General features: G+C 37.9%; 3 protein-coding genes and 1 pseudogene across 3 annotated transcripts; 2 read left to right on the plus strand and 2 right to left on the minus strand.

Moving 5' to 3' along the window:
• The first annotated feature begins 4,726 nt into the window (after positions 1-4,726).
• On the plus strand, positions 4,727-5,689 carry LOC118970206 (olfactory receptor 10C1-like). Its single transcript, XM_037006188.2, has one exon. It carries the CDS (start codon positions 4,727-4,729, stop codon positions 5,687-5,689), a length of 963 nt encoding a protein of 320 aa, XP_036862083.1.
• Positions 5,690-22,697: 17,008 nt separating this feature from the next.
• LOC108405758 (olfactory receptor 6C76-like) lies at positions 22,698-26,360 on the plus strand. Its single transcript, XM_073214218.1, is given in 2 exon segments — positions 22,698-22,740; positions 25,417-26,360. Coding segments are annotated over 2 exon segments (987 nt in total).
• Positions 26,361-42,251: 15,891 nt separating this feature from the next.
• Positions 42,252-43,118, minus strand: LOC108405759 (large ribosomal subunit protein uL18 pseudogene; annotated as a pseudogene).
• Positions 43,119-44,722: 1,604 nt separating this feature from the next.
• On the minus strand, positions 44,723-45,664 carry LOC108405757 (olfactory receptor 6C4-like). The gene has a single exon (XM_017674061.3). It carries the CDS (start codon positions 45,662-45,664, stop codon positions 44,723-44,725), a length of 942 nt encoding a protein of 313 aa, XP_017529550.3.
• Positions 45,665-72,089: the final 26,425 nt, after the last annotated feature.

Consider the following 72,089-nt stretch of genomic DNA (forward strand, 5'->3'; position numbering starts at 1 on the left):
ACATGCACACAAAAAGAGTAATTATGTGAGGGTTGGAGGTGTTAACTAACCCTATTATAATAATCCTAGTGAAACATATGTACATGTATCAAGTCATGTTATTCAGCTTAACCTTACACAATGTCATATTAAATCATATCTCAATAAAGCTGGGGGAAAAAAATGTGTCAGCCAAGACAGCAGCTACCTGAAGACTAGGCTGGGGCTGGAGGGTCTGCTTCCAGATGGCCCCCTCACGTTGCTGTTGATGCTTCTGACTACTGGCAAGAAGCTTCAGTTCCACAGCGCTGCCTCAGCTCCTCATGGCATGTCAGCTGGCCTCTCCAAGAGCAGAGATTCAAGAGAACACGATGAAAGACCCATGGTCTTTTTTTAAATGTAATGTTTACCTTTTATAACAAGAGGTTTTTTTCAATTGAGGTATATTTGACAATTAAGAATTTTATATATTTAAGAAGTACAGTTTATATGCATTGGGAAATAATGGTCAAATTCAAGCTAATTAACATATCCATTTCTTCCAATAGTTACTAATATATTTTATTGCATAAACTTGTAGGTCACACATTGCCATTTCTGCAGTATCAGGGACTACACAAAAACATGAGCACAAGGAGATGGGGATTACTGGGGGCTATCTTGAAGGCTGATTACTACAAAATGCAGCTTTCTTAATCTAATAAAGTGTATTACCATAAAAAATCTAAAGCAATCATAAGATTTTGGTTACAACAATGAAACACTTTTTGTGCAATGCAGTAAAGTAAGAGTAAAAGCACTGAAAGATAAAAAGGTTAGAATGGAGAATAAAATGGATGCTACTTGCAGATGACAGAATATTTACAATTCTAAATATTTTTATTTTTCCCTATGTATCTATCAATGGATATAAATGTGTATATATATATATATATATCTCCATATCCATATATGATAGATAACAGATACTCTACAAATAATATACAGAATTCAGGTTCTCCAATGGTTTTTGACAGTTTTATAAAACCATGCCAAACAAAAAATAAGCATATTAAATTATTCCATAGAGTCTCCTAGTCAATTCCCATCCCCTTAAAGTAACCACTTTCTGATTTCTATCACTATAGTTTTGGGTACTTCAGGAATTCCAGTAGCTTGAATCATATAAGATTTGGTATTTTGTATCTGATTTCTTTCACTCAAATAAATGTTCATCCATAAGGTTAAGAGATCAGTTATTCATTCCATTTTTAGCAGTATTGTATGAATATACAAAAATCTGTTAACCTGTTCCCTTGTCAATGAATGTTGTGGTTGTTTCCAGCTTAGACTGTGATGCCTACAGCTTTTATAAACATTCTTGCACACGTTTCCTTGTACATTATAAATTTTATGTTTCTTTTCATTCCTCTTGAATTAACACTTAAGAGAGGACTTTCTGGGTGAAAGTGTCAAACTATGTTTAAACTTTTAAGAAATTATCAAAGTATTCTGCACACTGGTTACAAATTTATGAGAATTCAAATTTTTTCACATCCTCACCAACATTTGATTTTCAGTACTTTCTATTTTAGCCATTCAAATAGTTTCCGTTCCACCCATTGGCATGTGACAGAATATCTTATGTATTATAGGATTGGTATGCGTCCTTCTGATGGCAATAGCACAGTTGATTGGGTCCAACGTACTAAATGTCTGAAAAGAATTAGGTGAGGAAATCAAAGTAGTGGGTCAATTATTTATTTATGAAGATACTGGTTTATGTATTTGCTTGGTGATTAGTATTTTTTACTAATAAACATGTTTCTATAAATATGAATGTGTATGACTTTTAAGCATCTTAAAATCATTGAACTTTAAGGAAGGACTTCTGTATTACATCTATAATTTATTATGTTTTTACCCCTAAGGATTGCTCTGGACTCTCAGCACTGTAAAGCAGAAAGTAGAAAATAATTATCTTCACATTCCTCAAAATAATATTTTGAAGATGAGAATAACCAGAATGATTGGGGACCCTTTTCTCTCTTATGTCTTTCTTTTCCATTTTTTCTAAGACTCACAATGTTTATTTATATAATTTCTATTACCTATTTCACCAACATTTATACAGAGGAGAGAGCAAAAAACAATAAAGGGAAAGGAAAAATATTATACATGTTGGTATTAAGTGAGACAGACTGACTTCAAATCCCAACTCCACATCTTTGTAAGTATAATACTTAACTATAATACTTATAATTACTTAACAGCTCTGTTTTTAAGTTTCCTAGTGCCTATGATGGGTTACCAATAACTCTTTCAAAGATGTCATAAAAATTAAATGAGGTAGTATGTATAAATTGTCAAACCTATCTAGCAAATGGCAAACACTAAAAATATCAGCACTATTATTAGCCATGTGTTATTATTATTACAAAAAGATTATCTTAATTCTGTTGCAAGTGATGGGTGTATCAAAGCTCTCACGCACAAAAAAGGCTTTAGAATGACATTATAGTGAATTCTTATTCCAAATAAAATATTTTAAGTACTACAAGCACAGACCTTAATATGATAAATGTTTGTTTGCAATTGTTCTGCCCTGAGATGTTCACAGTTTTTAAAATTAACACCTTATTGAAAAATTTAAGAAAAGGTACTGTTATGCTATTTCCAAATTGGGAGAGGGGAAGCATTATCTTCGATGACTCTTTCATATCACTATCACACAAGCTCATGGTTCTCCATCCAAAAACAGAGTATCATATAACACATAATCTTGTCCTGTCCTTTCGTTTTCTCTAGGTATCACCATTTTCTCTTTAATTTAGTGGCCAAAGTACTCCAACCTATTTCTGACAGTTTCTTTCATTTCTTAACTTCTGTTTTCTCATAAATAATTTCACTTTGGTCTTTGCTCTTCCTGGTCTTTCCTTTGCTGTGTAGAAACCATATTGTTTAATGCAGTCACATTTCTTTTTGCTTTTGTTGTCACATCCAAAAAATCATTACCAAGACCAAAGTCAAAAAGAAATGTTATTCAACCATAAAAAAAGAAAGAAATATGGCCATTTGAGACAATATAAATGGACCTAGAGGACACTATGTTAAGTGAAATAAGCCAGAAACAAAAAGAGCAATACTATATGATCTCAGCTACATGAGAGATCTTTTTAAAAATGTTCAACTCATTAGAAACAGGTAGTAGAATGATCTGAGATGTGAGAGAAATGGGGAGATGCTGATCAAAGGAAGAGTAAAAACTTTCAGTTATAAGATCAGTGAGTTTTGAGGACCTAACGTACACTGTGGGTGACTATAGTAAACAACACTGCAATTTGTTAAGAGTAGACACTAAGCATCCTCATTACACAAAAAAGATAACTATGTGAGGTGATGTTCATTAACCTGATTGTAATTATTTCACAGTGTATAAGCTTATCTAATCATCACATCGTATGCACTAGAAACAAACAAGTTTATTCATCAATTATAACAAGAAGCTGAAAACTAAAATATAATAGAAAATAGCATGTGTTCTCTTTGAAGAAATGGGGATCTTTGAAAATTAACAAGTTTTTCCCTTCTTTAGGATAGTGCAAAAAATTTTTTTTCATATTTTTGACAAATTATTTTAATTACTTCCATTGCAAATTTGGAATTCTGATTAGGCATATTCATTTATGTTGTTAGTTGTAAGTAAAGAATAAAGTGCCATGTGTGGGGTTTATGGAGCCTATTTTGAGTTCTTCATTGTTCCTATTGGATATCCCAAGGACCTGAGCAGTCACTGTCCTTTGAGCAGCTTAAGGAAAACCATTCTGGCAAACATCCATAAAGTTCAGTAATTATTTCAATTGCATGATGCAAATCTATTGGAAACTTTAGTTTCATGCATTGGAACCTAAGTAGTGTAGCAAACAGCAAAAGATTATCTCCGGAAAATGTATTCAAACATTGAAAACTAAATTTCCATTAAAAGTTCTTTGTTTTGTCTGACGAAATTCCTCTTGAGACAAATGTAATTAAGCTCTGCAATGGATGTAATCCCTATGGAATCTAGTCAGAACAAAAATGTTATAGTTTGAAATTGAAGGAAGTCTAGAAGTCCAGCAAAGAAGAAAATTCGCCTGTGCTTCTAGGTATGTTCTCCTTTTCAAAATATCCTGCAAAATTACACTTGTGTTGTGAAAAGGAGATTCTGTTAGTTTTGGTTTTCATTGATTTTAGCTGTCTACTGTTCAGCATACGCTTTTGAAATCTAAAAGTGTAAAAATATGTATAAAAATTAATAACTGGCTGGAAATAGACTCCCTTCCAAAACCCCAAGTATGGCCTTAAAGAAGGTTGTAAATCCAAAAGGCCTGAATATAGCACTTTTATATCATACTTTATAAACTTAGGTTTTATGTGACTCCTTTACAATTAGAACATATTAATATATTGCATACATAACAGCCTATGTATGTGATTAGGATACTGATAACATAAAAAATTTTTTAAAAGATTATGTAATTTTAAGCTATTGTTTGCGCTAAATTTCTGTGAAAATTGTTTAAGATCTAGAAATAAAAATGAGGAAGTAATTTTGCACCCATTTTAAATGGGCAGTTATTTACAAAGATTTAGCAAAAGGAATATGAATGTCTAGGTGGTCAGTCAGACCACTGACGCTAGGAAAGCTTCTTCTCTGAGGTCTGATTGACACCTCTGCAGGTGAAGGGATTCCCTGAGGCCTTCCCTGCCCTCTCTGCTGTCTCCACAGATGTCTGGCTCTGAGCCTGTAATGAGTGGAAACCAGTCTCTCTGCACCAAATTCACATTTGTGGCTTTTTCCTCTCTAGCAGAGTTACAGCCTGTGCTCTTCACTGTGTTCCTAATCATTTACTTGTTTACTGTGGGAGGAAACCTCACCATCATCTCCCTGATCCGGGTCACCCCTTCCCTGCACACCCCTATGTATTTCTTCCTGGTTAACCTCTCCCTTCTGGAGATGTGCTATATCACCAGTGTGGTGCCTCAGATGCTGGTGCACCTGTTGGTGGAGACCAAGACCATAAGTGTGGGAGGGTGTGCAGCTCAGATGTATGTATTTACCATCTTGGGACTGACAGAATGCTGCCTGCTGGCAGCCATGGCTTATGACCGCTTTGTAGCTATCTGCTACCCACTGCATTATACTCTCCTGATGGGCCCTAGTGTGTGCTGGAAACTGGCTGCAGCATCCTGGACCACCGGAGTGGTGGTGGAGTCAGCCCAGACCACCTGGATCTTCACTCTGCCCTTCTGTGGAGCAGGAAAGATCCAGCACTTTTTTTGCGACATCATGCCTGTAGTGAAACTGGCTTGTGTTGATACCTCCCACAATGAGATTGTCATGTTTTCTGTCTCTGTGCTCTTTATTATGAGTCCCTGCTTGCTCATTCTGTGTTCCTACATTCGAATTCTCGTGACCATCTTGAGAATCCCTTCAGCAGCTGGCAGACGCAAAGCTCTCTCCACTTGTTCTTCTCACGTCCTGGTGGTTTCTCTGTTCTACGGCACTGCCTTGTTCACTTATCTCCAGCCTAAGAGTGCACACACCCCAGAAACAGACAAAGCAACTGCACTCATGTACACGGTGGTCACACCTGCTCTCAATCCCGTCATCTACACCTTGAGGAACAAGGAAGTAAAGGAAGCCTTTCTAAGGATAACACAAAGGAACCCCCTCAGACGAACGGTCTAAACCAGCCATAGTAGATGAAACTTACACCTCTGTACAGAGAGGTTACCTAAGGTTTTATGATCCCGTTACAAATATATATTGTCATGAAAATGTTTGTAAGATAACAACAAGGAAACAGTTGGATCTGTTCTACATTTTTCAATGTGCTTAAGCAAAAGGGAACTATTAAATCGTTTATAATTCATTCAATCAGCAATATTCAATCAAAAAAGTTAAAGAGCATCTCCTATGTCCTGTCCTGGACACTATTCAATTTTCCTTCTCCAAGGGTAACAGGATTTGGTAAGCATGTTTCACACCACTTTAATAGGGAACGGTTAGTGCATTTGTAGTATCAAATGTACACTGTTAGAATTTAAGTTCTTAAGTTGTGTATGCTCCCTTAATTACTCTGCTCTCTACATAGCTTAATAATCATGCTGCTTTTAAAAATCAACTGTCAATAAATACTTCTGAGTGGTGTACAGTATAACACACTCTAACTATTTAAACTATCAAAATATTTATCTAACTTGTAAATCCAGTGAGGTATCCTCATTCTTTATACAAAATAAGATTATTCTTTTGCTCTTATTCTCCTTTTTTTTTTTTGCTTTTTTCATCTGAATTAAGTTTTAGAGGAACTTCTCCCTGCGTAACATTTACTCTTCTTACTCTCACTGTATTGGTTTGAATATGATTTACCTTATAGACTCCAATATATATTAGCTAATGATATTATTTTTAATCCCTTGAATAATGAAGAACCACACTTCCATAAGGGAAAAACTTTTGATATTATCTTAATATTATTACCATAGACTCAAATCCTAATAGAAGTACAACTAAGTTATTTGGATGAGGCTTCAAGATGGAAAATTTATGCAGGCAGGTGAAGACAGACAATAATAGCCCATCATTGTGCCAGGAAAAATAAAATGCCACTAAAAGTTAATCTTGTGGGAGAAATAATATAAAACCAAATCATATGTTATAGAGAGATAAACTATGATTAAGACTGAAAATTGGCCCCTTGGATCACAATCATGTAAGTCACTAGTAGCTTTGGTAAAAGCAGTGTCAGGAGTGAAAGCTTTACTGCAGTGAATTAGAAAGTGAACAGAAGGTGAGAATGTGGAAACAATGAATAAACAGTGATTTCAAGAAGCTCAACTACTAAAGAGAAAAAGACCTGGGAGGACATAGAAGGACAAGAGGTCAGAGAATATTTCTTTAAGGCAGCAGAGGACAGAGTATGTTTGAGTGCTATTGGGATGAAACCAACAAGGAAAGAAGGAAACTGAGGATGCTAAAAGAGAGCACTCTCAGGAAGCAGAAGGGGATAAGATGCAGAACACGGAAGTGGAGATTATCCTCACAGGAGAGATGAGAACCACCATGCCTGGCAGGGCACAGGAGCAAAAGAATGGGTGTGACTGCAGGTTAGACTTCAGGAGTAGCATATATACACATATATATGTTGTAAATGTTATGTAAATATGTTTATATAAACATATCATTATAAATATGTTATATAAGACATATATATATACATATGTATATGTTATAAATGCAGATTTTTCCCTGACTTAAAAAAAATCATAATATTTATTGCCTTCTGGTCTTTGTATCACCTGTTCTCATGAATTGTTGATTGAGAGTTGGTCCTAGGGAGTACTAATCCTAAACCCCTACTGTGCTACTAACTGTAGCTCACTTTTGGAAATGCCCTTAGGCACAAGGACGCAATTATTTGGCATCTGGAAAGCATCTGGGTTGAATCTTGAAATGGTGAAGTTCAGAGGATATAAGAGGTGGCTGTAACTTATAGCAAAAGCTCTAAGTTTATTCTGTAGACACTTGTAAAAGATCGTGAGGTGTAGGTCTAAACAATAAAGAATTTGAGAAAAAAAGACAGCAGAACAGGAAAGCAAGGAGGAAACCTCCTCCCACACGCATACAGAGGAAGCAACTACAGCAAATACAACTAATCCTGAAAATGACCTGAAGACTGCAGAATAGACCACCTACACCTGGTAAAGAAGAGAAGACCACCCAGAAAATAAAGTGGCAGAGCTGAAATTGAGCAGGACCAAAGCCCTTCCCCACCCCAGCCCACTTGAGTGAGGAAGAGGAGCAGAGTAGGGAGGGGATAGGTGCCCAGGAACTCTACACAGCTGGAGATCTGCTCTGAGAGCACAAGGACACATTGCATTGGGTTCTGTCAATTAGCAAGGCTGAATACCAGGGACAGTTGGAACATTCTGGGGGCTTAGACTCCAGCCACTTGTAGAGGACAGGCATGCTCCACCAGTCCTTCTGAGTGCCACAGCAGAGGTAGCAGTTTGAGGGACTTGCCAGCAGTGGGAGGGGTGCCAGAAGGGTGAGGGTTGGACAGCGCTCCCTCCACAGGAGGAAGTGCAGGTTGACATACCACCCTAGCTCTCCCTCAGTCCAACAGGTTGGGCACTCTAGGGAGCCCCAGGTTCTCCATCCCCCTCACTGGCAGTGTAGGCCTGAGGCAGCTCCCTGCACATCATAGCAGCAGCCCACTCAGCCCAGTAGCAGTGTCAGATGTTTATGCCAGACAAAGGGAGGCTCTCCTAGCTTTCTCAGCCTTGTCTTGGCCCAATTAGGGAGGCTCCTGTGGGAGACAGCTCTGAGAACTTTTTCCTCCCTGGGGGCATCCAAGTGCACTGCTGTGCATTTCACACTACTGAGGGGTGCCCATGTGACTTACTGCTGCAGTGCACCCTGCCTCTCCACACCTCACTGTGCCCTACCCTGTGCTAGACTCACACAACTGCCCTGCCCATCCCATTAACCCTATAGCTCCGCTATCACTGCAGCACAGGCAGAGGGTGGCCCCACACACAATGGCCCTGCTCTGATCACAGAGGCAAACTGCTTGTCACAGCAGACTAAGACCACTGGCAGCAGACAGAAAGGCAGCTCCACCCATTGCCTACAAACAGCAACTGAGGCTCCATAGCAAAGGAGAACCAGGAATTGGAGAGGAAAGAGTCCTAAGCTTCTAGGTACCACAAGATGCCTTCTTCATACAGTCATTTCTTTCTACACCAGGAAGCATAGCAGATCCATCAGATACAAAGGAAGAAACACAGAAACCATGATAAAATGAAGAGGCAGAGGAACTTGTCCCAAACAAAATTATAGGATAAGACACCAGAAAGAGTGTTAAATGAAACAGAGATAACCAAACTTCTTGATAAAGATTTCAAAGTAAAAGTTATAAATATGCTCACTGTTCAGTAGAAAATTATTGAAGATCTCAGGGAGGACATCAATAAGAGATGCAAGAACTGCAATAGAGCCACTCAGAACTGGAGAATATAACTGAAATGAAATGAAAAATGGAAGAAATGAATAATAGACTACTGCAAGTAGAGGAGACAATTAATGAGATGAGATGGAAATTAGAGAACTGGAGAACAACAAAGGTGAGAAACAGAGAGAAAAAAGAATTTCTAGGAATGAAAGAATGCTAAGAGAGCTGTGTGACTAATCCAAATGAAACAATATTCACACAACAGGGGTATCAAAAGGAGAAGAGAGAAACAAAGAGATAGAAAGTCTTTTTGAGGAAATAACTGTTGAAAACTTCCCCAATCTAGGGAAGGAAATAGCCACTCAGGTCATCAAAGTACAAAGAGCACCTAACAAAAGGAACCCCAGGAAGGAAACACCAAGACATAGAATAATAAATATGAAAAACATTAAGGATAAGGAGGAAAGGATCAAAGATAGTGGCGTGAGAGGTGAGACGGAGGTTTTCTTCTAAAACCACATGTAATATTAAAATATAATTAAACAACTAATCCTGAAAGAGCACCAGGCAGGAGGACTGTGCCAGACTGCATACACCTGGAGAAAAGAGCAGACCTCACGGAACAGGGTAATGTACCAAAGTTGGCCTGGTAGGACCAAAACCCTTCTCCCACCCCAGCTCACCAGCTGGAGGAAGAGAAACGGGATGGGGAGGGAGTGTAGGCCTGGGACTGCTGAATACCTAATGCTGGAGATCTGCTCTGGGAACACAAACCTACATTTTGTGGTGCTTTCATAATACTCTTGTGATTGCGGGATTGAAAAGCTAACACAGCAGAATTCCTGGAGAAACTGAGATTCCTGCCACTTGTGGAAAGCAGGAAACCATATCTGGCTGCTCTGGGACAAAGGAAGGGTGGGTGGTCTGAGAGACTTCCTAACAAGGAAGCCCTTAGCAGGAGGGCTGCTGAAGGGGTAAGGATTGCACAGATCTTACTGCCCAGGAGAAAGGACACGTAGACAAAATTGTCTGGGTGCACTCTGCCCAGAAGGTTAGGAGCTTTCAAATTTCCAGGTGCTCCAGCTCCCTGGCTGGCTACACAGCTCCAGGGCCCCCCTCCATGATAGGTAGCCTACTGTGCCTTTCTCCTGGCCAGCCCGACCTCGCTTGCAAACCGAGAAACCCTACCCTGGCATTAGGCCAGCCAGAGGGAAGATCTGTCTACAGCAACTGCAAACACAAGGCATAGAGGCATATACCAGGGTGCTCAGCCCACTGCTTCAGGCAGTGGAGACATTTATAGCTGCTGAGAAGCAGGAAACAGCTCTTTCCTCCCCCAAGGCATCAATACCACTCCCCTGCGACCCCTGACATTGCTTCAGGAGCTGAGCAGCTCCAGAGTAGAGCTTCTGGGCACTAGAGGGTCCATATACAAATATGAAACACCAAAGGAACCTGGTTCAGAGTAAAATTAATACAACTCCTGAGAAAGATGACATGGACCTCATGACTCTTTCTGAAAGGGAGATAAAAATAAAAATCATTAACATGCTAGTTGAGGTATAGAAAGATATTCAAGATCTCAGGAATGAATTCTGGTTGGAGATCCAATCACTGAAGAGCACAGTAGAGGGAATTAAAAGCAGATTGGATATGGTGGAGGAGATGATAAATAAAATAGAAACTAGAGAAGAGGAATAGAAAGAAGCTGAGACACAGAGAGAAAAAAGGACCTCTAAGAATGAAAGAATATTGAGAGAACTGTGTGACCAATCTAATTGAACAATACTCACAGTATACAGTTACCAGAAGAAGAGAGAAAGGGATAGAAAGTGTCTTTGAGGAGGTAATTGATGAAAACTTCCCCAATCTGGGGAAGGAGATAGTCTCTCAGGCCATGGAGATCCACAGATCTCCCAACACAAGGGACCCAAGGAAGACAACACCAATACATATAGTAATTAAAATGGCAAAGATCAAGGATAAGGACAGACTATTAAAAGCAGTCAGAGAGAGAAGTAAAATCACATATCATATACAAAGGAAAGCCCACCAGGCTTTTATCAAACTTCTCAGCAGAAACCTTACAGGCCAGCAAGGAGGGGCATGATGTATTTAATGAAATGAAGCAGAAGGGCCTGAAACCAAGGTTATTTTATCTGGCAAGATTATCATTTAAATTTGAAGGAGAGATTAAACAATTTTCAGAAAAGCAAAAGCTGATAGAACTTACCTCCCAAAAACCATCTCTACAGTCTATTTTGGAGTGACTGCAATAGATGGAAGTTTTCCTAAGGTTTGATAGTTGTCACCAGAGGAAATAAAACCACAGTAAAGAAAGAAGAACAGCTAATCACTACGCAAATGCAAAATTCAATTAACTATCCCCAAAGTCAATAAAGGGGTAGAAAAAGAGTACAGAATATGATACCTAATATACAAAGAATGGAAGAGGAAGAAAAAGGAAGAGAAAAAGAAAAGAACCTTTAGATTGTGTTTGTAATAGAATATTAAGTGAGTTAAATTATACTCTTAGATAGTAAGGAAGTTAACCTTAAACCTTTGGTAACCATGAATCTAAAATCTGCAATGGCAATAAGTACATACCTATCTATAATCACCCTAATGTAAATGGACTGAATGCACCAATAAAAGGAAATAGAGTAACTAAATGGATGAAGAAACAAGACCCATCTATATGCTGCATACAAGAGACACACTTTAAATCCAAAGACATACACAGACTAAAAGTGAAGGGATGGAAAAAGATATTTCATGCAACTAATAGAGAGAAAAAAGCAGGAGTTGCAGTACTTGTACCATACATAATAGACTTCAAAACAAAGAAAGTCACAAGAGAAAAAGAAGGACATTACATAATGATAAAGGGGTCAATCTAACAAGAAGATATGACCATTATAAATATCTATGCTCCCAACACAGGAGCACCTACATATGTGAAGCAAATACTAACTGAATTAAAAGGGGGAATAGAATGCAATGCATTCATTCTAGGAAACTTTAACACTCCACTCACTCTGAAGGACAGATCAACCAGACAGAAAATAAGTAAGGACACAGAGGCACTGAACAACACACTAGAAAAGATGGACCTAACAGACTACTACAGAACTCTACACCCAAAAGCAGCAGAAAATGCATTCTTCTCAAGTGCACATGGAACATTTTCAAGAATAGATCATACACTAGGCCACAAAAAGAGACTCAGTAAATAAAAAAAGATTGAAATTGTACCAACCAGTTTCTCAGACCACAAAGGTATGAAACTAGAAATAAATTACACAAAGAAAATGAAAAATCCCACAAATGCATGGAGGCTTCAAAACATGCCCCTAAATAACCAATGGATCAATGACCGAATAAACACAGAGATCAAGCAATATATGGAAACAAATGACAACAATAATTCAACACCGCAAAATCTGTGGGAAACAGCTAAGGCTGTGCTAAGAGAAAAGTATACTGCAAAACAGGCATACCTCAAGAAGAACAATCCCATATAAGCAGTCTAAACTCACAATTAATGAAACTAAAAAAAGTAGAACAAATGAGGCCCAAAGTCAGTAGAAGGGGGGACATAATAAAGATTAAAGCAAAAATAAGTAAAATCAAGAAGAATAAAGCAATAGAAAGAATCAATGAAAACAGGAGCTGGTTCTTCAAGAAAATAAATGAAATAGATAAACCCCTAGCCAAACTTATGAAGAAAAAAACAGTCTACACACATTAACAGAATCAGAAATGAGAAAGAAAAAATCACTACAGACACCACAGAAATACAAAGAATTATTAGAGAATACAATGAAAAATTATATGCTAACAAACTGAATAACCTAGAAGAAATGAACAAATTTCTAGAAAAATACAACCTTCCAAGGAAGAAACAGAGAATCTGAATACACCAATTACCAGCAACAAAATTGAACTGGTAATCAAAAAACTGCCTAAGACCAAAATGCGTGTACCAGATGGCTTCACCACTGAATTTTATCAAACATTTAGTGAAGACCTAATACCTATTGTTCTTAAAGTTTTCTAAAAAATAGAAGAGGAGGGAATACGTCCAAATCCATTCTGTGAGGCCAGCATTACTCTAATATGAAAACCAGGCAAAGACAATTACATAAATTTAGAGACCAATTACAGACCAATATCCCTGATGAACATAGATGCAAAACTACTCAAAAAAATATTCGCAAGCCTAATTCAAAAATACACCAGAAAGGAGGCGGAGCCAACATGGCGGCGTGAGTAGGACAGTAGGAATCTCCTCCCAAAAACATATATATTTTTGAAAATACAACAAATACAACTAATCCTAAAAGAGAGACCAGAAGACACAGGACAACAGCCAGACTACATCCACACATGCGAGAGCCCAGTGCTTGGTGAAAGGGGTAAGATACCAGCCCTGGCCTGGCAGAACCTGAGCACACCTCCCCCCAGCTCCCAGCAGGAGGGAGAGGGAGCCCAGGACTGCTAAACACCCAGCCCCAGCCACCCGCACCAGAGAGCAGACACAGTGCATGCGTGGAGGGCTGGAAACGAGGGAAATAGGGCAGCAAGACGTCTGAGCAGGTTCCAAAGCTGATGCCCCTGTGACAAAGAAAAGCAAGTGCTTTTTGAAAGTCTTAAAGGGACAGGGACATAACAGCTGGACAGAAACAACAAAGGTCATAGCGCAGTGGCTGGAAATTACAGGGAAAACCGGGTGCACTAACCCCCTGGGCAACAGCTCTGAGACCCCTCAAGGAGGTAAACAGACAAACAAACCCTCCCATCCATTACCCCTCCAGGCGCTGCATAAGCAGAGAAGCAGCCTAAGGCAGGCCCTGCCCTCAGAAAGGGAGTTTACTCCATATAGGCTAGGCAAGACACAAAGACCCAGTCTATACACAATTACCCAACACAAGCCACAAGGGGTCGCAGTTGTCCCAGTAAAGAAAGGCCAGTAGCAAGTGAAAAGTTTGGCCCTCCCAGCTGACAGGCAAAAGCACCTATCAACATGAAAAGGCAAAAAAATATGATCCAGACAAGACTAACCCAGACAGCTTTGGCATCTGCTACATCTTCCCCTGAGAATGAGCCTGGGGAGATAGATTTAACCAGTCTTCCTGAAAAAGAATTCAAAACAAAAGTCATAACCATGCTGATGGACTTGCAGAGAAATATGCAAGAACTAAGGAAGGAGAATACAGAAATAAAACAAGCTCTGGAAGGACTTCAAAACAGAATGGATAAGATGCAAGAGACCATTAATGGACTAGAAAACAGAGAACAGGAACGCAGAGAAGCTGATGCAGAGAGAGATAAAAGGATCTCCAGGAATGAAAGAATTCTAAGAGAGCTGAGTGACCAATCGAAATGGAACAATATCTGCATTATAGGGGCACCAGAAGAAGAAGAGAGAGAAAAAGGGATAGAAAGTGTCTTTGAAGAAATAATTGCTGAAAACTTCCCCAAACTAGGGGAAGAAACGGCCTCTCAGACCACAGAGGTACACAGAACTCCCATGACAGGGGATGCAAGGACGGCAACACCAAGACACATAATAATTAAAATGGCAAAGATCAAAGACAAGGACAAAGTATTAAAGGCAGCCAGAGGGGAAAAAAAAGGTTACCTAAAAGGAAAACCCACCAGGCTATCATCAGACTTCTCAACAAAAACCCTACAGGCCAGAAGAGAATGGCATGATATACTTAATGCAATGAAACAGAAGGGCCTCGAACCAAGACTGCTGTATCCAGCACGAATATCATTTAAATATGAAGGAGGGATTAAACAATTCCCAGACAAGCAAAAGTTGAGGGAATTTGCCTCCCACAAACCACCTCTACAGGGCATCTTACAGGGACTGCTCTAGATGGGAGCACTCCTAAAAAGAGCACAGAACGAAACACCCAACATATGAAGAAGGAAGGAAGAGAAAAAGAAGGGAGTGAGATAAAGAATCATCAGACCACATTTATAATAGCTCAACTAGCGAGTTAGTTACACAGTAAAATAGTAAAGAAGCTAACCCTGAACTTTTGGTAACGACAAATTTAAAGCCTGCAATGGCAATAAGTTCATACCTCTCAACAATCACCCTAAATGTAAATGGACTGAATGCACCAATCAAAACACAGAGTAATAGAGTGGATAAAAAAGCAAGATCCATCCATATGCTGCTAACAAGAGACTCACCTCAAACCCAAAGACATGCACAGACTTAAAGTCAAGGGATGGAAAAAGATAATTCATGCAAACATCAGAGAGAAGAAAGCGGGTGTTGCAATTCTGGTATCAGACAAAACAGACTTCAAAATAAAGAAAGTAACAAAAGACAAAGAAGGACATTACATAATGATAAAGGGCTCAGTCCAACAAGAGGATATAACCATTATAAATATATATGAACCCAATACAGGAGCACCAACATACCTGAAACAAATACTAACAGAACTAAAGGAGGAAATAGAATGCAATGCATTCATTCTAGGAGACTTCAACACACCACTCACTCCAAAGGACAGATCCACCAGACAGAAAATAAGCAAGGACACAGAGGCACTGAACAACACACTAGAACAGATGAACCTAATAGACATCTACAGCACTCTACATACAAAAGCAACAGGATACACATTCTTCTCAAGTGCACATGGAACATTCTCCAGAATAGACCACATACTAGGCCACAAAAAGAGCCTCAGTAAATTCCAAAAGATTGAAATCCTACCAACTAACTTTTCAGACCACAAAGGCATAAAACTAGAAATAAACTGTACAAAGAAAGCAAAAAGGCTCACAAACACATGGAGGCTTAACAACATGCTCCTAAATAATCAATGGATCAATGACCAAATCAAAATGGAGATCCAGGAATATATGGAAACAAATGACAACAACAACACTAAGCCCCAACTACTGCGGGACACAGTAAAAGCAGTCTTAAGAGGAAAGTATATAGCAATCCAGGCATATTTAAAAAAGGAAGAACAACCCAAAATAAATGGTCACAATTATCGAAATTGGAAAAAGAAGAACAAATGAGGCCTAAAGTCAGCAGAAGGAGGGACATAATAAAGATCAGAGAAGAAATAAATAAAATTAAGAAGAATAAAACAATAGCAAAAATCAATGAAACCAAGAGCTGGTTCTTCGAGAAAATAAACAAAATAGATAAGCCTCTAGCCAAACTTATTAAGAGGAAAAGAGAGTCAATAAAAAATCAACAGTATCAGAAACGAGAAAGGAAAAATCACGACGGACCCCACAGAAATACAAGGAATTATTAGTGAGTACTATGAAAACCTATATGCTAATAAGCTTGGAAACCTAGGAGAAATGGACAACTTCCTAGAAAAATACAACCTTCCAAGACAGACCCAGAAAGAAACAGAAAATCTAAACAGACCAATTACCAGAAATGAAATTGAAGCAGTAATCAAAAAACTACCAAAGAACATAACCCCTGGGCCAGATGGATTCACCTCAGAATTTTATCAGACATACAGGGAAGACATAATACCCATTCTCCTTAAAGTTTTCCAAAAAATAGAAGAGGAGGGGATACTCCCAAACTCATTCTATGAAGCTAACATCACCCTAATACCAAAACCAGGCAAAGACCCCACCAAAAAAGAAAACTACAGACCAATATCCCTGATGAACGTAGATGAAAAAATACTCAACAAAATATTAGCAAACCGAATTCAAAAATACATCAAAAGGATCGTACACCATGACCAAGTGGGATTAATCCCAAGGATGCAAGGATGGTACAACATTCGAAAGTCCATCAACGTCATCCACCACATCAACAAAAAGAAAGACAAAAACCACAAGATCATCTCCATAGATGCTGAAAAAGCATTTGACAAAGTTCAACATCCATTCATGATAAAAACTCTCAGCAAAATGGGAAAAGAGGGCAAGTACCTCAACATAATAAAGGTCATCTACGATAAACCCACAGCCAACATTATATTGAACAACGAGAAGCTGAAAGCTTTTCCTCTGAGATCGGGAACCAGATAGGGATGCCCATTCTTCCCACTGTTATTTAACATAGTACTGGAGGTCCTAGCCATGGCAATCAGACAAAACAAAGAAATACAAGGAATCCAGATTGGTAAAGAAGAAGTTAAACTGTCAGTATTTGCAGATGATATGATACTGTACATAAAAACCCCTAAAGACTCCACTCCAAAACTACTAGAACTGATATAGGAATACAGCAAAGTTGCAGGATACAAAATCAACACACAGAAATCTGTGGCTTTCCTATACACTAACAATGAACCAACAGAAAGAGAAATCAGGAAAACAACTCCATTCACAATTGCATCAAAAAAATTAAAATACCTAGGAATAAACCTAATCAAAGAAGTGAAAGAGTTATACTCTGAAAACTACAAGTCACTCTTAAGAGAAATTAAAGGGGACACTAACAGATGGAAACTCATCCCATGCTTGTGGCTAGGAAGAATTGATATTGTCAAAATGGCCATTCTGCCCAAAGCAATATACAGATTTGATGCAATCCCTATGAAACTACCAGCAACATTCTTCAAAATGAACTGGAACAAATAATTCAAAATTCAAAAATTCATATGGAAACACCAAAGACCCCGAATAGCCAAAGCAATCCTGAGAAAGAAGAATAAAGTAGGGGGGATCTCACTCCCCAACTTCAAGCTCTACTACAAAGCCATAGGAATCAAGACAATTTGGTACTGGCACAAGAACAGAGCCACAGACCAGTGGAACAGATTAGAGACACCAGACATTAACCCAAACATATATGGTCAATTAATATTTGATAAAGGAGCCATGGACATACAATGGCAAAATGACAGTCTCTTCAACACATGGTGCTGGCAAAACTGGACAGCTACATGTAGAAGAATGAAACTGGACCATTGTCTAACCCCATATACAAAGGTAAACTCAAAATAGATCAAAGACCTGAATGTAAGTCATGAAACCATTAAAGTCTTGGGAAAAAACATAGGCAAAAACCTCTTAGACATAAACATGAGTGACCTCTTCTTGAACATGCCTCCCCAGGCAAGGAAAATAACAGCAAAAGTGAGCAAGTGGGACTACATTAAGCTGAAAACCTTCTGTACAGCAAAAGACACCATCATTTGAACAAAAAAGAACCCTACAGTATGGGAGAATATATTTGAAAATGACAGATCCAATAAAGGCTTAACGTCCAGAATATATAAAGAGCTCACATGCCTCAACAAACAAAAAACAAATAACCCAATTAAAAAATGGGCAGAGTAACTGAACAGACAGTTCTCTAAAAAAGAAATACAGATGGCCAACAGACACATGAAAAGATGCTCCACATCGCTAATAATCAGAGAAATGCAAAGTAAAACTACAATGAGGTATCACCTCACACCAGTAAGGATGGCTGCCATCCAAAAGACAAACAACAACAAATGTTGGCGAGGCTGTGGAGAAAGGGGAACCCTCCTACACTGCTCGTGGGAATGTAAATTAGTTCAACCATTGTGGAAAGCTGTATGGAGGTTCATCAAAATGCTCAAAACAGACCTACCATTTGACCCAGGAATTCCACTCCTAGGAATTTACCCTAAGAACGCAGCAATCAAGTTTGAGAAAGACAGATGCACCCCTATGTTTATCGCAGCACTATTTACGATAGCCAAGAATTGGAAGCAACCTAAATGTCCATCGGTAGATGAATGGATAAAGAAGAGGTGGTACATATACACAATGGAATACTACTCAGCCATAAGAAGTGCAAAAATCCAACCATTTGCAGCAACATGGATGGAGCTGGAGAGTATTATGCTCAGTGAAATAAGCCAAGCAGAGAAAGAGAAATACCAAATGATTTCACTCATCTGAGGAGTATAAGAACAAAGGAAAAACTGAAGGAACATAACAGCAGCGGAATTACAGAACCCAAAAATGGACTAACAGGTACCAAAGGGAAAGGAACTGGGGAGGATGGGTGGGCATGGAGAGATAAGGGGGGTGAAGAAGTAGGGGGGGATTAAGATTAGCATGCATGGGGGGAGGGATAAAAGGGAGGGTGGGCTGTACAATACAGAGAGGACAAGTAGTGATTCTACAACATTTTGCTATGCTGAGGGACAGTAACCGTAATGTGGTTTTTAGGGAGGACCTCATATAGGGGAGAGCATAGTAAACATAGTATTCTTCATGTAAGTGTAGATTAAAGATTAAACAAAAAAAAAAAAAAAGAAAGAAAAGGGGGATTACTCCTTGATAGGATAAAACTATTGGTAAATCAAAGATCAACACATGCTTTAAATATCCTTAATGTTGATCACTTAAAGGGTGTCAGATGATCAGCTATGGATTTACTCTTTTCTGATAATATTCCTTTCTCTTAATTAAAAAAAAAAAAAAGCAGTTCCTGTGTGCTGACCTCCAATGAGTTCTGCACAGTGGTATAGAGGGCATGTCAAAGTGTGGGCAAAGGGTCTGTTTGTTTCTATGCAGAAGATCAAGGCCTAGCTTGGCTACCCAGAAAATGAACTAAGATGCGATATGAGGAGGAGCTTCCAGCATCAGCACTCGCTGGAGGACTTGTGCCAGGGGGATGATCATCAAAAAGCCTCCACAGCGATCCAGACGATGTTGCGGTTGTGGCTGCATCCACCCCACCATTTCCTGGACTTGCCAGTGGAATGAGGAGGGAGATGTCTAGGCTGGCATGTGCATACAGTGAGAGAATGAATTTGACCAGATCTGTACTGTTGGAACTCAACCAGGAGTTGGGACGGGTGCAAGTTGTAGCACTCCAAAATCTTATGACTATAGACTATCTACGGTTAAAAGAACATATGGGATGTGAACAGATCCCAGAAATGGGTTGCTTTAATTTGTCTGATTTCTCTCAGACTGTTCAAGTACAGTTGGACAATATCCATCATATCATAGACTAATTTTCACAAATGCCTAGGGTGCCTAAATGGTTTTCTTGGCTTCACTGGAGATGGCTGGTAATTATAGATTTGCTTTGTTTATGTCACCGTATTCCTATTATGTTAATATCTGAGCACAAGTTAGTTAGTAGTTTAAAACCTATACATGCTTAAGGTACTCTACAAGAAGATATGTCAAAGAAATAATCAATCCTCCCATGTTTTCCTCCATATGCTACCTCTATAGCTTTTCTTCTTCCTTCCTAATTACAACCCTTAAATAGAATTCGTGCCTCATATCGAATTTACTGAGTATCATAATTCCTCCAGGTGGTAAAGATACTTCGAGACAAGTGCTGGGCATAGAAGCCACAGGGCATAAATCTGCAAAGAAGTAAAAAGCTAACCTTTTCAAACAATATGACTTCTCTCTCACTTACCAACTTTACATTTCCCTATATGGCCCCGGAAGATGACTGGTTAGCCAGAGACGGGTAAGATTCCTCAAGGGAGGAACAACCTAAGACAGGCACAGTCGCAGGGGGACCATCAGGTGAGAAATTGGGGATCAACAGAGGTGAGGCTCAGAACCTCACCCCCCCCCCCTGTTTTGAGAGAAATCTTCTGCATCCGTGGATGTTTTGCTGCCTTTGTCTAGCTTGGATTAATATTAGCCTATAGGCACACACCTGATCATCTACATTTGCCCTCTTACAGCACTAAACTATGTTTTCTACCTTTATCTTGCATCTACCTACCACTTCAACATTTTATTAAAAATAAAAATAATAATAATAATAAAGGGAGAAATATGGGATCCACATATAAATCAAGTATGAAAATCAAACGGATATTCAAATTTGACCTGATTGTTTATAGCTCATAATGCGTGATCAAAACCGAAAGTTTCTGTGATGACTGCCCTTGTACTGTTCACCATGTAAGAATTTATTCACTATGTAAGAATTCGTTCACCATGTAAGTACTTGTTCGCTATGCTTCAGAAGATTGGAGACTGACGAGAATTAGGCTTGGGGTGGATTAATGATTGTGCATTGAGCATTAAGTCTCCTATACAGAATTTCATTGTTGTTAACAACCATTTGATCAATAAATATGAGAGACGCCCTCTCAAAAAAAAATTGATTTTTCTGTAAGAGATTTTATTGTTCTTGTGAATCTACTTCCATGCCCTGACTTCTCACACTCAAATAAATCTCTTAGTAAAACATTTTTGTGAAGTAAGTTACATCCCATGGACATAAATATACAGTTTGGGCTCTCAAGTCCTACAAAATGGTGTTTTATTGTTGTCGTTTTTTGTACATTTATTATTTTGTTTTCATTAAAGGTGTACATACACAAAATTCAAAATCAAAAATCTTAGAATTCTCTTAATGTAAATTAGTAGCTTCCTGCTCCAGCCTTCATTCACCATAACTCATAGTCCCAAGACTTCCAGTGTATATTAAGTTATAGGGTTTATTTCCCTTGTAACACACATTACTATTTTTTTAAATAATATTTTCAATTGTAGATTACTTATTGGTAATGTAATATAGAAGTTAAGCATTTGATTTTTTTATATCTCCTGGATCTTCTACACATATTTCTTTTCCTTTTTTATATTTTTTCATAATAATTTTTATTATCATTTTTATTTTGATTTACATTACATTGATAGTTTAATTTTTTTTCCATCTGACCCACATTTTGGCCTATATTCTGTTCATTTAACAATGTTTATCTCCACTGGGCTTAGTTTCTTCATTAAATTAATTGCATAGCTCTGTATCTTTTCAGTATTTATCTCCAGGCAGCCTACAGAAATGCTCTTAAATTCTCAACAAGTTCAAATACGTTAGGAAAATTCTCTCTTTCATTTCCTTTTTCCTCAACAGTGCAAGTTCTTGTCTTCCCACCGTATCAAAACTAGTTTCTTTCTAGGCCTGATTATACAACTTTTGCACTGAAATGCTTGTTTCTTATATAGAAACATGGAGATTAATTTTAACTTTCTCCTGCTTCCAAGTGTGAATACAGGTTGAGGATATTTAAGTTTCCTCATATTATAGTGCCCTCTTTTAAAGGAAACAGTTACAAAATTATGAATGCAAGTTTTTGAATACAGAATTAGGGAAAACATGAATTTTATTTAGAATGAGGAAAATCATAAATCATATTTAATAAGCTATTAAAATCATAGAATCTAGAAAAAAAACAAAATTTGCATTAACTGTATAATTTTCTAATACTTTTTCCTTACATTTTTACTACATTTTTTTATGATATACATATTTTTTTGACTAACCATTTTAAATTGTGCAATTCAGTGCCATTTAGTATATTTCACCGTGTTTGCAACCATTGTGTATATTAAGTTCCAAAACATTTGATCAAGCCCAAAAAAAGGCTCTGTATCCATTTAGCAGTCATTCCCATTTCCTTTCCAAACTGTTTTCTATCTGTGGATTTACTTATTTGAATATTTCATATAACAAAATCACTTAATATGTGACCTCTTTTGCCTAGCTTCTTTCATTTAACATAATGATACTGAGATTCATCCACATTGAATCATTAATTCTTCACTTTCTCTGGTGGGACAATATATTCCATTACACATTCATATCACATCTTGTTTATCAATTCATTTGTTGATGGGCATTTGAGATGTTTCCACCTTTTGGCTATTGTGAATAGTCAATAGTGCTGCTATGAATAATAGTGTACAAATATTTGTGTATCTGTTTTCAGTTATTTGGGTAAATATGTAGGAATGGAGTTACTGGATCATATGGTAATTTTATTTTTAATTTTTTTAGTGGAACTGCCAAACTGTTTCCATAGTGGCTGCACCATGTTAAATTTCAACCAACAATATATGAGGTTTCCAATTTCTCCACATCCACATTTTTTTTATTAGCCATTCCAAGAGGAGCTGTAGTGTAATTCACTGTGGTTTTAATTTGTGTTTTCATTCTGACTAATGATGTTTCATCTTCCCCATTGAATGGTCTTGGTACCCTATTTGAAAATTAATTAACCAGAGATGTATGGAGTTATTTCAGAACTTTAAATGCTATTCCATTTTTCTATATTGAATTGAAAGTCCTTTCCAATTCAAATGTTATTTATTCATTTATTTATTTGTTTGTTTATTATGCCTGATTTTCTGGACAGAACTTACAGTACAATGATGAATAACAGTTAAAAAAATGGACATCTTTGTTTTTCTCCTGACATTTGGAGGATGGCTTTCAGATTTCACTACTAAGGATAATGTTAGCTGTGGGTTTTTCAGGAATGCTGAGTAACTGGGTTTAAATATCTTCAAGGGTAACAATTTATAGATCTTAGTGTATTTTGAAGAGTGATTTATAAATCCATATATTGTTAAAAATCTCTTTAAAACTCTAAGGGTATTTCATTCATGTTAACAGACTTAAATTATTCTGATTTGATTTTAATTATGGGAAAATCTGAAATTGATTTATAAAACTCACCATTTTTAAATAAACATTTACTCATGATTTTGAAAGGAGGGAAAACTTCCTGTTTTTAATGTAAATACCCATAAAAGTAATAGGCTTGTTATACATATTGTAACACACTGTCCCAGTTATGCAAGCAGGGAGCTGGGAACAGAAGGAAAAGTAGATCTGATTTGGTAAAAGTCTGACTTGTCAGGATGACAGGTCTGTTGTTGACCCAAGTGACTGTGGCCATTATAACATAATTAGTTTCTTCAGAAATCATTCCTTAGGTTTGTAAGAATGTGTCTAAATACCAGGAAGATGTTATTATACTTTGGCACTAATAGCCAGCATCTCCAGAGCTTTAAATATTCCCTAGAGAAAACTTTTATTTTTGTATTCTCTCTGATAAATTTTTATTAATTCATTAGTTTTCACTGTCATGTATCCTTGTTCACACTGTTTATACTACCTAAAATGCCTTATTCTACTTCCCAGTCTGCCTCCAATGCCTAGCTGAGGTTCCATCCTCCTTTTTACCAGCCTTTCGGATAAATCTCTTCCAACTGCCTCAAGCCCCAAAGAAATCTTGTCTCCTACTCTCCAATGACATACAGTAAAAATGAGCTTCATTGACTCCTAAGTTTATGGCACACTATACACAGCTATATTCAGTCATGTATCCTGTCTCCTCTATACATTGGTAAACTGCAATAGTCAGAAGCATTTTCTTATACTTCTTTGATTCCTCAGTGAACAACAATGCATTCTCCATGGACCTATATAAATTGCTTAGTAAGTGCTTGCTACAAGGAAGTCATCAAAGAAGCATAACCGATAATGAAATCATCAAAGAAACATGCCCTCAAGGGATGAAATGTTTATACCTACGAGCTTTCATGACATTTAGCTTAAAGGGAGCTTATAAAATTCTCAACCACAATGTCAAGTTCATTTAAAGTAGCTTGGCTTTTGATTCACTGTATTGTTTTAGGTCAGTCAAATATTACTTGCATTTGTCTGAACACTTGCCCAGTGACTGATCATCAGAGTAAAATTTACTGAAGTTTCTCTGTATTCTCCTGTGTAAATCACAATCTGTACAGCAGCTAAGAAGCCAAGAGTGAAATAGAATCATTGTCTCACCTGAAGAAAAATACAATCTTAATGGTAGGATTTTCTCTTTATCACCTTCCCTTACTTATCTCTTTTCTACTGTTTTGTCTTCCTCCTCTTCTTCTTCCCCATTTCAGTTCCCCCTCTCTCTGAACCCTTATTCACTTTAGTTTTTATTTCACTCTATTATTCTCTTCCTGTTTTCAGAATCATAACCAGAGGAAGCAGATTTTAATGTGTTTAATTCTAAGTCAGATTTTACTACGCAATCAGATAAATCTAGTATCAGAACTGGAAATGGTAAAAGTGAAGGGTGACAGAAGAATTGAAGAGGTAGAAATAGGAACAAGACATATTATACTGATCAATAGAAATAAAAAATCAGGAAGGACTGAGACAGTGTTGATTGAGTAGATGTAGCAAAAAGCCAAACAACTGAAGAGTAACGGCCATTTTTATATTGAATTACTTCCAGTATTTACCTTAAGCCTAAACTGGATTTCTAAGTTCAACCATCATGTGCATTTATATATCATCTTGCTTCTCTTATATGCACAATCATTTCCTAATGGTCATCAGACTGAGTGTAATATGATATTTTAGCTCTTACATAATGACAAAAGAGGAAATCAGTTTTTCACATGCATGTTCATCTTTTCACCTCATTACCATAAATATAACTAGAGTGTAAAGATGATTCATAAGATACCTTTTATTTCACTTGATTTGTAGAAAATATTTGCCTTTTCTCAAAAGCAAAATAACAGCTTTTGCTAGAGTTTATCTTACACTAATCATTTTTTTAATTTGTATGTATAATCAACAGTAATTACTAATATTTTGACATTGTTATCTTCCTATGTCATCATTGTTGCCTTGACATAACTTTTTTCTCAATATTTTTTACCAGAACAGAAGATCAAGAGGCAACAATGAAAAATCATACAACAGTGACAGTGTTTATCTTAGTAGGATTGACAGAGGACCCAGAATTGAAGATTGTGCTATTTATCTTCCTGCTTTTCACTTACTTGCTAAGCATCTCAGGCAACTTGACTATTATTACCCTCACTTTACTGGACTCTCATCTGAAAACACCTATGTATTTTTTTCTTCGAAATTTTTCACTCTTAGAAATTTCTTATACAACAGTCTGCATCCCCAAATTGCTTGTAACCATGGCAACCGGGAACAAAACCATTTCCTATAACTGCTGTGCAGCTCAGCTATTTTTCGCCTTCCTTCTTGGTGCATCTGAATTTTACCTCCTGGCTGTCATGTCCTATGACCGTTATGTCGCCATCTGTAAACCCCTGCACTATACCAACATCATGAGCACCAAAATCTGTATCCAGCTGGTCCTTAGCTCTTGGATCGCTGGTTTCCTCATTATTTTTCCAGGACTCATATTAGGCTTAAACCTGGATTTCTGTGACTCCAACATCATCGATCATTTCTACTGTGATACGGCTCCTCTCCTGAAAATATCCTGCACAGACACACAATTGCTGGAAATGATGAGTTTCGTCTTAGCCTTGGTGACTCTCCTGGTCACTTTGGTATTGGTAATCCTATCATACACATATATTGCTCTGACAATTATAAAAATTCCTTCTGCCAACCAGAGAAAAAAGGCTTTTTCCACTTGTTCCTCTCACATGATTGTCATCTCCCTCTCATACGGCAGCTGCATCTTTATGTACATGAAACCCTCGGTCAAACAGGGGATATCCTTAATGAAGGGAGTTGCAGTTCTCAATACCTCTGTTGCCCCACTTCTGAACCCTTTTATTTATACTCTGAGGAACCAGCAGGTGAAGCAAGCATTTAAGAACTTGTTACAAAGAGTTCTGTCTTTACGCAAGTAGAATCATAATGAAGCATATGAGGGAAATTAATTATTGAGGAAAATTGCAAAAGAAGTGCTTGGATTTTGTTCTAATTTTCCAGTTGCACTACCTGATATATAATATTTGTCCTTTCACTTCTTTCTGAAGTGTAATATTTACATCAGTTGTTGTTTCTCAGTAATACCTTCCCTTTCAGAATAACGAAGCATTTTTTTTTTGCTTTATTATAAGCATTCCAAGTTTGACCCCTTCCTTTCCTATTTTTTCATTTAAATGTGGCAAATATTTGAAAGGTTAATCAATTTTATATATCTGTTCATGGGGACTGTTAACTATTTCTACATATTTGCAGTACATTTTGTTCTTAGATTTGACTTTCTGTAAAATCTTAATAAGTTCATAATAAATATATAATGTGGCTTCTTTGGCATTTTGTTTTCCATGGCTTTTCATGTCTTGATACACATGCTCTTATTGTTTTAAATGAAGATATTCGAAAGCAGGACATTGAGATTAAAAAGTCATTTTTGTTGAGAATTGAAAAACAACCTCTATGCTTATATAACTAAAAAATATATGGTATGTTACATTTGTGTTAGAGTTCATTCTATATAACTAAATAAATATTGAATCGTGTGTATGCTAAATCTAGGTAACTTTAAGAATAAAACAGACCATAAAGAGATCACATTTGACACTTAACCAGCTCTTCCTTATTCATCTTGGAACTAGGTTCTCTATCTATAACATAGTAATAACCACTTGCTTTATTCTGAGAAGTGTTTAAGGGTACTTTAAAAGAATAAAATAATTATTGGATGAAAGGGAAATGTTAATTACAAATCCATTTATATTATTACATACATTCAACATATCTTATTAGGAAAACAACAACAAATGAGACCACATAAGTCCTTTACAAGCACACATACTCTAACTGTGAATAAAAAATAGTCGTAACAGAAACCAGAAAATCAAATCAGTTTATTTAATCATACCAAGTGCTAGTAACAAAAGTGTGATCATAGGTAAGAAAAGTTTCGTTTAAAAGGGCTTGTGGAAAAATTGAAGTTCTATGTTTATTTAAAAATCAGAGTCTATATGTAACTGTCATCATATAGGAAATACAGGGTGTAGGTGAGCATGTAGAACACTATAAGGATCCAAGCTATCCAGTTGAGAATGTGTATATTCTTTATTAAAAAACCCAACTACTTCAACAAGCCAAAAACAAAGGAAAAAAAGATAATAGGGGACATTATTCTAGATTTAAAAGAAATTACAATTATAAGACTTCAAATTGATACTAGCTTATCTAAATAAACTGCAAAGTGGCATTTTTTAAGGAGTTGAGTAATTTAAAAATATGTAGTGTAATGATGTCATTGGACTCATGTTTTTAAATTACTCATTTGTTAGAATTAAATAATGGAGTGTTTAGGGATCAAAATAATATGACTTTTTTATTGAGGCATTATTGATGCACAATCTTATATTGGTTTCAAATGTACAACACAGTAGTTCAACACTTACCCATATTATTAAATCCTCACCCCCTTTAGTGTGGTTGCTATCCATAAACATAGAAAGATGTTACAGAATCATTGACTATATTCTCCATGCTTTACTACCATCTCTGTGAACAATTTATATTGTGATTGTGAATTATTATTGTGCCCCTTTATCCTCCTCACCCTTCCCTCCCACTCGGCCCAGCCTCTCCACTCTGTTAACCACGAGTCACTTCCCAGTGTCTATGAGTCCAATGTTGTTATGTGCCTTCTGTTTTGCTTTGTTTTTATAGTGCACAAATAAGTGAAATCATATGGTATTTGTCTTTCTCCACCTGGCTTATTTCACTGAGCAAAATACCCTCTAGCTTAATCCATGTTGTTGCAAATGGCAGGATTTCTTTTTTTAGGACTGAATAATAGTCCATTGTGTATATGTACCACATCTTCTTTATCCATCACCTACTGATGGACACTTAGGTTGTTTTCATATCCTGGATATTACAAATAGTGTGATGATAAACATAGGGGTGCAGTTATCTTTTCAAATCAGGGATTTTGTTTTCTTTGAATAAATTCAAACAAGTAGAATTACTGGATCAAACAGTATTTCTACTTTTAGTTTTTTGAGGAACCTTGATACTTCTTTCCACAGCAGTTGCAACAATTTACATTCCCACCAACAGTGTAGGAGGGTCCCATTTCTCTGCATTCTCATCAGTATTTATTATTTCTTGCCATTTGGATAGTGACCACTCTAATTGGTGTTAGGTGATATATCATTGTGGTTTTGATTTGCATTTCCCTGATGAATAGCAATGAAAAAAATATGGTATTTGTTGCTCATTTTTAAAATGTGCTCCAAAAATATTAGGCAGAGAGATAAAAAATAAAAATAACATAATTTACAATAGTTGAAGCAGAAAGGTGAGTTCATAGGTATTCATTATGCTATTTTCTCTATAGTGTGCATTTATGAATTTATATAATAAATATTATAATAAAAATTAGCTTAGGAAAAGCAAGACAGAAGGTGTATAACATGGTTAATGTTCCAATTTACATAATTTTCTTCAACTATGTCCTTCTTTACATTTGACATATTTGATCAAGTTATCCATGCTCCTTTCTTACATTTTCAAATATTATAGTAGTAATGAAGACAGTAATTTCTGACTATAAGAGAAAAGGGACAAGCAAAATTGTATTAATTTTATGCAAAGTCTTCCTCCTTGACATCACATTTATTGGAATCAGTACCACAAAATTCTAAACCCTGGACACCCCAATTTCTAAAACTATTGCATGTGATACTAGGGACAATTACACAGGGGTAGTATTTACAAACACTTGTATTTACGAAGAAGACTTCCCTTCCAAATTTGTAAAGACAGCCTGCTCTAATGAGTTAGGCTGGAAAATATTATTTAATATTATTTGAATCCTTAATAAGAACTACTATTTTGGGGTGATAATCGTCTCAGGTGTCTATGTATACTAATCATATTAAGAAAAAAACACACATATAAATTATTCTGATTTTATCTTATAAAAAAATAAACTTCTAAGAGTTGCAGTAAATTACCGAGGGTCATAGGCTAGTTAGCAAGAGAGAATTCAGATTCATTTCTGCTAGATTCCAAAAGCCAAGTTCTATCCAGTATCAGCTCTCCCCAACAAGTTTACAGTAAAGAGTGATTTACAAATATGCCAGGATAGTAATGGTTTCAGTTTGGGGGCTGCATGGAAAGGTGCAACAAGGAACTCTCAAGCTGGCTACATCTGGCTGGAATTGTAATTTACTGTAGTGTCTTGTCATTGTACATAGGTAACATGCCATTTAAAAATCTGGAAAGCTCTGTAATAGAGCATTATGTGCTTGGAGGATGCTTCCTATGGTTTTACCATATGGCCTGGTAACAAGTCAAATTACCTTAAAGTAGATAACTGTTGTGGTATGCCTAGGATATTCAATCTCTCTCTCTCTCTCATCTCTATCTCTATCTCTATCGTTTTATTTATGTATTTATTTTTGATAGAGTGACTTCCATGAACCATATCTGGGTCCATAAACCACAGCCAGTTAATGCCTTGTAATCCCTGATTAGTCCAAGGTGCCACTTCTATCACAGGCTTCCCAAATGACCACATTCTCCCTACAGACAAACACTCAATCAGTGTTGGGCATGAGGCCAAAGTCAATTCAGTAAAGCTCAATTCAATAGATTTTTGTAAATATTAAAGAAAATTCATTTATGTCTTAGTTAGAGTTATGAAAAAATAAACTTAGGTCTTTCAAATAACCCATTAAATAGAACATGTTTATCTCACCTAAAGCGAGTATAAAAAAGAAAAAAATAGAGCCAACAAAAGAACTGAAAGAGTATGAATACCTATCACTTATTTTGATTTCCTGTAACCAACCATAGCAAAAGCTAATATTCCTTGGAATTTCAAATTAGATTTTCTTTACTCATAACCCAATGAGCCTATCTAATGGTCCTATCTAATAAATGTTCTCTGCCCCACATTGCACCTCTCCACCCTTGGTGGCTTTCCAGACTTTTCTTATCCTCAGGTAGAAAATAAGCCCTAAAAGGTAGAGAAAATGAAAAACAAGAAAAACTGTACCCTTCATATTCTTTGTCTATTAAGCTTTTCCTTAATAGTTATGAGAACACCATCAGGCCAAATATTCCTGGATATTCACCCAGAAAGGGACAAACTTTTTAAGACTTTATTTTTGTAGAGCAGTTTTAGGTTTACAATGAAATTGAAATGAAGATACAGAGATTTCCCATATTCCCCCAAACCTCAGACATGCATAGCCTCCCCATTTACAATATTTCCCAGCAAAGTGGAGTATTGGTTACAAATGATGAACCTACACTGACACATCATAATGACTCAAAGTCCGTAGTTTACATTATGGTTAACTTGGTGATGTACACCTGTAAGTTTGGACAAATGTATAACAACTATCTACCTATCTAACTGTATCTATCCTATCTACCTAACTAACTATACCTATTTATCTTTCAATCTATCATCTATCTATAAATATCACTATGGTACCACATAGAGTTATTTTCAAAGCTCTAAAAATAATCTGTTTCCTGCCTGTTTATCACTCTTTGCTCCCAACTCCTGGCACCACTGATCTTTTTCAATGTCTCTATACTTTTTCCTTCTTCAGAATGTCTTATTGGTGGAATCATACAATATGTAGACTTTTCAGATTGGCTTCTTTCACTTGGTGACATGAACGTAAGTTTCCACCATGTCTTTTCATTGTTTGAAAGCTCATTTCTTTATAGCACTGAGTAATATTCCACTGTCTGGATATACCACTGTTTATTCATCCTTTCACCTACTAAAAGATGTGTTAGTTGCTTCCAAGTTTGGACAATTATGAATAAGCTGCTATAAACATCCATAAGCAGATTTATATGTGGACATAAGTTTTCAATTCCTTTGGGTAAATACGAAGATGGGTAATTGCTGGATCATATGGTAAGAGAATGTTTACTTCTATAAGAAACTACCAAACTACCTTCTGAAGTGACTGCACCATTTTGCATTCCCACCAGCAATGAAAGAGGGTTCTTCCTGCACCACATTCCCACCAGTATTTGCTGGTGTCAAAGTTCCAGATTTTAGCCATTCTAATGTTGTGTAGTGGTTTCTCACTGCTGTTCTAATTTGCATTTCTCTGATGATAAGATGTAGATCATCTTTTCGTGTATTTATTGGTTATCTGTATGCCATAGTGGTAAGATGTTTGCTAAGATATTTGGTCCATTTTTAAAACTGGGTTATTTCCTTTCGTATTGTTGAGTTCTATGTATTTTTGTACAATTGGGAAAATAGTCCTTTATCAGTTGTGTCTTTTGTAAATATTTTCTCCCAGTCTGTGGCTTGTCTTCTCTTGTCTTCTCTTGACATTATCTTTTGCAGAGCAGAAAATTTCAATTAGTCAAGTCCAGCTTCTCCATTATTTCTTTCATGGGTCACACCTTTGGTGTTGTATCTAAAAGATGATCACCATACCCAAAGCCATCCAAGTTTTCTCCTGTATTATCTTTTAGAAATTTTAGAGTTTTGCAGTGTACATTTATGTCCATGATCCACTTTGAGTTCATTTTTGTGAAGCATGTCAAGTCTGTGTCTATCTTGGACAGAATCACATGAAGAATAACTGAAATGTGTGTTAGTTCTTATTGCTTCTGAAGTAGGTTTCATTGGTATCCTACAGAAGCCAGGGCACTTTCTGATGGGATTAAACATACATATCTGGGTCTGGAGTTGGAGATGCTGAAAAAAAGATACAGGTGAAAATGGAATAATCATAAGCCTTGAAGCTGCCTCTACAGACAAAATTAGCAAATAAGCAACAATGTGTGCGAGCTACACAATGGCTCTGCTTCACTTCCACTCCAAATATCACAGATAATCTTTTTTGTGGTCTGCCCTAGTAGGAAACGTACAGGAAAGGGAAATCCTAGCAAACAGTTGAGCCTAGCCAAATTGAAACATTACAAAGTATTCAGAGGTGGATTGCCAGAGTGCCTAGGGGAAATTTGAAGTCCATTATCTCAGTATTGGTAGTGGTTTCATATCTGTACACATATGTCAAATCCCCTCTTATAAACTTTAGTGGTTGCACTTTATTGTGGAAAACCTGTAACTCAATAAAGTTGAGAATAAACAAAGAAAAAGAAAGCAAAACAAAACAGCAGCAACAAAGCCTGCAACCCAGGCTGAATTCAACTCAGATTCTATGTGAATGACGGGACTCAGTTGCTACTCCCTTGGCTGTCCTGGGACTCCCCCATACTGTCCCCTACTTGACCATTTTGTCCTACCTGATACAGATTGTCAGCTCTTATAGTGTGATGTTCCTAGATGTTTTTGGTTGGTTTGTTGGTTGGCTGGTTTATTTACTTTCTAAATTTTAATTAAGTCAGGGATTAACAGATTTCTTAAATCTTTGGCTTGAAACTTTCTGTACTTTTTTCACAATTCTTAGCTATCAAGTATGCATATATTGCTCCATTTTCTGTATCATTTTCCTTTAGAATGTTCAGTCTTTCAGAAGATACCGAATTCCTCCTATACTCTTTCTTCTTTTTTTTTTTTCATCAATACTGTTTAGTTTTTTTTTTTTTTTTGAGAGGGCATCTCTCACATTTATTGATCAAATGGTTGTTAACAACAATAAAATTCTGTATGGGAGGGTCAATGTTCAATGCACAGTCATTAATCCATCTCAAGCCTAGTTCTCTTCAGTCTCCAATCTTCTGAAGTATAACGAACAAGTTCTTACATAGTGAACGAATTCTTACATAGTGAGTAAGTTCTTACATGGTGAACAGTACAAGGGCATTCATCAAGGAAACTTTCGGTTTTGATCACGCATTATGAACTATAAACAATCAGGTCAAATATGAATATTTGTTTGATTTTTATACTTGATTTATATGTGGATCCCACATTTCTCCCTTTATTATTATTATTATTTTTATTTTTAATAAACTACTGAAGTGGTAGGTAGATGCAAGATAAAGGTAGAAAACATAGTTTAGTGTTGTAAGAAAGCAATTGTAGATGATCAGGTGTGTGCCTGTAGACTATGTGCTAATACGAGCTAGACAAGGCCAATAGAACATCCATGGATGCAGAAGCTTTCTCTCAACACGGGGTGGGGGGTGAGGTTCTAAGCTTCACCACTGTTGTTCCCCAATTTCTCACCTGCTGGCCTCCCTGTGACTGTGCCTGTCTTAGGTTGTTCCTCCCTTGAGGAATCTTACCCGTCTCTGGCTAACCAGTCATCTTCCAGGGCCATACAGGGAAATGTGTAGTTGTAAGTGAGAGAGAAGCCATATTGTTTGAAAAGGTTAGCTTTTTACTTCTTTGCAGATTTATGCCCTGTGGCTTCTATGCCCAGCACTTGTCTCGAGGTATCTTTACCACCTAGAGGAATTACGATACTCGGTAAATTTGATATGAGGCACAAATTCTATTTAAGGGTTGTAATTAGGAAGGAAGAAGAAAAGCTATAGAGGTAGCATATGGAAGAAAACATGGGAGGATTGATTATTTCTTTGACATATCTTCTTGTAGAGTACCTTAAGTATATATAGGTTTTAAACTAACTAACTAACTTGCACACACATATTAACATAATAGGAATATGGTGACATAAACAAAGCAAATCTATAATTACCAGCCATCTCCAGTGAAGCCAAGAAAACCATTTAGGCACCCTAGGCATTTGTGAAAATTAGTCTATGATATGATGGATATTGTCCAACTGTACTTGAACAGTCTGAGAGAAATCAGACAAATTAAAGCAACCCATTTCTGGGATCTGTTCACATCCCATATGTTCTTTTAACCATAGATAGTCTATAGTTGTAAGATTTTGGAGCACTACAACTTGCACCCCTCCCAACTCCTGACTGAGTACCAACAGTACAGATCCAGTCAAATTCGTTGTTTCACTGTATGCACATGCCAGCCTAGATATCTCCCTCCTCATTCCAATGGCAAGTCCAGGAAATGGTGAGGTGGACGCAGCCACAACCGCAGCATCACCCAGATCCCTGTGGAGGGTTTTTGATGATCATCCCCAGGCACGAGTCCTCCAGAGAGTGCTGATGCCGGAAGCTCCTCCTCATATCGTATCTTAGTTCATTTTCTGGGTAGCCAAGCTAGGCCTTGATCTTCTGCATAGAAACAAACAGACCCTTTGCCCACACTTTGACATGCCCTCTATACCACTGTGTAGAACTCATTGGAGGTCAGCACATAGGAACTGATTTTTTTTTTAATCATTAATCTACACTTACATGAAGAATACTATGTTTACTATGCTCTCCCATATATCAGGTCCCCCCTAAAAACCACATTACGGTCACCGTCCATCAGCTTAGCAAAATGTTGTAGAATCACTACTTGTCCTCTCTGTGTTGTACAGCCCTCCCTCCCCTTTCTCCCTCCCCCAACTATGCATGCTAATCTTAATACCCCCCTTCTTCTTCATCCCCCTTATACCGCCCTGCCCACCCATCCTCCCCAGTTCCTTTCCCTTTGGTACCTGTTAGTCCATTTTTGGGTTCTGTAATTCCGCTGCTGTTTTGTTCCTTCAGTTTTTCCTTTGTTCTTATACTCCTCAGATGAGTGAAATCATTTGGTATTTCCCTTTCTCTGCTTGGCTTATTTCACTGAGCATAATACTCTCCAGCTGCATCCATGTTGCTGCAAATGGTAGGATATTCTCTCTTCTTATGGCTGAGTAGTATTCCATTGTGTATATGTACCACATCTTCTTTATCCATTCATCTACCGATGGACATTTAGGTTGCTTCCAATTCTTGGCTATTGTAAATAGCACTGCAATAAACATAGGGGTGCATCTGTCTTTCTCAAACTTGATTGCTGCGTTCTTAGGGTAAATTCCTAGGAGTGGAATTCCTGGGTCAAATGGTAGGTCTGTTTTGAGCATTTTGATGAACCTCCATACTGCTTTCCACAATGGTTGAACTAATTTACATTCCCACCAGCAGTGTAGGAGGGTTCCCCTTTCTCCACAGCCTCGCCAACATTTGTTGTTGTTTGTCTTTTGGATGGCAGCCATCCTTACTGGTGTGAGGTTATACCTCATGGTAGTTTTAATTTGCGTTTCTCTGATTATTAGCGATGTGGAGCATCTTTTCATTTGTCTGTTGGTCATCTGTATTTCTTTTTTAGAGAACTGTCTGTTCAGTTCCTCTGCCCATTTTTAATTGTATTTGTTTTTTGTTTGTTGAGGCGTGTGACCTCTTTATATATTCTGGACGTCAAGCCTTTATCAGATCTGTCATTTTCAAATATATTCTACCATACTGTAGGGTTCCTTTTTGTACTATTGATGGTGTCTTTCGCTGTACAGAAACTTTTCAGCTTAATGTAGTCCCACTTGCTCATTTTTGCTGTTGTTTTGCTTGCCTGGGTAGATATGTTCAAGAAGAGGTCACTCATGTTTATGTCTAAGAGGTTTTTGCCTATGTTTTTTTCCAAGAGTTTAATGGTTTCATGACTTACATTCAGGTCTTTGATCCATATTCAGTTTACCTTTGTATATGGGGTTAAACAATGGTCCAGTTTCATTCTCCTACATGTAGCTGTCCAGTTTTGCCAGCACCATCTGTTGAAGAGACTGTCATTTTGCCATTGTATGTCCATGGCTCCTTTATCAAATATTAATTGACCATATATGTTTGGGTTAATGTCTGGTGTCTCTAATCTGTTCCACTGGTCTGTGGCTCTGTTCTTGTGCCAGTACCAAATTGTCTTGATTACTATGGCTTTGTAGTAGAGCTTGAAGTTGGGGAGTGAGATCCCCCCTACTTTATTCTTTTTTCTCAGGATTGCTTTGGCTATTCGGGGTCTTTGGTGTTTCCATATGAATTTTTGAATTATTTGTTCCAGTTCATTGAAGAATGTTGCTGGTAGTTTCATAGGGATTGCATCAAATCTGTATATTGCTTTGGGCAGAATGGCCATTTTGACAATATCAATTCTTCCTAGCCACAAGCATGGGATGAGTTTCCATCTGTTAGTGTCCCCTTTAATTTCTCTTAAGAGTGACTTGTAGTTTTCAGAGTATAACTCTTTCACTTCTTTGATTAGGTTTATTCCTAGGTATTTTAATTTTTTTGATGCAATTGTGAATGGAGTTGTTTTCCTGATTTCTCTTTCTGTTGGTTCATTGTTAGTGTATAGGAAAGCCACAGATTTCTGTGTGTTGATTTTGTATCCTGCAACTTTGCTGTATTCCGATATCAGTTCTAGTAGTTTTGGAGTGGAGTCTTTAGGGGTTTTTATGTACAGTATCATATCATCTGCAAATACTGACAGTTTAACTTCTTCTTTACCAATCTGGATTCCTTGTATTTCTTTGTTTTGTCTGATTGCCATGGCTAGGACCTCCAGTACTATGTTAAATAACAGTGGGAAGAATGGGCATCCCTATCTGGTTCCCGATCTCAGAGGAAAAGCTTTCAGCTTCTCGCTGTTCAGTATAATGTTGGCTGTGGGTTTATCATAGATGACCTTTATTATGTTGAGGTACTTGCCCTCTTTTCCCATTTTGCTGAGAGTTTTTATCATGAATGGATGTTGAACTTTGTCAAATGCTTTTTCAGCATCTATGGAGATGATCTTGTGGTTTTTGTCTTTCTTTTTGTTGACGTGGTGGATGACGTTGATGGACTTTCGAATGTTGTACCATCCTTGCATCCTTGGGATTAATCCCACTTGGTCATGGTGTACGATCCTTTTGATGTATTTTTGAATTCGGTTTGCTAATATTTTGTTGAGTATTTTTTCATCTACATTCATCAGGGATATTGGTCTGTAGTTTTCTTTTTTGGTGGGGTCTTTGCCTGGTTTTGGTATTAGGGTGATGTTAGCTTCATAGAATGAGTTTGGGAGTATCCCCTCCTCTTCTATTTTTTGGAAAACTTTAAGGAGAATGGGTATTATGTCTTCCCTGTATGTCTGATAAAATTCTGAGGTGAATCCATCTGGCCCAGGGGTTATGTTCTTTGGTTATGAATTTTTGAATTATTTGTTCCAATTCGTTGATGAATGTTGCTGGTAATTTGATAGGGATTGCATCAAATATGTATATTGCTATAGGCAGGATGGCCATTTTGATGATATTAATTCTTCCTAGCCATGAGCAGGGGATGAGTTTCCATTTGTTAGTGTCTCCTTTAATTTCTCTTAAGAGTGACTTGTAGTTTTCAGAGTATAAGTCTTTCACTTCTTTGGTTAGGTTTATTCCTAGGTATTTTATTCTTTTTGATGCAATGGTGAATGGAATTGTTTTCCTGATTTCTCTTTCTATTGGTTCATTGTTAATGTATAGGAAAGCTACAGATTTCTGTGTGTTAATTTTGTATCCTGCAACTTTGCTGTATTCCGATATCAGTTCTAGTAGTTTTGAAGTGGAGTCTTTAGGGTTTTTTATGTACAGTATCATATCATATCATCTGCAAATAGTGACACTTTAACTTCTTCTTTACCAGTCTGGATTCCTTGTATTTCTTTGTTTTGTCTGATTGCCGTGGCTAGGACCTCCAGTACTATGTTAAATAACAGTGGGGAGAGTGGGCATCCCTGTCTGGTTCCCGATCTCAGAGGAAATGCTTTCAGCTTCTCACTGTTCAGTATAATGCTGGCTGTGGGTTTATCATATATGGCCTTTATTATGTTGAGGTACTTGCCCTCTATTCCCATTTTGCTGAGAGTTTTTATCATGAATGGATGTTGAAGTTTGTCAAATGCTTTTTCAGCATCTATGGAGATGATCATGTGGTTTTTGTCTTTCTTTTTGTTGACGTGGTGGATGATGTTGATGGATTTTCGAATGTTGTACCATCCTTGTTTGCATCCCTGGGATGAATTCCACTTGGTCATGGTGTATGATCCTTTTGATATACTGTTGAATTCTGTTTGCTAATATTTTATTGAGTATTTTTGCATCTACATTCATCAGGGATATTGGTCTGTAATTTTCTTTTTTGGTGGGGTCTTTGCCTGGTTTTGGTATTAGGGTGATGTTGGCTTCATAGAATGAGTTTGGGAGTATTCCCTCCTCTTCTATTTTTTGGAACACTTTAAGGAGAATGGGTATTATGTCTTCTCTGTGTGTCTGATAAAATTCCGAGGTAAATCCATCCAGCCCCGGGGTTTTGTTCTTGGGTAGTTTTGTGATTACTGTTTCAATTTCTTTGCTCGTAATTGGTTTGTTTAACTTTTGTGTTTCTTCCTTGATCAGTCTTGGGAGGTTGTATTTCTCTAGGAAGTTGTCCATTTCTTCTAGGTTTTCCAGCTTGTTGACATATAAGTTTTCATAGTAGTCTTTAAAAATTCTTTGTATTTCTGTGGGGTCTGTCGTGATTTTTCCATTCTCATTTCTGATTATGTTGATTTGTGTTGATTCTCTTTTTCTCTTAATAAGTTTGGCTAGAGGCTTATCTGTTTTGTTTATTTTCTCAAAGAACCAGCTCTTGGTTTCGTTGATTTTTGCTATTGTTTTATTCTTCTCAATTTTGTTTATTTCTTCTCTGATCTTTATTATGTCCCTCCTTCTGCTGACCTTAGGCCTAATTTGTTCTTCTTTTTCCAATTTTGATAATTGTGACTTTAGACTATTCATTTGTGTTTGTTCTTCTTTCTTTAAATATGCCTGGTTTGCTATATACCTTCCTCTTAAGAATGCTTTCGCTGCGTCCCACAGAAGTTGGGGCTTTGTGTTGTTGTTGTCATTTGTTTCTGTTATTCCTTTATCTCTATTTTGATTTGTTCGTTGATCCATTGATTATTTAGAAGCATGTTGTTAAGCCTCCATGTGTTTGTGAGCCTTTTTGTTTTCTTTGTAGAATTTATTTCTAGTTTTATACCTTTGTGGTCTGAAAAATTGGTTGGTAGAATTTCAATATTTTGGAATTTACTGAGGCTCTTTTTGTAGGCTAGTATGATGTCTAATCTGGAGAATGTTCCATGTGCACTTGAGAAGAATGTATATCGGGTTGCTTTTGGATGTAGAGTTCTATAGATGTCTATTAGGTCCATCTGTTCTAGTGTGTTGTTCAGTGCCTGTGTATCCTTACTTATTTTCTGCCAGGTGCATCTGTCCTTTGGGGTGAGTGGTGTGTTGAAGTCTCCTAAAATGAATGCATTGCAGTCTATTTCCCCCTTTAGTTCTGTTAGTATTTGTTTCACATATGCTTGTGCTCCTGTGTTGGGTGCATATATATTTAGAATGGTTATATCCTCTTGTTGGACTGAGCCCTTTATCATTATGTAGTGTCCTTCTTTATCTCTTGTTACTTTCTTTGTTTTGAAGTCTATTTTGTCTGATATTAGTACTGCAACCCCTGCTTTCTTCTCGCTGTTGTTTGCCTGAAATATGTTTTTCCATCCTTTGACTTTTAGTCTGTGCTTGTCTTTGGGTTTAAGGTGAGTTTCTTGTAAGCAGCATATAGATGGGTCTTGCTTTTTTATCCATTCTATTACTCTGTGTCTTTTGATTGGTGCATTAAGTCCATTTACATTTAGGGTGACTATTGAGATATATGTACTTATTGCTATTGCAGGCTTTAGATTCCTGGTTACCAAAGGTTCAAGGTTAGCTTCTTTAGTATCTTACTGCCTAACTTAGCTTGCTTATTGAGCTCTTATATACACTGTCTGGAGATTCTTTTCTTCTCTCCCTTCTTATTCCTCCTCCTCCATTCTTCATATGTTGTATGTTTTGTTCTGTGCTCTTTTTAGGAGTGCTCCCATCTAGAGCAGTCCCTGTAAGATGCCCTGTAGAGGTGGTTTGTGGGAAGCAAATTCCCTCAGCTTTTGCATGTCTGGGAATTGTTTAATCCTGCCATCATATTTAAGTGATAGTCGTGCTGGATACAGTATCCTTGGTTTAAGGCCCTTCTGTTTCATTGCATTAAATATATCATGCCATTCTCTTCTGGCCTGTAGGGTTTCTCTCAAGAAGTCTGATGTTATTAGCCTGATGGGTTTTCCTTTATAGGTGACCTTTTTCTCTCTAGCTGCCTTTAAAACTCTTTCCTTGTCCTTGATCCTTGCCATTTTAATTATTGTGTGTCTTGGTGTTGTCCTCCTTGGATCCTTTCTGTTGGAGGTTCTGTGTATTTCCATGGTCTGTTCGATTATTTCCTCCCCCAATTTGGGGAAGTTTTCAGCAATTATTTCTTCAAAGAGACTGTCTATCCCTTTTCCTCTTTCTTCTTCTTCTGGTACCACTTTAATACGAATATTATTCCTTTTGGGTTGGTCACATAGTTCTCTTAGTGTTGTTTCATTCCTGGAGATCCTTTTATCTCTCTTTATGTCAGCTTCTATATGTTCCTGTTGTCTGGTTTCTATTCCTTCAATGGCCTCTTGCATCTTATCCATTCTGCTTATAAATCCTTCCAGGGATTGTTTCACTTCTGTGATCTCCTTCCTGACATCTGTGATCTCCCTCCAGACTTCATCCCATTGCTCTTGCATTTTTCTCTGCATCTCATCCCATTGCTCTTGCATTTTTCTCTGCATCTCTGTCAGCATGTTCATGATTTTTATTTTGAATTCTTTTTCAGGAGGACTGATTAGATCTGTCTCCTTCTCAGGTGTTGTCTCTGTGATCTTTGTCTGCTTGTAGTTTTGCCTTTTCATGGTTATAGAGATAGTTTGCAGAATTGGTACAAGTGACAGCTGGAAGAGCTTTTCTTCTTGTTGATTTGTGGCCCTCCTCTCCTGGGAGAATAGTGACCTCTAGTGGCTTATGCTTGTCAGCTGTGTGCAGACAGGGCTTCTGCTACCTGCCCAGTTGCTATGGGGTTTATCTCCGCTGTTGCTGTGGGTGTGGCCTGGCTGGGGCTGCTCCTCCAAAATGATGGAGCCCCGTTGGAGGGGGTGCCTCCGGGAGGCTATTTATCTCTGTAATGGGCCTCTCTGCTCCCTGTTGCCCAGGGGGTTAGAGTGCCCAGAGATCCCCAGATTTCGTGCCTCTGGGCTAAGTGTCCTTTCCTGCCCCTTTAAGACTTCCAAAAAGCACTCTCCAAACCAAAACAACAACAGCAACAACGAAAGAGGGGAAAAAAAGGAAAAAATGCGCGATTGTCTTTGTCCTCAGGCGCCAGTCTCAGGCACCCGCTCACCGGTCTTGCTGCCCTGTTTCCCTAGTATTGGGGTCCCTGTCCCCTTCAGGCTTCCAAAAAGCACTCACCAAAAAAAAAAGGGAAAAACACGCGATTTTCTATGTCCTCAGGCACCAATCTCAGGCACCTGCTCACCAGTCTTGCTGCCCTGTTTCCCTAGTATTGGGGTCCCTGTTCCTTTAAGGCTTCCAAAAAGCATTCACCAAAAAAAAAAGGGAAAAATGCATGATTTTCTTTGTCCTCAGGCGCCGGTCTCAGGCACCTGCTCACAGGCCTTACTGCCCTGTTTCCCTGGTATTGGGATCCCTGTCCCTTTAAGGCTTCCAAAAAGCACTCGCCAAAAAAAAGGAAAAAAACTGCTCCGGTTTCTTTCCACCCGCCGGGAGTCAGGGGGAGGGGCGCTCGGGTCCCACTGGGCCAGGGCTTGTATCTTACCCCCTTCACGAGGCTCTGGGTTCTTGCAGGTGTGAATGTGGTCTGGAAGTTGTCCTGTGTTCTCTGGTCTCTATTTTAGGAAGTTGTCTTTGTTATATTTTCATAATTCTATGTGGTTTTGGGAGGAGAGTTCCTCTGCTCTACTCACACCGCCATCCTCTCTTTCTTTCTTCTTGATGTTTGATCAGTAAGTTTATTACTGTTCTTATCTGTAAAAACCTCCTAGAAAATTGTGATCTGGTTTATTAGCTCTCAGCAGCCCATTCCTAAGCTCTAAGAGAGCTTACCTTCTTCTAAGCTACCTGATCTTTATTCTGGGCAAGAGACGTTTGGGAATGGTTCCACCTCTTCTTTTTAACTTCCTTCTTAGGCTTCTTCTCACAGACTGAGTTTTCGCATATGGCAGTGTGAGCTCTCTTACCCATCTGTCCATGTCTGGAGTTACATTGTTCTTTATATATTGAGAGAACTGTTTCTTGTAAGCATCTTCATCTTCTTGCATTAGGTGACGCATGTAATATGCAACGTTCTGCCCCATGGTGTGCTTCTGATGTACTCCAGCAGTGAATTCCTTTCTGAATCATAACCGGGGAATTGTTTGGTATTGAGAGGGACACATAATCCACTATCCACAGCTCCTTTGAGGGCCCCCAGAACTTCATTTCTGGTAGTACTTCTGGCAAGCCCTTCATCCAAAAAGCAGGTGAAGGCACGAGGCTGACCATCAATGCTTTCCACATTGTATTCTTCTCTGGTCACCTCCACTTGGCCATATGAATAATGCTCATGGCAAACCAATTAAGAGCCCGGGGACCAGCAGCAGGCCCAGTACAATATGCTGCAGCATGATTTGTCACACCAACCTTCACCCCATACTTGGGGAGTTCACGAGCACAGGCTGCACAAACTAGCCTCCCCCCTTCTATGAGGACATAAGCAATCTGACAAGTATATCTGTTGGTCACACAAACTATCATACTTTATTTGGGTGTGTTGTACTTATTTTTATACTGAATTACCAAGCATTTCTGAGCAAAGTAACCAGTTTTTCCCTCTTGTCTTCTTCTAAATTATACTTCATATATCTTGAAGTAAACTTTATTCTTAACAACTCTTAACAAACCCCATTGTGCTGGTTAAAATGTATGATTCCATGAGTTTTCATAATACATACCCATGAAACCACCACCACAATCCTAATGCAGAAGTCTGCCACCATCCTCATAGTTTCCCTATTGCCACTTTACACACTATCTTCTCCTTTGCCCCTGACTCTAGGAAACCATTCATCTGCTTTCTGTCTTCAGAGAATACTTTGTATTTTCTGGAAATTACATATTATATGGAAGTACATAGTATGTGGGTCCTTTGTGTCTGGTGTTTTCTTACAGGATAGTGATTTTGAGATCTGTCATTCTATTTAGTTCATTATCTTCCTGCCCTGCCTTAGCTTACTATTGCTGCTGTAACAAACTGCTACAAACTTATACATAAAAGTTAAATATATGTTTATATATACATATATATATATAACTTATAAATATAACAACGTAAATTAATTTTCTTATTAAAATAAAACTTCTGGAGGCCACAAGACTGAAATAAGTTCCATTTGGCTAAGGTCAAGGTGTAGAAAAGCCTGGATCCTTTTAAGGCTCTAGGAGAGAATCTGTTCCATAGCCTTTCGGGCTTTTTAGGAAATACCTGCATTCCTTGGCTTGTGATTATTCCTCTGATCACACCAACCTCTTGCTGGTACTCAAATATCCTTGTACGTCCCCTGTATGAGGATGCTTGTCATTCTATTTAAGGCCAAACCAGAGTATCCAGGATAATATTCAAATAAATACTAAAGTATTTATCTCAAGTCCCTTAATTTAATCACATTTGCTATATAAGATAGCATTCAAGGTTCCATATATTTGGACACAAATTTCTTTGCAGGACATTATTAGGACATTGTTTACACACCCTAAGGTTATTAGGATTTTCTGAAGTTCATTGGCTCAGTTTCCTTCATCAGTATATTGAACAGATTAGAGTAGAAATATCTACAGCCTTTAAATTCTAAAATTACACATGGCATGAATCTGGCCCATGCCTTCAGAAAAATTGATATGCACAAAAATTGTTCAGGAAATGTCTGTTTTTTCCTGTGATGGAGAGTTTCCCTAAGGGTATAAAATTATGAACATTTAAAACTTAGTATGAAATTAAGAAAGAGTATTATTTAAGCCTATAAAATCATTAACACCATGGATAAAGCTTATATACTTTTATTTCATATTCTCACAAATGCTAATCTGAATATTATAATTTGAAAATAACCAACTTTATATCAATTCACTAATATATTATTTAAGCTAGTATGAACAAGCTAATGTAATTTTCTTCCAGATATGTATTTAATTATTCAGTTACCAGGTATAGAGATTGAAGATCATAGGGCAATAGATAAGAAAAATTCAGTTATAATACCCCTAAATCTTTTCCTTATAAGTGAGGTAAATAAAAATAATACTAAAGTGTTAGAGGACACACACACACTCACAGGACTGTAAAGTTATGATAAAATCATCTTAAATAAATAGTTCTACTACTTCAGTTTCAGATAGGAATATTGATATAATGTAGAAATAGTTCTTAATTATAATCACACACATTTATGCTCTTGCATTTATTTATTATTTATTTTAATAATGAACCTCAGATAGTGTCACTTTCTTGAAAAAACTGTTATCTTACTGACCATATCTTTGAAGGCTATTTTCACTTGCTTGTTCCTTAGGGTATAGATGAAAGGGTTCAATAGAGGAGCAACTGAGGTGTTTAAAACAGCCACTCCTTTATTAAAAGTTGCTGCATCCTTAACAGAGGGATTTATATACATAAAGATACAGCTTCCATAAGAAAGTAAGACCACAGTCATGTGGGAGGAACACGTAGAAAAAGCCTTTTTTCTTTGCTGAACAAAGGGGATTCTTAGAATTGTCCTGATAATGTATGTGTATGAAAGAATCACTAGCACCAGTGTGAAGATAAGGGTAATCACAGCAAGGACAAACTCCATCACTTCTATGAAATGTGTGTCTGAACAGGACAAATGCAACAGTACAGTATAGTCACAGCAATAATGATTGATGATGTTGGATGCGCAGAAAGGCAGCTGGAGAGTCAGTATATGTGGCACAATGACAACTAAAAAACCAGAGAACCAGGAACACAGGACAAGTTGAATGCAGAGTCTCCTGCTCATGATAGTTGTATAATGTAGGGGTTTGCAAAGGGCAACATACCGATCATAAGACATGGCAGCTAAGAGGTAAAATTCAGTTGCTCCCAGAAGGATGGCAAAGAAGTACTGAGTGAAACAACCAGCAAAGGAGATAGTCTTGTCTCCAGTTCCAATATTGACTAGCATTTTGGGAACAAAGACAGAAGTAAAAGATATTTCCAAAATGGAAAAATTCCGGAGGAAGAAATACATGGGAGTCTGGAGGCGATAATCCAGCAGGGTCAGCAAGATGATGGTCAAATTTCCCATGATGCTCAAGACGTAAGTTAGCAGCAGAAAAAGGAAAAGCACAGCCTGAAGCTTGGCATCATTTGTCAACCCAAGAAGAATGAATTCTATCACTGATGTTTGGTTTCCCATCATTAACTTCAGATAAATTAAGGGAGAAAACATAAGTAATGATAAAGATTGGAATAAAACAAAAGGTTCCAAATTTTTTTTGAAATATAAAATCAAGGTAAAAAAAAATTAGAAGTAAAAATTTAAAATGAATCTTTCTCTACCTTTATTTTTTAAATAATACATCTTTTTTACTTTCCTCTTTTACATCAAAGTAACAAAGGTCCTGTTTGTTAGGAACATTTTCAATGATTTCTTCTAAATTTATCAATATTTTTCCCTCACCATTTTCTCCCTTCTTTAAATTTTCCTTTTCATTCTTCCTATTCTAATTTCCTATGCTGCTAGATGATGTCCATGGGTGTAGATAAATTAAAAGCAAACTTAGAAAGTAAATTTTATTTGCAATTTCTTATAATAGCCTTTTAGCTCTCAGTTTATTCACCAACAAAGTAAAAGTAATAAAAATTATGAACTACAGCAATAAAATTGAACGTGGCTGTTTTCTTCTTGTTGCTATTTTGTTTTGTTTTTTTTACTTATTTTAATTTTATTATTTTGAATAATAATTCTGTGCACCCACTGAAGCTCAAAACCTGGACAGAGTTTTATTTTAACTCCTAATAAAGTGTTTAAGGTTCATAATACAAATCCTGGGTCATGGCAAGGGCTTCATAAATGCCATCACCATTCATACAGGCATATGGATCAGTCAGTACTTGGTGAAATATTAAATCAAAATGATCCCACAGATTGTGATTTCTTGCTGTGCACAGGATCTTCCCACCAGTCTATTACAGTTCCTTAAAACTCAGTTCAAGCTCAGCTTTCTATATGGTTTTATGTAACAATCCTCAACAATATTTTCTCATTTTCTTTATAAAAATTTACCATAACAATACAGAGTCATAAAGTCAATTTATATCAAGTATGTACATTTTGTCTATCCAAGTTTAACATAAATAAGTTGCCCACAAGAATAGGCCCCTATATCCTTATAGTTTTTATAGAGGCCAGAAATTGTACAGATTTGATAAAAATGTAATGCAAAATATATTTTTGCTTCTTTAGAATCATAGCTCTACTTTACTGAATGCTATTTTTATGCCAATAGAGGTTCCAATTAAATTTATGCATTCATTTTATCAGAATTTTCTTTTAATATTTTCTATCATCAGATACAAAGAAATATTTCAAAGAGAATACTTTTTCCTACTCAAAAAATTACAAAGTCCTTTTCATTCTAATAATTATATCACTACATGAGTTGGCATATTTTCACTGTACAATTCATAAGTTAGTAATAGTTACACATCTTATATTCTTATCAGGGTAGAAGTTCCAGATAAATTTAATACAGACAAAAGGGCAGTTCTGCCCAGTTATGAAGATTCATCATCTTGTAGAATTATATTTGGAAAATTTTAGGGTTCCTAATATTGTAACTTTAATCAATTTACACTTTTGTAGATAATTGTCTTTCTGTAAATACTGCTGAATTAACATATTTAAAAGCTATAATGTACAATGCAATTATGCAAGATTATTATATAAAAATTATCTTAATGAGTAATGTACCAGTAATGTAAATTTAAGTATTAACTGAGGTTATGGCTACCTATGCCTGGATGTATAATCTTCAATATTTTATATTGAGTACTGATAAGTGAATGCGGGGAATTAAAAATTACACAAATTTTACAAAAATATTTTACATTCAGAGAAATATTAGGACACTACTTCTACTATGTCAAAATAGTTCATTAAATTGTAATATTGCCACAACTAATTAAAATAAATCTTGGGGACTTGAACACTTGGTAATGATTTTCTGCTTCCACATGCAAATAACTAGCTAGTGAGTCAGATAATTTGAAGATATTGATGTTAATCTTCCAGTTTGAGATCCTACTTACTACTTAAGACTTAAAATTCTAACTTAGAATGTAAGTCATCAAGCAATTGCCTTTACTAAAGAACATTAATATTATTAAATTTCCATTGTCTAAATGGTAACTTTTTGGCAAATTTACAAAGCTTTATAAATGATTACCACATACTAGAAAAATTTGATTGAATGCAAAAATAAATGAGGACTGAAAATTGAGAGAAAAAAATGACGTTTTTACATTAGCAAGTGATACCATCATCTACTAAATAAAAGAAGAATAAAATGACAATTTTATATAAGAAAAATTTATATCAAACATATTTCTTTCACCATAATAAAAGATAATTCTTTACACTTAAGATCAGTACTATTCTGAGAAAAAGAATATATATGCACACATGTATATAAATATATATATAGTCCTACATATATATGATCAAATAACAAAGTCTTGACCCAAATGAGGTTTATTTGGCCAAAAATTTATTGTCGTCAAAATATTTACAGTTAGGACACTGATTTAAAAAATAATAATAATGTCTACTTGTAGTTTAAAGGACCTGGAAGAACTTTCCCAGTCTCTCCTGGATAACTTTAGTTATGAATCCCTTCTCCCAAAGTGAGATCATCTCCACAATTAATCATATATAACCCTAATATTTATGCTGAAATCATCTCCACAATAAATCATATATAACTCTAATATTTAGCCTCTGTCTCCTCCTGTGGAGGATAGCTTTAAGAATATTTGTTTAAGGAGGGTTGTTCTAGATTACACTTTTAGGAGGAAACTGAAGAAAATCAAATCCATGGGAAGTAAGAATAGAAAAAATGAAAAAACAAAAAAATGTGATTTGACTAATTTTACCACGTTAAGCTCTAATTCTGTATGATGTAACATTTTCTGCCTGGAATTATGTATATATGCTAAAGTGTTACATTTCCAATTTTCACCTGTACTTGCAAAGTAAATAAAAATTATATTAAAAAGAATGTGTGTGCTGTTATGCCAAGAAGCAAACATGAATTTAGATGAACAAAACAATAAGGAGACTATCCACCTCTAGTTAATGCAGCTGTCTTCAACCTCTTCCTACCTCAAGCAAGTGAACCAGTTCCGCCTTAGTTCCAATCAGCTCCTTTTGTGGCTGAATTGGAAACTATAAAGGTATGGGATCCATTGGGAAATGGTCCGTGGATCGTCATAATTTGTTTCAAAATGCCCAAGAATCCCCAGCTTTCTGTTCTAACAGAGATGGGTCAAATTAGCAGGTTAGAAGAGGAAAACAGAAGCAGTTCGGCTGCAGAGCATATAAGCAGGTTGCAACGCTCTCCGAAGCCTTCCTTACCATTCCATTGCTCTCAGAATGTGTCACTATGTCTCCTACCCATTTTTCTCTCTGTGAGTGGATGTCTTGCTATTCCTTGGTCACCCAAGCCCATTGTCAGCCCAAAACCTCTGCACCTGTTGTGCCATATTTAAGTGATGTCCTTTCTCCAGACATCACATGATCTTCTCACTCATGTCATTCAGATCTCTGACTGGGCCTGCTTCCGAGGAAGCTTCTCTGACCATACTCTCTAAGACAGCCACTGCTCAATCACTGTCTAATACCTTAACTGGCTTGATATTTCATACATAGATTTTTGTATTGTCCACTCACAACACTCCTAAATTCTTACTTCTTTATTTGTTCATGTATTTTTGTCTATCATCCTCACTAAATTATAAGCTCCACTCAGTGAAGGATTTTATTTAATGCTGAAACTCTAGAACTTATGTAAATGACTAGCACATATTTGAAATCCAACAAAGATATATTAACTGAACCTTGTTTTTACCTGAATCTTGTATGTTTTCTCTAGGCTTGAACTATCCAAGCATGTCATGTAGCTTTAATCTTTTGTAAAGAATCAAAGTCTTTGAATGAACTATTCCTTTTCTCCAAAGCAACCTGAACATACTTACATACAGAAAAAGACAAGATAGACAATCAAAAATAGTTTGAGCAACTCTGAATAAATATTGATTTATATCAAGTATGCAAATACGCTGTTCTGAAGGACCCTCCTAACTGTTCAGTTAGGGAAATAGAATTCACTTAACATTTCCCATTCAAGGGATAACATTAAAGAAAACATGTAGTCTCTTTCTGAAAATATTATTCTGATCAATATTTCTGATTAAATCATAAGGATTCAGTTGAAAACATCACAAACAAAACACTTGTTAGAAGCAAAGTAAATACAAGAAAAATGAAGTCAAATGTCAGTTATACAGTTAAATAAAATGTCATCTTTATAATTACATTCCTAACACAATCTAGTTTTAAAAAAGATTATATAGATGAATTCTAATTATAGAATTATATGGATGATCCTCCTAATCTCCATATATGTGTAAATCTCTAGTATAAATTCAATTTATTAAGGAGATATATGTTCAACCAAACATGTTAAAAAATTTAAAAAATAATCACATTATAAAATAAACATTGTATAAAATAAATATATACTAATAAGCTGTATACTATATAAATATTAAGTATTTACATATATAAATGTAATATAAAGTACATATAAATAAAGCATATAAATATGTTAAATGTATCCATACCACAAAATGCTTGTAATCAATTAAAAACTTATATGTATAAAATAGAACTAAGTAAAAATATCATATGCAATTTGAATTTCTTTCAGATAGCCACTACAGCTTTCCTATACCACACAGTCACACACATAAATGTTAATGATTCAAATATTTTCTTAGAGAAACAAGTCAGTTTCACTCTTAAACCACCCTCGTTTCACATACGTACATTTCCCTCTTTGATGTGTTATCTCCTCATGCGATTTCTTTGCACTTAATCTTCTTGTAAGTTTCCTTCCCTTCTCTAAACTCTTATTTAATTGAAATATAGTTGATATGCAATCTTATACTCATTCCAAGTATACACACAGTAGTTAACCACATATTAAATCCTCACCCCAACTAGTGCAGTTACATTCTGGCAACATAAGAAGATGTTACAGAAATATTGACTATATTCTCCATGCTGTACTACCGTCCTGTGACCAACTTAAATTATTATATTATGATTAAGAATTTTTTTTGTTCACCTTTATCCCCCTCACCCTCTCAACCGACCCACCCCAACACCTCCTCCGAGGTAACCACTAGTCACTTCTTAATGTCTGAATCTACTGCTATTTTGTTCATTTTGTTTTTAGATTCCACAAATAAGTGAAGTCATGTGATATTTGTCTTTATCCACCTCGCTTACTTCACTTAGTAGACTACCCTCTAGGTGCATCCCTGTTGTCTCAAACGACAGGATTTCTTTCTTTTTATGGCTGAATAATATCCCATTGTGTATATGCACTACCTCTTCTTTCTGCATGCATTGGTGGACATTTTGGTTGCTTCAATATCTTGGCTATTGCAAATAATTCTTGTAAATAATAGCCAAGATATTGAAGCAACCAAAGAGTCCATCAATTGATAACTAGACAGAGGGTTGTATATATTTTTTGAATCAGGGATTTTGTTTTCTCCAGATATATTCCTACAAGAGGAATCAATGAGTTGTATGGTATTTCTATTTTTAATATTTTTGAGGATACTCCATACTGCTTTCCACAGTAGCTCCACCAATTTATATTCCCACCAGCAGTGTAGAAAAGTTCCCTTTTCTTAACACCCTCACCAACACTTGTTATTTCTTGTCTTTTGGATAGTGACCACTCTAATTGGTGTGCGATGATATTTCATTATGGTTTTCATTTGCATTTCCCTGATGATTAGTGATGTGAAGCATCTTTTCATGTACCTATTGGCCATCTGTATTTCTTCTTTGGAAAAATGTCTCTTCAGGTCCTCTGCTCATTTTTTAATTGAGTTATTTGTTTTTTTGGTGCTGAGTCCCATTAGTTCTTTATATATTTTGGATGTTAACACTTTATCATATAAATCCTTTATAAATATCTTTTTCCATACTCTAGGCTGCCTTTTTATTCTGTTGTTTGTGTCCTTTACTGTACAGAAGATTTTTAGTTTGGTGTAGTTCAATTTGTTCGTTTTTTATTTTGTTTCCCTTGCTTGGGAAGATGTATTAAGAAAAAAAGTTGCTCATGCTTATATTCAAGTGATTTTTGCCTATGTTTTTTTCTAAGAGTTTTATGATTTCATGTCTTACATTAAGGTCTTTAATGTATTTTGAGTCTACTTTTGTATATGGAGTTAGTAATTCAGTTTCATTCTCTTATGTGTAGCTATCCAGTTGTCCCAACACCAGTTATTGAAGAGATTATCTTTTCCCGTTGTATATTCATGTCTCCTTTATCATATTAAATGACCATATAAGCCTGGGTTTATCTCTAAGCTCTCTATTCTGTTCCATTGATCTATGTTTCAGTTCTTGTGCTGCTACCATTGTTTTGATTACTGCAACTTTGTAGTATCCCTTGAAGTCAGGAAGAGTAATCCCCACAGCTTTGTTTTTCTTTCTCAAGATTGCTTTGGCTATTCTGGGTTGTTTGTGTTCCCATATGAATTTTAGGATGATTTGCTCTGCTTCATTGAAAAATACCATTGGTATCTTGATGCTGATGGAATATTTTTGGGTGAAAGGGTTTATTGCCTGGCTTGTTCTCCCAGCAACAGGTCGAGCACTAGAATTATGTCTGCATCCAACAGTCTGCAGGTCTGTAATCCTCCTTCATCTCTTCCTATGCCCAGAGCATTGGGCAGAGCTCTTTATATAGTGACTCAGTCAATAAAAGCTAATTGCCTATGGGTATGGAAGCAGAAGCCTAGCAGCAGGCCAGTTAATCATCAAATAGTTTAGGTTCAGGTGAGGATCCTGGCCATAGGAACCTTCACTTTATCCACAGAATCTATTGAGATGATCATATGTTTTTTATCCCTTTTGTTAATTCTGCTGTCTTGCCAATGGGTTTCAGCCATGTGCAAGTTCGCTATGGATTCAGTGTGACCAAAGAAACTGACAGCAAAACGTTCTTTGGGGTGAAAGTGTTTATTACCCGGCTTATTCTCCTGGCAGTAAGTCGAGCACTAGCGTCTCTGCCTCTGCCCAGAGTACTAGGCAGAGCTATCTATATAGTGCAATAATAGCTTATTGCCTAAAGGTGTGGAAGTGGTAGCCTAGCAACATGCCAGTTACATCATCAGGTGGTTTAAGTTCAGTGAGGATCCTGGCCATAGGAACCCCAACTTCTGCACATCTGTGTATCACATTGACTGGTTTTTTAGTATTGAGCCATCCTTGCATCCCTGAAATAAATTCCACATGGTTATGATGGATGATCCTTTTGATGTGTTTTTGAATTCAGTTGGCTAATATTTTGTTAAGAATTTTTGCATCTGTACTTATCAGGTATATTGGTCTATAATTTATTTTGTAGCATCTTTTTCTGTTTTGTTTTGGGGTTTTTTTCCATTAAAGTAATGCTGGCCTCATAGAATGAATTTGGAAGTATTCCCTCCTCTTCCATTTTAGAGTACTTTAAGAAGGATGGGTATCAGCTCTTGTTTAAATGTTTTGTAGAATTCAGCTGTGAAGCCACATGGTCTTGAACTTTGGTTTATTGAGAGTTTTTTGATTACCAATTCAACTTCATTACTGGTAGTTGGTCTTTTCAGATTTTGTGCTTCTTTCTGGATAAGTCTTGGAAGGTTATAATTTTCTAGGAATTTGTCCACTTCTACTTGGTTGTCCCATTTATTGGCATATAATTTTTCATAGAATTCTCTAATAATTCTTTGTATTTCTGTGGTGTCAGTTGTAACTTCTTTTTGGTTTCTGATTTTATTTGTGTACTCTCTTTTTTTCTAGGTAAGTCTGGCTAGAAATTTGTCTATTTTGTTATATTCTCAAAGACCAGTTCCTGGTTTCATTTATTTTTTTCTATTGTTTTATTCTTCTCTATTGTATTGATTTCTGCTCTGGTCTCTATTATGTCCTTCCTTCTACTGACTCTGGGTTTCATTTGTTCTTCTTTTTAGTTTCTTTAGTTTTGAGTTTAGACTGTATTTGGGATTGTTATTGCCTTTTGATATAGGCCTGTATTGCTAGGTGCTCCCCTCTTAGAACTACTTTTGTGACATTCCACATATTTTGAACTGTTGTATTTTTGTTTTCATTTGTGTCCAGGTATTGCTTGATTTTGACTTTCATTTTCTCATTGGTCCATTGATTATTTAGCCTCATGTGTGGGGGGTTTTTCTGTTTTCTTTGTGTACTTTATTCTAGTTTCATACCATTGTGCTGTAAATATATATGTGGTACGATTCTACTATTATTGAATTTACTGAGGTTCTTTTTATGTCCCTATATGTTATCTATTCTGGAGAACTGTCTTGCCAATGTGTTTCAGCCCCAGAAAAAGTTCATTATGGATTCAATGTGACCAAAGAAATAACAGTAGAATGTTCTTGGGGTGAAAGGATTATACCCAACTTTATTTCCATGGTGGCAAGTCAATCACTAGAATACCATCCACTCAGAATTCTGTCCACTTGGAGCGAGTCTGCATGCAGCAAGCCAGCCTCTGCCTCTGGGCCTCTCTACTACCACAGCAATCTCAGTCTCTGTCCTTGGTGCTGCCACCACTCTAGTCTCATCTCTGCTTTCCTGCAGCCTTGCAGCTATGCCACCATGTCACCCAGAGCACTGGGTGAAGCTCCTTATAGAGAGTCAATAACAACATATTGCCCACATGTGTGTAGTGAGCTAGTCAACCAGGACATGGTGAGAATCTTGGCCACAGAAACCTCCACTTTATTCCATGTGTACTTGAGAAAAATGTCTATCCTGCTGCTTTTGCATGGAATGTTCTCTAAAGATCTGTTAAGTCCATCTGACCTAGTGAGTTGTTCAGTGCCTCTGTTACCTTATTTATTTTCTGTTTGTTTTATCTGTACATTGATGTAAGTAGTGTGGTATAGTCTCCTAATATGATTGCATTGCATTCCATTTCTATCTTTGATTTCTGTTAGTACTTTTTTTTACATATTTAGGTGATCCTATGTTGGGTGCATAGATATCTACAACTTTTATATTCTCTATTTGATTGATTCCTTTATTTTTTTGTAACATCCTTCTTTTTCTCTTGGTACATTTCTTGTTTTGAAGTCTATTTTGTCTGATTCAAGTACTGCTACTCCTGCATTTTTCTTCCTATTATTTGCATGAAATATTTTTCCATCCCTTTACTTTCACACTGTGTATGTCTTTGAGTCTGAAATGAGTCTCTTCTAGGCAGCATGTGGATAGGTCTTATTTCTTTTACTGTTCTGCCACTTCATATCTTTTGGTTGGTACATTCAGTCCACTTACATTTAAGATAGTTAATGATAGGTATGTACTTAATGATGTTTTATTAATTGTTTTCTGGGTGCTTTTGTAGCTCCTTGCTGATCCTTCTTCATTTCTTATACTCTTTTCTTGTTATTCATGGTTTTATTTAGTGTTGTGATTGAATTTATCTTTTCTTATTATTTTTTATGTCTCTATTATAGGCTTTAGGCTTGTGGTTACCATAAAGTTAATAGATGGTTTCCTAAATGTAACTGTCTATATTTGGTCACTGTCTTTCAAATACAGTCTAAAAGTACTTTCTTTTTATTATTCTTCCTCCTCCACACTTTATGTATTAGATATCATAATATAGTTTTTGTGTATCCCTGACTGATTATGTGTATAATTGGTTTTACTACCTTTTATAACTTTAAACTTCCTTAGCAAGTAATTGGACTATGACTTTTGCTGTGGGTTTATTTTTACTGATGAAAAATATTTAGGCTTAAAAGCAGTTCCATCTACAGAAGTCACTTTAGGCTGATTTAGTTGTGGCAAATTCCTTCAGCTTTCATTTATCTGAGAAACTTTTGATCTCTCCTTCAATTTTAAATGCTAACCTTTCTGGGTAGAGGATTCTAGGTTGAAGGTCCTTCTGTTACAGTATACATTAAATATTTCATGCCACTTCCCTCTAGCCTGTAAAGTTGTTACTGAGAAATCTGCTGATAGCCTAATGGGGTTACCCTTATGTAATTTTTTTGCCACTTTTTAGCTGCTTTCAATACCCTCTCTTCATCCTTAATCTTTGTCATTTTAATTATTATATGTCTTCATCTTTCTTCCTCTAGTTCCTTTTGTTAGGGGCATTCTGCACTTCCATGACCTAAGTGTCTATTTCCTTCCCCAGATTGGGGAAGTTTTCAGCAGTTATTCCTTCAAAGAGACTTTCTACTGTTTTTTCTCTCTCTTCTCCTTCTGGTACCCCTAGCATGCAAATATTTTTCATTTGGAGTTGTCACATGGCTCTCTTAGCATCCTCCCAATTCTAGAGACCATTTTTCTCTCTGTTCCTCAGCTTCATTGTTTTCTGCTTAATATCCATTTCACTGATTGTCTCCTCCACTTACAGCCATCTATTATTCATTCCCTCTGTTGTATATTTCATTTCAGCTACTGTATTCTTCAGCTCAGGGTGGCTCTTTTTCAGCTCTCTTATCTGTTTGTTGAAGTCCTCCATGAGCTCTTCAATACTTTTCTTCAGATCAGTGAACATTTCATGACTATTATTTTGAAATATTTATCTAGAATAGCCTTTATCTCTGTTTCATTTAGGCCTCTTTCTGGTGTCTTGTCTTTACTTTTATTTGTAACATAGTCTCCTCTGCCCCTCATTTTGTCAAGGTCTGTATTTCATCCTTTGTATTAGATAGATTTTCTATGCCTTCTGGTCTAGAGAGTAATAGCTTTATGAAAGAGGCATTCTACTGTGCCCAGGAGCTCAAGACTATTTGCTCACCTGTGCCTGGTTCTCCTTTGTGGTATAACCACAGTTGCTGTTGGTGAGCTCTGCATGGAGCTGCCTTTCTGTCTGTTGGCAGGTAGTGGCTTATCTGTCTTAGCAGAGGCCCTTTGTGAGCCATGTAGCTGGCACTTCAGTGGGGATCATTGTAGGTGGATTTTCCTTTCTGCCTGTCTGCCAACAGAGGCTGATCTCTGCTCTCCAGGACTGGCAGCTTGCCTGAGCTGAGACCCTTTGTGAGGTGTACAGAGTCTCTTCTGGGATTGTTGTGGATTGGGCCACCCTTTGCTTGCCTTGCAGTGATGTGGCACTGCTGGGAAGATGGGGTGAGTAGAATGCAGGGTGAGGCTGGGCCACCAGTGAGGAGGAAGGAGTGCTCAGAGATGGCTTGTGCACATGACTCACTTATTGGCCTAAGAGAGCCTGAGAAAGCTGGAGAAACCTCCCTGCCTGCCAGGCAGCACAGAATGACCACTCCCAGGCCAATAGGGCCTGGTGGGAAGGCACAGAGGTACACAGAGAATCCCTTCAGAGCTGAGTCTCCAGCAAGGGGGTGGGGTGTTGGGACTGGCTCCTGTGAATGCCCAACCAGCTGGGCTGAGGAAGGGCAGGGGAAGCTTTCTCTACTGCCCTTTACCCACCAGAAAGAGCTCCATCCGTCCTCCAACCTCTGGCACTCTTCCTGCCGTTGGTATATCTTTCAAAATGCCACCTCTGTGTTGCAGTAAGCGGAACCAATGGATCATGCCTGTCCTCCACTCCTGGCAGGAGTCTCAGCCTCCCAGAGTTCTCCAACTCTCCCTGGTGTCCTGCCCCATTAATCAGCAAAGCCCAGTGCAACGTGGGCTCCTGTTCCCAGAGCAGATCTCCAGGGCCAGGTGTGCAAAGTTCCTGAGTGCTTATCCCTTCCTCATTGTTCTTCTCTCTCCTGTTTCTGGGATGGGAAAGAGAAAGCATTTGAGTCCCATTGGATTGTGGGTCTGCTGCTTTACCTTTCATGTGGTTTTCTCTTCTCCGCCAGGTATACATCATCTGTTCTTCCATCTTCAAGTCATTTTCATGGTTAGTTGTTTTTGCTGTAGTTGCTTCCTTGGTGTGTTTATAAGAGGAGGCTTTCACCTTGCCTTCCTACTCTGCCATCTTTTTCACCTCATGTGGAGCATTTAATCTTGTATCGTGAAATGATAAGTGATAACATCTCCATACATTCTCTCTACTCTTTCTTTAAAAGTGCTGCCAACCATTTCTCAAATATCTCTTTCATTGAACTACTTCATTGTGTGAAACTCTGCTTCAACACCTGTATTCTTTGTAATGCCTTATATAAGAAATATATACTAACTTCTGTGTGTGACTATGGAAGTTTTTGGCAACTACTGAGTTCTTTATGATACCTTGGGGGAAATATACATATATATTCCCTAAAAGAAGGACATATGGCATTATACATTCGCTTAGTAAACATTTATTAAGGATTATTTAATCCAAAGTAGATTTCTAAATTGATAGTTTGTTTTACTGAAGTTTAGTTGATTTATAATAAATTTCAAATTTTCAAAATATACAATTTGATGAGTTCTGAGATGTGTTATTGGTGAGGAGAAAATATCTTCTACTATCCTTCATGGTTCTTCTGGCTGGTCTAAGAATCAAATTTACATGAGACAGATGAATAGGAGAAAATCAAATTTAATTCTATAGGTTGATATTCCCACATAATAGAGAGGTTCAAAGACAGAAAGGCAAAATGAAGTAAATATGCCTTCCTGAGTCAAGAAATAGGACAGGGGCCTAGGGCTTCATTTTAATTACTAGAGCAGATCTGGTAATTAGAATTTTGCCTACCAAACTCATGCATCACTAAGATAAAATTTACCTCTGGAGCAAGCTCTCATTCTGGTAAAGACCCAAACTTAGATTCTTCTATGTGGCTAAGGAAGTGGCAAAATTTCATTTTGAGCCCATAGGGTTTTGATTATCTTCAGCTCAAAATAACCCACATAACAAAGTGGCACATTTTGGGAAAGCTTGTTCTCAACCTCTTCACCTCACAACTAATTTAATTCTATGACTATAAATTAATATACATGTTCTAGAATTTTACACAAATGGTATCATACAGTTTGTCTAGTTTCTTTTACACAGCCTAATTATTATGAGGTTCTTTGTTCTGTGTGTCATTCTCTTTTTATTTTGGAGTATTTTTCCATTATAGGTTAAGCCACAATTTATTAGCCTTTTGCCAGATGATGACATTTGGGCATTTCTGATTTGGGCTATTACAAATAAAACTACTGTGAATATTTTTTGTAAGTCTTTGTGTACATACATGCTTTCATTTCTTTTAGGAAAACACCTAAAGTAGAATGGTTAGATTGTATTGTAGTTTTATGTTTGACTTTTTAAAGAAATTGCCAATGTGTTTCCAAAATGATCCTAATATTTTGAATTAAGAGTTCTACAACTTTATATTAAAGTTGCATTTTCTCCACAACCACGCTAACTTTTGGAATGGTCAAGCATTTTATTTTTAGTCATTCTATTGGGTTTGTGATGGTATCTAAATGTTATTTTACCCTAATGACTAAAGATGTCAAGAATCTTTTCATGTGCTTATTTATTATGGATTTAAGTTCTTCAGTGAGGTATCTGTTTAAATCATCTGTCCATTTTATACCATTTGTATTCATATTATTGAGTTGTATAAGGTCTTCATATATATTAGAAAAATATTCATGATCAATTTCACCACCCTCCATCACTTCCTATGTGTCTGAAACATACTTCTTATTCTTCCTCTCTTGTCTCATAAAGTCAATGAATTATTAAATATCTCCTTTGTGATTTCTTTTTCATTCTTCCTCTATTTTCAGTTTCTCCCCTAGTAGTGTAATACTGTGTTAACATCACACACTAGCAATGCTACAGTGATATCCTAATTGTTCTCTCGGAATCAAGCCTTGATTTTGTACCACTCATCATCCCCATTCCTCAAACTTTAGTGTTCTAATTGTCCTGTTTACCTCATTACCCACATACTATTTCTAATACATTAGCTGGCATCCAGGTTCTTCTATATTATGGCATATATATATGTTTCAAATATTTTTTGCTAACAGTTAACTTTTAACATTTCAGCACCACAGACTAGTGAGCCACCAGTCCTTTGACCACAGTGTACATTCTCAAATATAAGATATTTCTCAGGATACCTTCTATACCACAAGTGTAGCAGGATGAGGGAGGGATACAGCCAATTTTTTTTCATCAGCTAGCATTATGTCTCCTTTTAGCTAATGAACTAAACTTTAATAAGAAAATATGACATCATTCATGATAAATGATAACTCTAAAGGTATGGGTTGAAAATAGGTCAAGGAAGTGACTGAAATGAATCTGCAGTAGGAAAAGCATAAGAAAACAATAGTATCTCTAACATCTCTGTGTTTCAGTTTTCTCACCTGTAAAGTGGAGATCTTATCAGCACCAACCTCACTGTTTACCAAGACGAATAAACTTTAGAACAGACTAACACATTACCAGTGTTATGCATGTGTTAAATTCTATTATTCTCCCCTGAGTTTGTTCTGTCATACTAGATATGATCACCAGGGAAGGATTTATCAGCTTTGCAACTGTGTGTGGATAAAGTGAAGGTTCCTCTGGCCAGGATTCTCACCTAGCCCTGGTCGGCTAGATCACTACACATGTGTGGGCAATACGTTGCTGTTAACTCTGTATAAAGAGATCAGCCCAATGCTCTGAGCAGCACAGTGGCACAGCTGCAAGGCTGCAGGAGAGCAGAGACGAGACTGGAGTGGTGACAGCACCAAGGACAGAGACTGAGACAGCTGCGGGAGTAGAGAGGCCCAGAGGCAGAGACTGGCTTGCTGCATGCAGACTCACTCTGAGTGGACGGGATTCCTGTCATTAACCTGCCACCATGGGAATAAAGTTGGATATAACCCTTTCACCCCAAGAATGTTCTACCGTCATTTCTTTGGTCACATTGTAATCATAGTGAACTTGTCTGAGGCTGAAACCCATTGACAAGACACTGTGAGTGTTATTCAAAAGAAGAGATAAAGGATCTATTTTTACCAACTGCCAACTCTAATTTCTCCAGTTAAGGATTATAAGCATAAAGATACTCAGATATTCCATTTCTTGTATACTTTCCACAAATACCTAATCAGGGCATTAACATTTTTCTATTGTTTTCAAGTACAGCACATAGAAAAATAGCTATTGTTAATTACTTTTTTGGTTATAAACCTCAGCGGGTAGATGAACATTTTATTTCCTAAAAGGTAGCAACTATAATCCCTAAAGGTAGGAACTATACTGAGAATAATGGTTTCTGAGAGCTAATAGCGTATTTCCTAACTGAAGCTCTGTTTCCAATGTTTAACATGGTTAACTTACAACTATGTAACAATACATGGTTTATATTTCTAGCGTCTCTGCACCATGCTTCATAGTGGGAACAATTTCAATTAAAGAGACAAGGATGGATCTGACAGATGTAATTCTTAATTTCATTATTTGGAAGTAGTTATGCATTTTTTAGCATTTTTCCATTTCTACATAACAAAGCTCTCCTAAATTTAGTACCTTACAACAACGAGCATATATTACTGCTCATGAGTCTATGTTTAAATGAGGCAGTTCTGCTGATCTGGACCAGATTTTCCTACACTTTGGGAAATCAGTTGGCTGTAAGCTGGTCCAGAATGGTCTCAGCTGGGAAGAATCAGCTCTGTTTCAATAGACCTTCTTCCTCCAGCAAGCTAGCCTTGGTTTGTTCTCATGAGAATCATGTGGTTACACGCAGATGCATGTTTGGCTTCTTGGTTTTTCACAACATTCCTTCGGTGACATTCTCTTTGCAAAAGCAAGTCACAGGTATGGATCAGATTGAAAGGGTGGCAAAATAGACATTTTGAGTGGGGTTGCAGTCATATTGCAAAGGACATGGCTGTTTTTCTATCCATCTACCACACAGCTCATGATGAATCACTTAATCACTTAAAAAGCTGTGGTGACCCTATCAGTGTCCTAAGGTTGCCATAACACTTTACCGCCAATTGAGTGGCTTTAAACAGAAACTTATTTCTTACATGTCAAGAAGCCAGAGCCCCAAACTAAGTTGTCAGCAGGATTGGTTCCTTCTGGGGCTCTGAGGAAAAATCTGCTCCATACCTTTGCCTAGTTTCTGGTAGTGGCCAACAATCCCTGGTGTTCCTGGGTTGCAGCTGCATCACCACAGCCCTCCGTCTTCACATGGCTGTCCTTCCTACGGGGCTCAGTATCTCTGGGTTTCCAAATCTCTCCTTGTATAGTGACCCTAGTCATTGAATTTAGCGATCAGCTTAATCAAATATCACACTATCTTAAACTGATTAAATCTGTACATGCCCTCTTTCCAAGTGAAGTCACATTTACAGGTACCAGTGGTGGAACTTCAACTTATCATTTGGGGAAACACAATTCAATCCAAAAGACTGATCATATACATTTCATGTAAAACCCGGATCTATCAACAAGTATGTAAGAAAAATTGGAAATGCCAATTAACATGCAAACTAAGCCTCCTTTGATTTCTTTTTGCCCTCCACTGTCTTTGTTCCCTTGCCAACACAAGGAATGCTTTTACGACTTAAAACTCAACTCCTCTTGTAAATTTGTCCATGAAAACTCCTACTCATTCTCTCAACTACTTTTTCATTTGTAATCCATACATTATTAATTTTTGTTGTCAAATTTTTATATCATATAACTTTAAAACCTTTTTAGGATGATAAAAGTGAGTCTCAGATAGTTTCTATCTTGACCAATGCCATGAAGATAGTTGATCAGAGAATCAGAAATATAGATTTTTATTTTTTTATCTTTTGATTTCATGACTTTTATTTTTTCCAGTTTTATTGAGATATAATTGACATTTAATACTGTACATAAGGTGTGCAGCACAATGTCTTGACATACATAAAGTGTGAAATTATTAGCACAGTAGATTTAGGTAACATCATCACCACATATAGTTACCAAAAATTTTTTTTTCCTTGTGATGAGAACTTTTAGAATCTATGTCGCGTGCCCTGTCCTCGCCGGCAAGAACAGCATGCAACAACAGCAGGATTCTTCTGCAGAAAGCTTTATTCTTCAGCTCTTTGTGAAACAAATGAGTTGGGCAGGACCCAGAGGGGAAGGAGAGGCTTGCTTATATAGTTCTCATGCTCTGACCTGGTTGGTGCGGCTCCATATGCCTTATTAGCATAACCATTTGGTGGGTCTCATTGGTCCTTATGCCAAGGCGCAATTAGCATGTAGTTTAGTGGTGTGGGATGATTTGTCATTAGGAAGTTCGGGGCCTTCCGGCTGCCCTGCATGGGGCGCTATTTTCTGAGCACGGCTGCCAACATCTCCCCCTTTTTTGTCTAACAGAAGCTCAAGGCGGAACTTGCCAGCAGAGGCGGAGACAGAGGCCTGACCTCCATCATACTTCCTGATGCCCCCTTTTTGGAGAGGGGTTCTGGGCATCTACCCCTATGCAGTCAGGCATGCCTCTCAGAGGGGTCCAAGACCTCTTGCAGTGCTTTGCCTCGCATCCTCTGGCTGGCGTTGGGACCGCTTGGTACAAAGGGTTTGGACCCTTTTTCTCAACCCTCTTGCACCATGAGCTTCTTAAAGAAAGCTGTGATTAAGCATTGAGGTACTCGGGCCTGGTGCAGTGCCACATGGGCTCAGGGTGCAAGAGCTACCTCAAGCTAAAGCTGAGCTTCCTTCTTAAGCATGTTGAGCCACACTTGGGAAGAGGCGCCAATGTCTATCGCCATTAGGGCTTGAGCAAGGATCACCTTGTCCTTATGTTGATTGCGGAGTCTGCATAACAACCAGAGTAGGAGCATGAGACCTCCAAGCATGAACACGCCCATCCCAGCCATGCCCGCCCACTCCTTGACGTGGGAGAGAGCTCTGAGGAACCAGGAAGAGAGTCCTTCTGCTACGGAGATATCTAGACGGGTGGAGTTGATGTGGATTATTTCTCGCCGCAGTTCTTCTAGTGCTCCATCAAAGTCCTGGGACCAGTTTCCTGAAAGATACTGGGACAGGCCTCGTGACAGATTAGTGAAAGCATTTAATACTTCTGTTAGTGATCCTGGCTTGTTTGTGGCTCTGTAATATGGCTGCGGCTAGGCCCGCGTTGGTGAGTGGCCCTCCTATTTCTCTACAGGCTTTCAACCAAGCGTGTATCCCTTTCTGTTTCCAGGGTGTTATCGCCTGTCTGCATTCCTTGGTACATTGTTCAAATACTAATTGCTCTACCAGGGGCATCGCTTGTTCCTGATCTCCAAATATTCTGCCTGCGGCCTCCATCATACGAGCGACAAAGTCAGAAAATGGCTCGCTCAGCCCCTGAATAATTTTTGTCAAATTGCCTGATACTTCTCCTTTGTTGGTGAGGGCTTTCCATGCCTTGGCGGCGCACGTGTTTATTTGTGCATATACCTGTAAGGGGAAGGCGGTCTGGTCGGCTACCCACTGTCCTTGGCCCGTCAGCATATCATATGACCATGCAGGCTGTCCTTCGGCCGCGTTTGCGCGTGCCTGGGTCATGCTGATATCATGCCACAATGCCTTCCATTCTATGTATTGCCCCATACTAGAAAGGCATGCCTTAGTTACATATTGCCAGTCTGCGGGTGTCATGGCTGTCTCTGTTAATCTCTCAACTTGTGCTATGGTATAGTTAGCACTGACTCTATAAGCCCAAACGGATTCTGCTAACTCCTTAACTTGTTTATGGCTCAGGGGCTGGTGAGAGCGTACACCGTTATCCTCAAATACAGGAAACATTTGTCTAATTGCCTGAAGAGTATCTGGGTGGCAAAAGGAGAGTGCGCCACTCACGTAAGGTGGCGGGGCAAAGGGCGTCGGGGGACACCCTGCTTTCATTTTTTCCTTGGTCCGCTTTTCAACTTTGCTGGTTCCCTTACTTCTACACTCTGCGGTTTTATTTTCTTCCCCTTCCTCTGCGGACGTTAATTCCTCCTCAGATTCCCTATTGGAGAGTTGGAGGTCCCTCAACTCTTTCCAGGGGTATTTACTATTTTCTCCGAGGCGATTGTCACTCGCTTCTCGGGGCTCTTTCGCTTTTGCCCTAGGTGGGCTTTCTCCCTCACTCTGAGGTTTCTTTACCTTCGTTTTTGTGGCCTTTTTTCGGCCGCGCGCGCTCTCTGTTTCCCGTTCCGTTTCTGACATGCTCTCTTGGATATCTGTCAATGCTCTCTGACCTTCTTTTATTACCTTTTCACATCTCTCATCTTGCAGACAAGCTCTAATCAGTTTCCAGAGGGGCCTGGTGCCTCCCCTCAGGCTACCCTCCTCCTCCTCTCTATCAAGATCTTTCCCCAGTTTGTCCCAGCTCGGGATTGAGAGGGACCCTGAACAAATGAACCAGGGGGCCACACGGTCTATCTCCTTCACAAAAGATCCTAAGACTTTGCTGGAGACCTTCAAGTTTCGCTCTTTGAGAGCTGTCTGCAGCGCCGTGACTAATGACGGTGCATTCCCCATGGTGCCTCCTTATTTACAGAGAACCATCAACCATTATCCTAAAAAGCAGGGGCCTCTCGGAACTTACCCCTCCGGGCTTTCTTCTGACCTGCAGTTCTGAATCCTCTCCAGATGTCTGAAGGGTCCTCCCTGTGCCGGTGATGTTCTGGTTCCCGGGTTTCGGCACCACTTGTCGCGTGCCCTGTCCTCGCCGGCAAGAACAGCATGCAACAACAGCAGGATTCTTCTGCAGAAAGCTTTATTCTTCAGCTCTTTGTGAAACAAATGAGTTGGGCAGGACCCAGAGGGGAAGGAGAGGCTTGCTTATATAGTTCTCATGCTCTGACCTGGTTGGTGCGGCTCCATATGCCTTATTAGCATAACCATTTGGTGGGTCTCATTGGTCCTTATGCCAAGGCGCAATTAGCATGTAGTTTAGTGGTGTGGGATGATTTGTCATTAGGAAGTTCGGGGCCTTCCGGCTGCCCTGCATGGGGCGCTATTTTCTGAGCACGGCTGCCAACAAATCTACACTCTTAAAACTTTCAAATATACTTGTGGATAAAATTTAAGTTCCTGTGGCCAGGATTCTCACCTGCCCCTGGTTGGCTGGCTCGCTGCATGCCTATGGGCAGTATGTTGCTATTGACTCTATATAAAGAGCTCCTCCCAGTGCTCTGTGCGAAATAGAATTGCTTTATCATATGATATTTCTATTTTTAATTTTTTGAGTAGTCTCCATTCTGTTTTCCATAGTGGCTGCACCAATCTACATTTCTACCAACAATACACAGGATTCTGTTGTTCCATTTTCTCCACATCCCCACTGTTCATTATCTCTTGTCTTTATGTTACCCATTCTAGCAGGTATAAGGTGATATCTCATTGTGGTTTTGATTTGCAGTTTTCATTCCCCGTGATTAATGATATTGGGCACCTTTTCACATACCAGTTAGCCATTAGAATATCTTCTTTGGAAAAATGTCTATTCAGGTCCTTTGTCATTTTTTAACTAAATTATTTGGTGTTTTTTATTGAGTTGTGTGAGTTCATTATATACTTTGTCTATTAACCTCTTTTCAAATAAATCATCTGCAAATATTTTCTTACATTCTGTAGGCTGCTTTTTCACTTTCTTGATTATTTTTTTTGCTGCACAGAAGCTTTTTAGTTTGATGTAGTCCCACTTGTTTATTTTTTATACTGTTGCTCTTACTTTAGGTGGTATGTCCCAAAATCATTGTCAATACCATTGTTGAAAAGCTTTTCCCTATGTTTTCTTCAGGAGTTTCAGACTTTCAGGTCTTACATTTAAGTTTTTAATTCATTTTGAGTCAATATTTTTGAGTGGCATTAAATAGGATTCCAATTTCATTCTTTTGCATATGACTATCAGATTTTCCCAGTACCATTTATTAAAGAGATTGCCTTTTCTCCACTGAGTATTTTTGGCTGCATTGTCAAATCTTAGTTGATGTATGTGTAACTACTCATTAAAAACTAAAAGTAGTATTTCTTCTATCTCATTTAATTTTGCTTTATTCACATGTGGTTTTGTTCAAATTAATATTTTAAAAGTAGATAAAACAAATTATCATTTTTTTTTCTATATCACACATTTCTCCAGAAATTTGCCAATGGCTGTATATAAACAAAATACACCCAAATAATCTGAAAATAAAAATATATCATGAGAGTTTTTAAGCCAACATCCTAAGATCCTTTTCTAAATTGTTACTACACCCCTGCAAGAAGCTTCCAAAACACAAATAGCAGTTCATTCACATCTAATGAATGATGAAAAGGGGGTTCTCTCTCTACATATCAATATATTCCATATATAGACATGAATATGTAAATTTTTTTGCTTCTACATTCAGAATGTTCCTCTATAAGGCTTCTGTATGAGCTATTTTCATAGAACTTACAAATTAATTTGGTCAAATGACATTTGTTTTCTGATTTGTTTGATTTTTATCTGAGTATTTCATTGAAAAAATTAAAAACCTGAAAATGACTTGATGGTTCTACAGGAAAAATATTGAGAAATACACCATGTATAAAATGGAAAGGAAAATGCAAGAATAAGCAGCAATCAGGACCACAATGAAAACCCAGATCAATACTGCAGAATCAGTTGTGTAAACACACTGCTGTGGCCACAGCTACAACCTGCGTGCCACAGCCTAAGCTTGCACTACCAGCACTGGACACTAGGAGCCGCCACTGCCACAGCAGTTTCCATTGGCCATGGACACTGAGAGCCACTGGCTTCATCTGACTCCCCAATGTGCCCATTTCTCTGTGAAGTTAAACCAGAAAACCTGATTAGCTGAATTTAGGATATGTGCCCACAACTAACTGTGAGATTCTGGTAAAACACATATCCAGCCTTCACATCATCACCAAGGGGAATGGATTCTGGCTTCCCCAAAACCCATAAAATGAGGAACACAGAGGCTAGGAGGTCAGTAAATAATCACTGTTCCTTCTTTCTGAATGTATTGAATTGTAATGGCACAGGAAAATTCACCTGGCTTTGCCAGAATCCCAAGTAAAAATGATGGCACATGGAGGATGAATAATTTATTACTATTAGATTCTGAATTCAAATTAGTGATGACCTGACTACCAAGTCTATAGGATTCATGCTACAAGGAATCACCATTTTACATAAATTCAATTCTCTCTAATGCCTGAAAATCCATAGCACTCATTATCAGTATTAATTTACAGTAAGAATTTATAAATGTGAATGCATTCATCACTTCATTACGTAACTGTATTTTTACTAACTGTTCTTGAGTTTTGATTCCTAACCAAATTAAAACTTCCTTTCAGCAGTTTTATGTACTTCATGTGAAAATATAAATACAAGGTTTCAGAAAAAGATGACAACATGAAAACTGAGGCAGAAACCTCCTCCCAAAACCACATGTAACAAGAAAATACAGCAAATATGACTAATCCAGAAAGAGTGACCTGAAGACTGCAGAACAGATGGCCTACATCTGGGGAAAAGAGAGGACCTCACAGAAAAGTGTAAAGTAGCATAGCCATGGTCCAGGAGGATCCAAGCTCTTCCCCCACCCAGCTCAGAGGTGGGAGAAGAGAAACAGAGTGGGGAAGGAGTAGAAGACTAGGACTACTAAATACACAGTCCTGGAGATCTTGTCTGGGAGCATGAACCCACATTACATGGTGCTCTGGAGATTAGTGGAGTTGGAAAACAAAGACAGGCAGAATATTTGGAGAGACTGAGATTCCAGCCATTTGTGGAGAACAGGTATGCACAACCAGCCACTCTAGGAAAGGTGGGCACTTTGAAAGTCTTTCCAACAGTGAGAGGGGTGCTAAAGGCACAAAATCACACACAGCTTGCTGCTCAGGAGACAAAATTGCCCCGGCACACACAAGCCAGCATGTTGGGAACTTCCAGGAACTTCAAATTCTTCACCCCCTGGCTAGAATAAAGCCCCAAGACTCCCCCACTGTGACTCATAGACTGAAGCTCCTTCCCCCTGGCAGGCACTGGTCTGCAGACCTGTTGCCCCTGCCATTGTGTCAGACCAGCCCAGGGAGGCTCTGACCACAGCAGCTGCAGGGGCATAATGCAGAGGCTCCTCCCTATGTTGAGAGCCCACTGGACATGGCAGTGGATGCAGCCACTGCAGCCAGGAAGCAGGAAAGAGGTCTTTCCCCCCCAGCAGGTGCTGGTGCTGCTCACCTATTACCCACATCATTGCTTCAGGTGCTCCTCAGCTCCAGAGGTTAGAGCTTCTAGGCACTAGAGGGCACCATCTACACAAAGTTATTATTCTGTAGGAATCACTAGAAAGAAATGGCAAAAAAATGTGTACAAACAAGAATTCAAATGCCAGAAAGAGGGCTTAGTGAAACTGAAAGCATCAATCTTCTAGATAAGATTTAAAAATAAAAATCATAAATATGCTCACAGAGTTACAGAAAAATATTCAAGACCTCAGGGAGGATTTTAAGAAAAAGATATAAACTTTGAAAAATACAATTTCTGAAATGAAACATACCATGGAGGGATTTAAAAGTAGATTAGGAAGGGTGGAGCCAGGATGGCGGCGTGAGTAGAGCAGTGGAAATCTCCTCCCAAAAAAACATAGAGCTATGAAAATATAATAAAGAAAAATCTTCCTAAAATAGAGACCACAGGACACAGGACAACATCCAGACCACATCCACACCTGCAAGAACCCAGCGCCTTGCGAAGGGGGTAAGATACAAGCCCCGGCCCAGCGGGACCCGAGCGCCCATCCCCCCGGCTCCCGGTGGGTGGAAAGAAACCAGAGCGGTTTTTTTTTTTGGCGAGTGCTTTTTGGAAGCCTTAAAGGGACGGGCCCCCGTTGCTAGGGAGGCAGGGTGGCGGGACCGGTGAGCAGGTGCCTGGGACTGGCGCCTGAGGACAAAGAATATACCGCGTTTCTCCCTGCGGGACCGGCGGGCGGGTGCCTGAGACCGGTGCCTGAGGACAGAGGAAATCGCGCATTTTTCCCCTTTTTTTTTTCTCTTTTCTGCGAGTGCTTTTTGGAAGCCTAAAAGGGACAGGGACCCCGGTGCTAGGGAGGCAGGGCGGCGGGACTGGTGAGCGGGTGCCTGGGACCAGTGCCTGAGGACAAAGAATATCGAGCGTTCCTTCCCTGCGGGACCGGTGGGTGGGTGCTTTTTGGAAGCCTTGAAAGGACAGGGACCCTGGTGCTAGGGAGACAGGGCAGCAGGACCAGTGAGCGGGTGCCTGGGACCGGCACCTGAGGACAAAAAAAAGAAAAAAAAATCGCTTCTTTTTTACTTTATTTTTTTTTCTTTTTCTTTCTTTCTGTTCCCTCTCTCATTGTTGCTGTTGCTGTTTTGGTTTGGAGAGTGCTTTTTGGAAGTCTTAAAGGGGCAGGACAGGTCACTTAGACCAGAGGCAGGGAATCTGGGGATCTCTGGGCACTCTAACACCCTGGGCAGCAGGGAGCACAGAGACCCCTTACGGAGATAAATAGCCTCCTGGCCGCTCCCCCTCCAACGGGGCTCCACCATTTTGGAGGAACAGCCCCAGCCAGGCCAAGCCCACAGCAACAGCGGAGATAAACCCCAAAGCAACTGGGCAGGAAGCAGAAGCCCTGTCTGCGCACAGCTGCCCAGCACAAGCAACTAGAGGTCGCTATTCTCCCAGGAAAAGGCTACAAACCAACAAGAAGGGAAGCTCTTCCAGCGGTCACTTGTACCAGCTCTGCAAACTATCTCTATCACTATGAAAAGGCAAAACTACAGGCAGACAAAGATCACAGAGACAACACCTGAGAAGGAGACAGACCTAACTAGTCCTCCTGAAAAAGAATTCAGAATAAAAATCATGAACATGCTGACAGAGATGCAGAGAAAAATGCAAGAGCAATGGGATGAGATGCAGAGAAAAATGCAAGAGCAGTGGGATGAGATGCAGAGAAAAATGCAAGAGCAGTGGGATGAAGTCCGGAAGGAGATCACAGATGTCAGGAAAGAGATCACAGAAGTGAAACAATCCCTGGAAGGATTTATAAGCAGAATGGATAAGATGCAAGAGGCCATTGAAGGAATAGAAGCCAGAGAACAGGAACGTACAGAAGCTGACATAGAGAGAGATAAAAGGATCTCCAGGAATGAAACAACACTAAGAGAAATATGTGACCAATACAAAAGGAATAAGATTCGTATTATAGGGATACTAGAAGAGGAAGAAAGAGGAAAAGGGATAGAAAGTGTCTTTGAAGAAATAATTGCTGAAAACTTCCCCAAACTGGGGGAGGAAATAATCGAACAGACCATGGAATTACACAGAACCCCCAACAGAAAGGATCCAAGGAGGACAACACCAAGACACATAGTAATTAAAATGGCAAGGATCAAGGACAAGGAAAGAGTTTTAAAGGCAGCTAGAGAGAAAAAGGTCACCTATAAAGGAAAACCAATCAGGCTAACATCAGACTTCTCAACAGAAACCCTACAGGCCAGAAGAGAATGGCATGATATACTTAATGCAATGAAACAGAAGGGCCTTGAACCAAGGATACTGTATCCAGCATGACTATCATTTAAATATGATGGTGGGATTAAACAATTCCAAGACAAGCAAAAGCTGAGGGAATTTGCTTCCCACAAACTACCTCTACAGGGCATCCTACAGGGACTGCTCTAAGTGGGAGCACCCCTAAAAAGAGCACAGAACAAAACACACAACATATGAAGAATGGAGGAGGAGGAATAAGAAGGGAGAGAAGAAAAGAATCTCCAGACAGTGTATATAACAGCTCAATAAGCGAGCTAAGTTAGGCGGTAAGATACTAAAGAGGCTAACCTTGAACCTTTGGTAACCACGAATCTAAAGCCTGCAATGGCAATAAGTACATATCTCTCAATAGTCACCCTAAATGTAAATGGACTTAATGCACCAATCAAAAGACATAGAGTAATAGAATGGATAAAAAAGCAAGACCCATCTATATGCTGCTTACAAGAAACTCACCTTAAACCCAAAGATAAGCATAGACTAAAAGTCAAGGGATGAAAAACATATTTCAGGCAAACAACAGTGAGAAGAAAGCAGGGGTTGCAGTACTAATATCAGACAAAATAGACTTCAAAACAAAGAAAGTAACAAGAGATAAAGAAGGCCACTACATAATGATAAAGGGCTCAGTGCAACAAGAGGATATAACCATTCTAAATATATATGCACCCAATACATGAGCACCAGCATATGCGAAGCAAATACTAACAGAACTAAAGAGGGAAATAGACTGCAATGCATTCATTGTAGGAGACTTCAACACACCACTCACCCCAAAGGATAGATCCACCGGGCAGAAAATAAGTAAAGACACACAGGCACTGAACAACACACTAGAAGAGATGGACCTAATAGACATCTATAGAACTCTACATCCAAAAGCAACAGGATATACATTCTTCTCAAGTGCACATGGAACATTCTCCAGAATAGACCACATACTAGCTCACAAAAAGAGCCTCAGTAAATTCCAAAATATTGAAATTCTACCAACCAATTTTTCAGACCACAAAGGTATGAAAGTAGAAATAAATTCTACAAAGAAAACAAAAAGGCTCACAAACACATGGAGGCTTAACAACATGCTTCTA

This window comes from Manis javanica, chromosome 10, assembly GCF_040802235.1.
Source record: "Manis javanica isolate MJ-LG chromosome 10, MJ_LKY, whole genome shotgun sequence".
NCBI lineage: Eukaryota > Metazoa > Chordata > Mammalia > Pholidota > Manidae > Manis > Manis javanica.

What these genes read in the sequence shown, in the direction of transcription:
- LOC118970206 (XM_037006188.2), top strand. Translation starts at nt 4,727, where the DNA reads ATGTCTGGCTCTGAGCCTGTAATGAGTGGAAACCAGTCTCTCTGCACC.
- LOC108405757 (XM_017674061.3), bottom strand. Translation starts at nt 45,664, where the DNA reads ATGATGGGAAACCAAACATCAGTGATAGAATTCATTCTTCTTGGGTTG.